Genomic DNA, 72,089 nt, shown 5'->3' on the forward strand with positions numbered 1-72,089 from the left:
CTTTGTAAAAGCAAGGGACTTTCCTAGCCCCCRGGTGCGAGTGATCACATTCTGGGGTTGGCGCGTGTGAACACAGGACATCGTGCACCTTATGTCCCTTTCAAGGGGTAACGCACCTGCGGTCAGAGCCCCTCTTTATGCATCTTACAGTAACCAGAAACTTAAATCAAAAAMTATTATGAATACTGTACAGATTTTTAACATTTAATAGTTACTTATATGGTTTCACTTCAGCATTTTCTTGCAAAAAGAAACAGATTCAATATTGTAATCCACCTAAAAATAAAAGTACCCATTTAATTAATTTAAGCTCATGTCACTTAATTAAAGYGTGAACATTTCCTGGGACCTCTAAGGAATCCACTTTACGTTTTGAAAATAAGAATGACAATAAGAAGAAAATGGTACTTAAATCGGCACTCAAAAAAACTTTGAAAATCTCAGTTTTTGTAAAGAGAAAATTGTGAGACAGACTTCACAATGCTACACCAGTACTCTATAGGCTCAGTTTATTCATATCTCTAAGAACTTAATATATCTCTCTGCATTCACCCCAGTGATCCCTTCTACATCTCAATTACAGTGTTAGCTATTCCAGCTTCTCTCTTGCCCAAAAGAAAACATCTCAGCTATACAACAGAAACAGAGAAAATAGTCCTGGAAAGGAGCTCAGGAAAAGAGCTATACATCTGCTCTATCGACATATTTATCTTATGTCTTATAAACCATCAACCTAACCCACTGATTCKCTGCCTCCAGCACTAGCAAAATGTCTACATTATGTATATAATACAATGTGAGTTGTTTACATTAGTGCTTTGGTTCAGATCAGCAAAAGTCAATGTCATGTGTTGAGTCCTCACCGCATTTTTGGTGTTCATAAACTTGAGTCCACTTGGAGGAACCTAAATGGAAAGACCTGCTACTGTGCACATCAAATGCACAACAACCTCTATGGGGAAAGCAGGGGTTTGCACCAGTGATGAAGTTTTCAAAAAATTTCAGACACTAGGGGTGCTGGGGCTCTTTAGGGAACCAGACTAAGCRTATTCCTGATAAAATCACCAAAGTGCATGAAACACGAAGATTTAGCACCAACTGTTTAGATCTACTAAAGAGCTAAACTCGATTGTGCCTAATTACCTGCTAATGCAGTCAAAGTCTCAAACTCCTTTGCCTTAATTTAGGCCCATTACTTCTCCTTCTAGACAGTAAAACAAATTATACCCTGTTAAACAAGTTATAACCTTTCTCCTCTAAAACTACATTTATGTACTTGAAGATTGTAGCCATGTCTTCATTCAGTCTTCTTTGGAGATCTCAAACCAAATCCTTCACTCTTTCCTAGGGTCTTTTCTCCTTGCTTGCAGCTGGATCTACTCGAAACAGTGCCCACCTTCCTAGAGGTGAGATGCCCACATTTACTGTGAAATACAAGAATTTTTTTTCCCATGTATTTCACAGCAGACCCTCCTCTTTCCACATTACAGAACTAGACCTACACCTTTTCTAATGCAGGACATGCCCATAGTGCTAATTCATGACCACTTCTGATAAGCAGGAATGGATCCTTTTTWAAAAAATTGACACATAACAAATGGTTCTCTAACGTACAGCTSATTAATTCTGTCAAAATTCCCTCACAAAATTGCCCATGAAATTCACCAGTAGAGATTTGTGAAATATGAATCTTCCATTCTATAGGATTTTTTCCTTGATTTTCATACAAAAATATTAGGGAGTTTCACTTCATAGGAAATATTATCTCTAAGCTTCCAAAAAAAAAAAATCAAAACTTAAGCAAAAAAAAGGCCTGAGTTTATAAATTCAATATAATTCCTTACGATTTTGACTTGGTAATATTACATATATCATAATCTAGACACAAATGATYGACTCATTTCAAAACAAAACATGCTTTTTAAAAAGAAAAGGAAATGCTTCTAGCACCAAATTCTTTTCCACATTTTAAAGAAATGTCATCAAAATTGATGTGCTTCAATAAAATSCTTAAGTGAACTGAAATTTTCTTACATCAAAAGCATTTTGTCAAATGATTTTTGACCAGCAAGGATAAAATTATTCTGGGAATAATTTTTTGGGAATTTTATAATKTTTTAATTCTTGATTGAAAAGATATTATGCATTAACGCCTCAAATGTGGTTTTGAAGCATCTTCCTTATGTTCTGTATTTATTTTTCTTAAAAAACTGCTGAGGATATTTGTTTTCATTTGCTTCTCAAAGCAAATGAGGGGACAGTGCTCTCAGTGTGAAGCAGCAAGCAGTGGCATCCGTGTGGCATGTGGGTGCCGTGCTCTGCCTATAGCTCTGCGTAAGAGAGGAAGTGCAGCAAAACCCGCTGCTTTTGGTACTCATTCCTTCCTKTTCCTTACCTAGCTCCTTGTGAACTAAAGCAGATCATGGAGCTGCTTCTCAGTTGTGGTAATACTGCTTTGACAGCTYGAGTGCTCTGAAAGCGGACATAAACCATACCCTGAAAACGCACGTTCGGTGGGGAGCCCTTATCCCTCAGCACCTGCATAGGATCAGGAAGGGGAAGGGCTTGCACAGAGCATTGCTCACAGAGCCCCAGTATGAGGAAGACTGGGGTCGAGCAGGTTCAAACTCTGGTCCGTGCTTCATTCCAAGGAAACTGCTAAAAGCATCTGAGGAGAAGATGCCTTTTGTCAAGCTTCAGCCCTCTGCACAAGGGTCGTCCCTCCACTGGAAAAATGTCTGAAAACTGCAAGATCCAAAAACCACACACATACACAAAAGAAAGCACAAAACTCCCCACAAAGACACACACAAAACAAACAACAACAACAAATGCCARTATTAGTCTCTGCTTCCCTTTTGTTCTGGATAACAAAGCCGTATTAATTGAGATTCAAGTGYCAGAGTAGGAAAACAAAATCTGGACTGTGTGTGTACTCTAGCGAATAATAGAATCATCTATAAAAAGAGGTGATCAAAAATATCCTTTTTAAGGGATGCATTTGAAAGATGATTCGGAATTCATGTTCTTTCCCCCTGTTTGAATGCGACTGCTTGCACAATACACGTGCTTTCCCTCATCCAAATTCCTCCCAGTAAGGAAGGAGGTCACCTGCTTTTATTGCTAACATTTGATCTACATCACTTCACTGTCCTTTAGCAGCATGAAAAGCCTCTAATCAATTGGTAGCGTGGACCCCGGCTGGAAAATGCAGTATACAGTAGTGAGGTTGCTACCTGTTCAGAATGAAAATGTTCTGCTACACTTGCTTAAATCTACAGGTAGCAAATCACCACTCCTGGGTGTTTGGATTTAACCTGTAAGAAATGGAGTTCTGAGAACAAAAATCTGCATTTCCTGGGTCAGGTCTACGTCTGCAAGCATTCAGCTAAAATGATATTTGATTTGCATGCAGAAGTCCATTTCTTCACTCTTTATTTTTCTTGCCCATTTGAATAATTCCTTAAAAAAAAAAAGCCCCCCAGCAGCACCACCACCACCAACAGAAAAGAAAGATTCTGGATGGCACCACATTTATGTGACCCAGGAATGAGGAGAAGAGATAAAGCGTAGAAACATTCCTCTGCACAACAGTTGTTAGCAGTCTCCTACAAACGTCTCTTCGTGTAGACAAAAATCAGTCCCTATGACCAGCACAAACACGACCATTTAGSAGTGAGGACCAGCCCACGATACCCTCTCCAACCGTATGACACGGTAGCACTGCTGCCTGAAGGTGCCTGTATAAAAGTAATTCGCAGATCTATCAGATGGGACATCTCCACACTAATTCCTTAAGGCACTGTACAGCAGGATTAATCAACTGGCTGCAAAAAGATGCAGACAGCAGCTAAAAAGAAAGCCCATACATGCAATTCTTATATTGTTATGACTTTTGGCAATGGTGATGAGGCCTTTCAGAGGTTTCCTCACACTAAACACCCCTCGGAAGCCTGTGAAGGTAAGGGAAACTGCTAACACACTGTGGTAGCCAGCAAGGAACAGCCCTATAGTCCACAGCAAAGAATTTGCACAGACACAGGATGAAAATAATAATAATTAAAAAAAAGCTCAGCTGTGATTAGACCATATGCAGCTGTGCTGGTGCATGTGCAAAGGGGGCAAAGACCCGATCCACGAGTTTCACTCAAATGTGAAGACCCGATCCACGAGTTTCACTCAAATGTGAAGTAATATCCTGGGGAACTGTGTGGCAGGACCCAACTTCTGGCACCAACTCACACATGAGTCAATGCCGAATCAATGAAACACGAGGGAGAAGCCTAGCAGTGCACAGCATCTATAGGGACTACTCTGCKTAAATATGGAAGTTTCACTATTCCTGCCAGGGAAACAGGAACACAATAAAAATCCTGCTAAGCCCTAAAATGTCCAAGAAGAAACCTGAGTAATTTTACACATGCAGACCAAATGCCCAAGCATAATTTCTTTTGGCAAAGAAAGCGAGGGAGAAATGCTGTAGGACAGCGTGTGCTGTGAGGCCTCCTCTTAGGCCTGGTCACTGAACGCCGGCCCTCTCGGCGTGGTTGGTGCTGCCTCCGCCGGTGATGCCAGCAGCAGAGCTTTGTGCTGCAGCCATCGCATCTGTCAAGCTGTTTCCTCCAGCAGACTCTGGATACTTTATTAAAATGATTAAAAAGGGGCTTCCTTAACAAAGTATTATGGTATTCATTCAGCCAAAGCACTTAAAGCAAGGGGATAAACCAAGCAGGACTGTAAATATTTTTCTTTGTACCAAACGGCGGCCGTTTCCAGCATTATTGGCCTCTTTGCGTGCCACTCCACGGTCGGGGGGCACTTGCAAGCCCAAGCAGCCCTCTCACCATGCACGGACACTTCCTGGGCAGAGCTGGGAAACTCCTCAGCCTCCATCCGCCCCTTTCATCACCAGGGCAGGGCTGGGAACTGCAAAACTCTTCCAGAAAGCTGGAACGGGGCTAGCAGGGCTCCACCCCGCTAATAGCTTTCCCATCGTCTCCCTCAGGACACCAGGTATTTGCTAGATTATTTCTGCTATTATTGCACAGGGGGAAGGGGAGATTTTTCCCAATAGCCTCCGTTGCTTTTAACTCTTTACAAAGAGGAAAGTGTTAYGTAGGTAAAGTAAGGAATAGATAGAACCTATTTCTTTGTTATTCTCTGTGTGTCTGTGCTTTTCACAACTTCTGAAAATTATTAAGAGGAATTCTGGGATGCAGTGTAAAAACAGGGATATTAATGAAAATGTGTGAGATTTAAAAGAAACACAGGCAAATGTTAGATAGGGGAGTTCTGGGTTTTTTGTTTGTTCGTTTGCTTGCTTTAAATGATGTTCCCAAAATTCTTGCTTGTCCTTAGGATACAGCTAAACTCAAGGAAAGAATGACACAGTGCTCTTTTTTTTTTTTTTTTTTTAATAACAACTCTAATAATCAATTTCATGGGTTCTCCAAGGCTGAGAGCAACTTAACCAATCAACCTCCACTTTAATCAACTCTTCAGTGATTAGGGTGAGTGATTTGCAAGGCAGCACGAACAACACATATCAGCTTGCTGAATTTGTGCTGACTCAAGAAGACGCCTGTGTTTGCATAATAGATCCAATAAAGATTAAGAACTACAGCTGTGAAAGGCTGCCTGATATGAAATATTTGGTGAAGGATGCTAAGATGATAATCTCTCTATTGCTGTCATACACATAAGTTGGATATATGCTTTGTTTGCACACATGCCCAATTACTGGCTAGTACCTCCTAGAGTGCAGCTTTCAAAACAATAATAAGCACCATAGGCTGCCTCTATTTAACAATAAATACCTAATATGACTAATCAGGCAGATCWGTTCAATGCTGTTGTTTTTCCTCCTCAGTTACAGGCCTTTTGCCTCTCATAAGTGCCCTCCTGAGAAAACCACTTCTGCATGTAGAGAGTTCCTTAGGACCCGTCCTTACCTGGTGGCACAAGGAGATGGAAAAAAGAGTGAAACTAGAGCTATGAGGTGGTTTAATGATGCATCCAACATGTTTTCCTGGAAACTGAAATGCAAGCACATCCTAGGTTACAATACAGTTCCCACCAAATGGGAGATGGGACCTGGGGGGAGAAAAATGTCTTTAAAYCCCGAGAACATGAAAAGGGTTAAGTCCAGGGTGCAGCACAAGTAATTTAGAAGCCTTTACAATGCCAAACACCTGCAGACTCAGGTGCTCCTCCAGGAAAGATGCAGATGTTCAGTATTTCTGAGGATTTGTCCTAATAATAACATTAAGAGCAACAGCATTTGCTTGGGTACTTCCTCCAGAGAGAACAYGTGCAGATAAATCCAGTAAATATAAAACTGAACCAGGGTATTTAAAGTAACAGAAATTCCTTCAGACCACACAGCACCTTGGACAYCCCATTCCATAGGACTGCAGGAGAGGTACATGCTGCAATGTGTACAGCACAACTGGCCCTTAGCTCCCCTGCGCTTTCTCTCCCACGTGGCACTTACAGATGCTGTCCCACTGAATCTCAGCATTATGTTCTGGTCTCTTTTTGCACCAGACTCCTCCTCAGAGCACAGCCCAGGTGCTGGGAGGCAGCTCCCCAGCGCACCCCGTGGTATCAGCACCCTGAGGTGCAAAGGTTTCTGCGAGAGCTCGACGTGATCAGAGCTTCACAGAGGAGCGTTTCTCTGAGCTTTCAGACAGTCTCCAGCAGAGACAAGAGCCACAGCTTCTGAAGCTGGACAAGAAACAAAGAGGCCTCGAGGCTGGCTAAGTCCTTAAGAAGGAACTGCATGGGTGCTCCTGTGGTGGGGGTACTGGAGCCTTCCTGCCCCACAGACGGGAACCACCTCCAGGACGCTCCCTGGCCACAAGCTTTGCTGTGTTTAAGCTTTAGTACCACCTCTGCAGGCAGGGGCTATTCTGAAAGCCAAGGGGCTGCAGCCGGCGTGGGAAATCCCTCCGGAAAGCGCACGGAAACTACGCACATCTGTTGGGATTTCTCTCTGCCTGAAACTGTCCACCCACCTCCCAAGGACTAGGAGAAGAATCTGGGTTCACAGGCAGGCTMTGAAACACTCAACAGGGCTTGAGACAGGGAAGCCCTTTTGGTGCATAAAATGGGGACATACCTGCCTGTTCCAGAGTGGATGTGGAAAGAGAAACAACGAGAATCCTCACGAGGAAACCCAAAGTGAAAAAAGTGTGAGCAAATTCTGCTGAATGCAGGGCATTCAAATGGACTGGATAAATAAAAAATTGCAGACAAGGAGAAGGATTATAAAGAAATAATAAAGAATAAATATTATAGTCTTTCTATAATCTCAGGGTTCCTTTATACTAATTAGAAACATAYGCGTCTATTGCTGCGCAAAACTATGTAATGTGTATCAGAGCAAAATTGCTGTGAATGTGGCGTGCATGCAAGATACTGCTCTACCTAATYCCAGACATACTATTCAGATAAAACGAGTGCTGTGTTTCCGAGAAAACACATGCAGAAAAGTTTGGTGCAGCTTGAGGAGGCAGCCTGAGCTTGGCACCACCTTGGCCGCACTGGTAGCCACCCTCAAGCCTGATGGTTTAAAGCTGGATGAGGTCAATTTGAAAATATGCTGCAATCCCAGTGACTAATTATGTGAGAAATGTGCAGGAAATTTTAGCTACAATATAATCAAGTTTGCTCAGAATGGCTCAGAGGAATGATGGGGACACTGTTCCTGGCACAGAGCCGAGTTGTAGATTCGTACACCTCAGCTTTTTGCCCTTGTTACACAGACTGATGATCATAGTGCTCAAATGCAACCTGTAAAAACTGTAAAATTGCAAATTGTAAAACTGCAAAGGCAAATTGTAAGCAAAATTTCTTAAAGATAGTAAAAAAATTGGTAGAATAAGCCTGCTAGAAATTCAGGTGCTCTATTTCTGAGTGGTCTTAAGCTGGAAAAGCTAAGTGGTTTGCCAAAGAGGTTTTTCAAACAACTTTTGTTTTGTAAAACAACATCGCATTTTACAAAGAACGCCACTGTATTATCATGGCTTTCCCAGGCATGTCTTAAGCAGAAATTTATCAGCATTTAGGTGGATATTACAGTGCCTGGAATCCATTACTCCTATGGAAGCCCCGCTCCTAAGTAATAAGCACATACCCCTGACCTCACCTTCAAATCTGGGGAGCCCACCTCTTTTTAAGGTGAATATTACTCCAAGAAAATAGAGCAAGAGTCTGCACAAAATTATCAGCTGAAAAGAAAAATCTTCATTCTAATATGGGAAAGCAAAAGAAGACCTTTCTTAAAAAGCCATACTTCTTTTTCACATATATTTATTTACATGTTCAGAACGATGGTTCTCAGACTTAATCAGATCAATATGCTTGTAACATGTAAATCTTTTTTCATACACTTGTGTGGGCTACTAACCTCTATAGTCCTAATAAAAAGAACTGTGTGGCAATTAACTCTAGCTCACCCATTTATATAAGCACTATTACATACCAGGAGCAAATTGGTAGGGTAAATCATTTAAGCTATAATAACTAGAGCTGGGCTATAGTGAATATCTGATTACATTAACATGCGGTCCAGCATACCTTAGGAAATTAAAGGAAACATTATCCAAAGAAAAATAACCACTGTTTATTTGCATTATATAATACCAGCACTTATCAAATATTTTCTTATTTTATCACACAAGATTACCTTAAAAATCAAGCTGTGAAGTAAGAAATACTAAGTGGCAAACATGAGAACCTGAGAGAAAAGTCAATTTAAATGTCTATTTTAATTTTTTTTAAAATGACTAGCATTCAATTAGTGTTTTAGGAAGGTGAAACAGGCAGGTAACAGGGCCACCCTAGAACCAGCCAGCACAAGAAGGCAGCATCTTCATAGAGAGGCCGTCAGGGCTGTGTCACCCCTATGTGAAAAGACCGTTCTTGTGGTGTGACCTACCCCCTGTCCCAGGAATAAATGGGGTACCCGCCGTCTGCTTCGCACACCTTTGTGCACTCAGGTAAGGGGCAGACCTCGCGCAGAGCCCATGGTGGGAGGACACGTGGCAATGGGTGCCAGCCCCCTGCTCGTCCCCCCACGCTGCATGGACGGGGCATGGGAGGGAAGGAAGGCCACCTGTAAGCAGGCAACCCCATCGTRCTTCTTCCTCATCAGCACAAGGGACTTTGGGTCCAGCTTCCAACCCTGGGGAGACAACGCTGAGGACAGGACACGTGCAGGAGAGTGGCTCGCTGCTCCAAGGCTTGCTCACGAGCATTTAGACACCACTCACATAAGTGTTCTCCAAATGCCAGCAAGGCCACGTTGGGTTTGGCCACCACGTGATTTGGGCTGCAGGTCGCCAGCCTGCCTGCCGGCTCGCGGAGCAGGAGGGCAGTCAGGAGGGACCGTGGGGAGCGGGAGCATCGGGAGAACAGGCAGCGCTAAGGCTCTCCGAGGAATATCGCTCAGCACACTTGGGAGGGAGCCAGAGGAAAGGAAAGGATTGCATATCAGCAAGAGACATTACTCATCTACACAGTAATCACCCACAGTGCTCGCAGGGTTAATCAATTAATGCTCTATGTAAATCACACATGAACCTGTCAGCTGTTCGCTAGCACTGTGGTCTCTAGCAGTCTGTTTGTTACTGGATTATTTGAACATTTCTGCGAACCCCATGACCCTGGGAGGGTGTTGTATAGTTTCAAACCAGCCATAAGCTCCGGAGCATTGCAGAAGCATGAGGCAGCCTCGCAGCCTCATGTCTCCTTCACTTCCCAGCCCCAGGGCTTCCCAGGGCACACCCAGCACCACTTGCTCACTGTGGTGCCAGATCTTAAAGCACCAGGTTTCAATGCAACCAGACTGACCAGATGCAGGAAAATCAGTAAGTTTTAAAATAGATTTTAAAAGCAAGACACAAAAGTGATCACAGACTAGTTACCTACTAAGTTGTATTTTGAATGAAACCAGTGTCATTTGTCATCATGTCATTTACATCTTTTCTTTCTCCTAAGCTCTTTTTCCTATTTATTTGAATTTTTTACTTTCTTCAAAATTAAGAATACAAAATTGCGTTCTGGAGAACATAAATGTACTAAACTTGCCAGCTAAAATCAGCACAGCCTCTATACAGATTAAGCTATTATCTAGGATTTTGGACACAAATTTTACTTTGGCCTGTTCTGGGTATAATTATGTCTCATGACATAAATATTTCTTTCTTATAGGAGTTTCTATATTCCTATAAAGGTCCAGGTATGAGGCCAGGCAAATTCTTCTGTTCCTAGCTCTGTTTTGCACTGAAGAATTGCTGGTTATGAAGTAGCTCCCCTAAGGTTCAGGGCCGCCTACGCCTACTGGAGATGATGCAGTTGGGCTAGATTGTTAATGGGGTGTTCAGCCTTTGAAGGATAGATTCAGAGAACACCCAAGGTCTCCAATTCATATTCCAGTCACTTCTACCTTGAGTGCAGAACTGACAGGTTTGCCAGCCTGGCTGGTTCCAGACACTGAGAGAAATGCTCTGAAGACAACATGAAGAATTTCCCTATACGGTCTTGACTCTTCTCCTTATCAGATCACAATTTCTAATACGGGTGGTTACACTTACCTAGAAATAAAAAAATCCTATGACTTCTGTCATGCTAAGTTAAGAGAGTTTAAATCCATTATTGAATACGCCTTTTTTTTTTTTTTTTTTTTTTTTTTTTTTTTTTTAAATAAAACAGACATAGCTATTCAAACAGATTTTTAAAAGACCTCTCCAAGTATTGCTCCTGCCTGTGGACTGAAGAGTAAGCCATGCAGATCATCTATGAAATCTGTCACACCAGATTCTATGCCCTATACTGCACATGGTACTATCTCAAGAAAACTGAAACAAAAAGACAAGAAAATATTTATTCTCCATCTGTGCTGAGCAAACACATTTTCCTTTTATTTTTCTGTTATTTTTTTCTGCTAGCAAATGGCTGCTAACAAAGACAGTTGATCTTATATTACCCTGAACTAATTATACCAAAAATATGAAATAATGTACTTAATGAAGAGTCTTGATAGCAGAGTTGAATTCACTATCTAAATAGGCACAGCATAACAAGTTGTTCTGCGTACAAACTTGCCAACTCCAAACTTGCTAACTCCAAACTTTCTCATCACAAACTACCTTAATAAAGCATGCTGGCCACAGCTGTACAGCTATCTGAAAGATTGGCTTTTGCTTTTAGAAAAGGAACTTTACTCATCTTTTGAGCATGGGTAGGTCTAAATTTCAGTCCTGAAGAGGTTATTTACCTGAGGGACTTGTTATTTCTGTTTATTTTCAATGACTTCTCATATATGTAAAGGTAAACGTATGTCTGGTTTCTTGAAAACTTAAAACTTACCTACCTCAAATGGCATTTACTCTTTATGGAGTAGTAATTACATAAATTGTTTTATGTAAATACTTTTAATTGCCTAAGTTATTCTAATAACTGCACACACAGGGAAACTAATCAGCATGTTTTTCCTGGGACTTACAGAATTAAGATCAAACTTCACCTCTAACACYGGCCTTTAACACTTACACTTTAAAACATGGCCAAGAAACTACGCATCTGGCAGGGCGATTCTACCTGCATAAATGTTTAAGACCCGTGTTAAAAAATCTCTGGTGTTTGATATCATCCTCAGGGAAGTTCTGACTTCATTATGCTGTGTTTTATACTGATAGCAGTGGTGCAGAGCTACAACAGGAAACTGCCTTGGCTCAAAAGCATGTGTTGCACAAGATTTTATTAATAATATCATATGGATGGGTATTTATCACATAATTTGGTGCACGCTGAAATCACCATCTACACTATCAGACTGGCCTGATCCTTAAGGTATGTTATAGTGCAGGGCTGTGCAAAATAACCCGAGTTGCCTCTGCATGGGCTARCCTGGGGCCCAGAACCAGCACAGCCACATGAGCACGCCAGCCTATTAACGCATAACACCCTGTTCCAGTTTATGGTCTCTAAACTAATATATCAGCAGAAATGATTAGCTTGGACAGAAAGGTACTCTGGTCAAACTATACTGCTCCTATTAGCTTAGTTAACTGCAGTYCCTTCCCCACAGCGCCCCGTTACGYRGGTATCCTTTCTGYGTGGAAACAAGCATAGCATGAAAAGCACAATCAATCCAGCAGCCTTCAAACGGCAAAATCCCCRGGACATCCAGCGGCACTCAGCTCCAGGCTGCTCAAGCACTGAGATTAGAGACGACTTCACAGGGTTTTGCGTTTCACACCGGGCCCCCTGTTTTCCTGGGACCTCCCAAGGAGGGATTAGGTGGGCTGGCTGCCCAGCCTCCCTTCTCTCGAGCAGCCCAGCAAAGCGTCAAGCAGAGCTCCAAAAAGCTGCCGAGGGGCCGCATTTATCTTCCTGCTGAAGCTGAAGTTCTTCCTGCTTTGGCCTCTCCTTCCAGGCGCTCCCTTCCTCTCCTTGTCTCGGGCGCTCTGGGGCCCATCCCGGCGGGGCCCGGGCCGGAGGCCGGCAGCGCAGCCGCTCCGCGAGCGAGGGCAGCGGCGCGGGGCTCGCGGCCCGCACAGCCCTCCCGCTACCCGCAGCTGCCTCCATTCAAAACAGCAGCCGCTTCCACAGAAAAGGCTCCATCTGTTCTCCTCRTGGGGAGCAGGAAGGGTCTTAATCCCCGGGACGCGGCCCGGACCCCCGTTCTCAGGGACAATCCCCTTTGTGCTCGGCGGGGCAGAGCAGAGCGGAGGACTCGGTGCTGCGGAGGAGGACTCAGTGCAGGCAGCTTTCCGGATGACGGCAGCGGCGCAAGCACTTTCTGTTAGAATTCCCCCCGGTATTCGCTTGGTGGCTTTGTGAGGCCAAAGCTGAAAGATGCTATCATTTAATGAGTGTTAAAGGGAGAGAAAAAGCGTCAGGCAGAGACACTGGTTTAGCATGAGCAGACGACGTACACAACTCCTTGAAACACCCTGCTGTAACAGCTTGAAATCAGACTCCACTGAATACTCAATTTGTCGCTTTCTGCACCATTCCCTCCTCACTGAAGACGCACCAGACTCCCATTCTGCCTTTGCCAAAAATCTTCAAGACATCAGAAGTCACTATTGCAGCCACCGAGCTAAGGGAAGATAATTAACTGCTTTTTTTTCACTAATCCTATGTTTGTCTTAACTTCTCACTGCCACTTTCAGTCTTCACTACAGTCTACAAATAGAAAATTAAGGAAAAACATTCAAAMATCCTCAGTGAAATGGTGGCCTGGCGCTGGACAGATGGTTATTAGACAAGTCAGGCTAGTCGGGCTTATCAGGCCCTCAGTGCTAGACGTGACTGAGTGCTTCAACACGTCAGCTCCAGAGAACAACTGCCCTGAGAGGACCTGACAAGGGCTGGCAGCTGCAAATGCAAGAAATAAAGCAGTTTTTAGGAGTAAATGGGCAGCACTTCACAAATTCTATTTCCTCTCTACTAAATTTATTATAAGGAACCAATCCCCTCTTTCTAATAGTTACTGAATACTTCCACTGAGAATTTTGCTTTGTGCATACATGACACTTTTGCTGATGTTCTGAGTTGCACCATCAAAAATATTTAACATGAAGAAATAATATAAATTTAGCCTATTAATTAAAATACTTATTCTAAATGATTTCTCTGACCCTCATCTTCATTCCTCCCCTCCTTCACTTTTACTTTCTTATCAACCTGACAAAGCATATAAGACACGAAAGCTCTATGAGCCACCCCTTAACTTTAAAGTACACCCCTAGCTTTGAAGTACAGCTCTAACTTACTCCTGTTGAACTGAAGCTCTACCTAATAAAAACAAACGTAACTACATATTTGCCAGAAGCTTTGTGTTAACAGCACAGTGTCATGGTTCTGATTTTAAACAATGTGTCCAGAGCTGAATCTTAACTGCTTTCCTGTTACAGGACAACTGCTTGGTTGTCTTGGACAGTGGTCCCCCTATGGCATATGAAACCACTTCTGATTTCTAAAACATAAAACGTCCACTTGCATTTGTATCAGCATTGCTGTTAAAGACAAATAGTCTCTCTTTTCCCTGACCTTTCCTTTGAGTAGAAAAAAATCATTTTGTCAGGCTAAGCAAACCAAGGTATTTTTCTTCCCTTGCAGAATGGAAATCTATTTCCCTGATCATCCCCGCAAGCCTTTTCTGCTTCAACTTGAAATCATCTCTCTTGCCTAAGAGCCCAGGGCCGTACTAACCATTCCAGAAGAGATCTTGCTTGAACCTACTGCAGCAGCTACCAGCATTATAAATCACATCCCTTATGTGAATTATTTTATCAGAAAAATGTGATGTGAAAAATGTGTACCCTGGGATCACACTGGCTTTTGCAGCTGCATCATACAGGTGACTTGGTTAAACAAGTAAAACACCCAGATTTCTTCCTTTCTGCACTGTGAGTAGCAAAATAACTTCCAGGTTATGGTATGAGTGGTTTTACAATTTGAACATCAAATGAATCCCACTTCTATTAATACAGAGCAAGCCATCCAGTTCTTCTATGAYGTTCTTATTCTCCCTGTTCATAGATGATGCCTTTCTTATTCACTTTTCATCAAATATCATTAGATGAGGRTTTTTTTTGTGCCCAGATCATTAACAGAAATACTAACAAAGATGAGATCTAAAACTGATTCTTGAGGAATTACCTGCTTCTAATGTTGCATTCTCTTTCAGCACAACTCTACTGTCAATTCTTTTTAGCAAGTACTTATCCACTTTACAATTCTTGTATTAATCCCCATCTTCCCCGGCTTCACCAATAATTTCCCATGTGGCAGCATATCAAATGCTTTACTGAAGCCCAGACAGATTAGAAGTACCACCTTTCTTTTGTCTTCAAACAAGCTATTAGAGAAATCTGGGAACCTAGGGCTGAGTTTAGATAAAAATCTTGTTAAGAAATAGGTACTGTACCCAAGGGAATAACGGGGAAGAAAACACTCATGTTCGGGAGAAGAGAGACAGGCATTAGGATGCTCTGGGCCTTTCAACTGTAACTGGTGGTATTCAGCATTTCTGCGAGTGACCTGGAAGGGGAAGAGTAAAAGCACTGGCTCATAAACTATTTTTTTTTTCAGGATAATAAGCATGAATAGGGATTTTGAGAAGTACAGAAATGAGGTCAGACAGCAATTCCCCAAGAACAACCCTAGACCATTATGCTGCAGATTTTGATGATAAGATGGATTTGACCCATTTGGGACAGGTCTTCCARGAAGCTAGCACTAACCTTTCCAAACACATGGATCACTAAAAATRATGAAATAATCATCCACTTATATGAGGAGGTAATTATATTAAAATTGGCTAATTGAGGTGCCTTTGCTCCTGACATCCTGAGTTTTAGCAATTTTTCTGACAGAAACAGATACTTCATCTTCTGCTGCCCTGTCTGCTGCACTGTGCACATACACAGTATCCTAGCTAGAATGAACAGTTTATAACCAATTCATACAGATAACTCAGTCATTTTGTTTTCCCTATCCCTCACAGAGATTAAGAAGTTACCTCTGGCTTTCAGTGTGAGCTTGGTGATCTGACATATTTCAGACAAAATACTTCACAGAATCATAGCAAATATCTACAGCATGCAACAGAATTCTATATCGCATCCACTGCTGAACGGAATATATAATTCTCCATTGATTACTATCGTGTAGCATTTCAGTTCTTATTTCATAGCCTTAGAGTAAAACATATTTTTAAGTGGAATTTTAGGAAAAAAATATCARCATATTTGAACTGAAAGTACACTCTGCATATTATTTTCAGCCAACCTAAACACTTACAACGCAAATTAAAATAAACATAGGAGTCAAAATTCTCTTTGAAATGTCAAGGGCAGTTTTCGAAAAGGACTGAAAACAGCCCACCTAATTCTGTTTCTTTTGGACCAAAACTAACTGGTGCATACTGAAGTGTTAAAAAGAAGCAGACACTGATTTTCAGTTGTTAAGAGGTTTTTTTTTCCAAATGGCAGATTCAGAGGCTTCATACAAAACAAAAGCCCTTCACATCAGATTGTGCAGACAATAGAGCAGCACAGAATAATATATTAGTCTGACAAACTATGCAAGTGTGTGCATATATCCTGCATGCTCTGGCTGGGAATGTCATTTCAGAGCTGAGGGAATCGGCCCAGAGGAGACAGGGGCCACCAGCGGAATCCTGGGGACAAGCCCAGGAGCCCACAGTGTCCCCAACCTTTTCTCCATCCTCAGAAACAGAGTAACAGATGTCAAGATCCTTTGTTGCAGCCCTGTGACCTGCCTATAGATTTGAGACGTTTGAATTTCATCTCCCAGTCTCCATTTAGAGCCTGTTTGAAAGCCCGATGACATTGGCTTTGTGTGAGCGAGGTGGATTTCCCCTACAGTGCATGTAGGCACAGTAACACTTGAAATGCAAAACACAAACATTTTCTTAACGGTGCTAAATGTCCTCATTATTCAAAGGCATGGAAACAGGCCAGAAGCTCTGCTCAAATTACCAGTGAACCATTCAAGCCAGATGTACAAAAGCAGATATTATAACATATGAGAAGGTTCAGAGAAAAGCAACGACTCAGTTGACTGTGGGAACAAAAGCAACAGCAGTATAGATAGTCTATAATACTTAATCCCTATTATCTGAAAGGTAAGAAAGGTTTAAAAAGGGTGTATTAATTGAAATAWATCTGATTTTAAGATTATGGTTCTTGGTAAGAGATAATCAAGCATATGTTGTAATACAGCGGATAACATGGAAAGGAATCATTTTCTATCTGACACTGATATTACTTATGCCAGAAAGAATAAGGACTGAAACGCTGTTTTACCAAGAAATGTTGGAGAAGCAGGGAATTTAGGATCCTCTTGTGTCCTTCAAAAGACAATTAGTGCCATTTTAAAGAAAACAATATTAAAAGAAATGAGCCTCAATGGGCTGAAAAGCATTTTTTCATTCCGACATTCTTGATGTTCTTCATAATGTATCCTTTCTTTAAACATTATACTCCCCAATTAACTCATAATTGCTGTCCATGCCATATGAATTATGCAGTATTTGATGCAAATTCAGGTTCCCTGGCACTGAACAAATCGAAGACAGTTACAAAACCTGGTGTAATTACAAAAGTAATCCCTGCAGACCAGGGATAAAATGAATATTATCAACTTTTTGAGCCTGGTTGGTTCATATGCWATTCCTGTACTAAGTTCCTCTTGGACGGCCATGAAGGTGCAGTAACTATGAAGATCCTAAACTGCTGTAAATGAGCATAGTTCAGGAGAAGCCAATGTAACCCCAGGTTACATCAGCCATAACTATTGCCATAACTAATCTCACCCGATTCAGATTTCAGCCTTGATCAACATTTGTCTGAAACTCTCTTACTGAACTAAAATCTGAAAGGAAAATATTACTGACAAGAGCAAGGAAATTCTGACAACATGAGAGAAAAAAACCAAACCAAGTACAAGGAAGAGCTCAAGATGAAATGCTACACACATGTCTTGGTCAAAGTGCTACTTTCCTTYGGAGAGAAGCCAATTAACCTGTCCCAGCTCTCCATAATTTCCCAAATCAGCAGATGAAGCAAAGGGAGGGGATACCTTTGCAAATACCTGAGATAAAATGCAGAGGGAAGAAATAAAGGAGTCAAGGACCGAGCCTATGGGATCCTCATAGAAGGTGGTGGGGGAGAAGGGATCATGGAGAAGTAGAGACAAGGAAGCATAAAGCAAAGCAGAGCAGGCAAAAAAATACAAAAGGAAGACTGGATTTTAAGGGGAGAAAAAAAAAGATTCTATCACCAGTATCACAGGTAGCTGGCAAGTCAAATCAACAATTCTTAAGGCTTACAAGCTTTCAGGGTGCATTGGCCCCAGTTCAAGGGGATTTGGGCCAATGCAAACCTTTGCATTGAAGCAAGTTAACGCTGAGCTTCAGTCTTGCGCTTTCACAGTTTATTTTTCCTTCTGTACCAGAAGATATAAAATTGCAAGACAAAACTGAAAAGAATGTTTGCCAGTAAGCCTCAAATCCAGCACTAGCAGTTGACACACAGAGATGCCTGAAGTCTATTTATGGAAAGAAAGTCTAGTAAGACTGTCCTCAAACACATTTTCCCTGATTGCATTAAATATTTTCAACACAACAGTCTAACCACATGAAAACAGCTGCTTTCATACCCATGACMTGAGGTTAAATTGCCCACATTCTTTAGTTCTACTGAATTCCATCCCACTCTAATTCTGCAGTGTTTATATAATTTTTCTGTTTGCCAGAAGATTTGCCAACTCAAAAAGGAATTGCATAACCTTGAGCTACTCCAGTTCACCGGTAGCTCAAAGAAATTTAGTACTTCAATGATCTTCTTAACCTGCTAATCCCGGAATGCTCAAATGAAAACTCACAATTGTAACAGAGATGTGCTGTAATGGGTGTAATAACAAGAAAGAGCGAAACAGAATCTCTGAAACAAGCACATCAGCACAATAAYGTCGCGTTCTTCAGCAACTTGCTCAGTATATATGCAATGCTTAACCTCCCCCAAGAAAGCCCTGTGGCTACACAAGAATGAAAGGTGGGCTACATGGCCATGAAGCTTCTATGCTTAGCATCCTGCTATTGACCAGGAGCACGCATACAAAACATTTCTATCCAGGAGCATGTATACAAAATTTATAGTGCAGAACCTTACAATCTTTAATACAAGATGTATATAAAATGCAAAATGGAGAATATTCCCAGGTGGAGTAATGAAAGATTATTAGGTTTTCTTGAGATGACTCAAAAAGTCTGGGCAATGGTCAAGGGAACCAAATTCAAAATGGTTAAACTTAAGCTTTCTTCTTTATAACAGAGGTGGAGCTGTATTTTACCTCTGGCTTGAACCTGGCAACTGCAGTCAYTCAGGAGCAAGAACGCAGCTCCTTTTCAGTATTCCGTAACACAGAACTTCTTGCAGGAACAAAGAACTAAAGGGACTGGATCTAAATCGCCACGGAATGCAAAAATAAGACTTAAAAAAAAAATGCTATTGATGTTCCTTAGCCTTCATATTTGGGCTTCTGGGTGGCTGGTATTTCCTCACTACCCACGAGGGGAATCGTTAATATTATCTCTGCTTGGCTGCCTCTTTGTCTCGCCCTCCCCCTTCTTTTCTCTCCTCCCAGGGCGACAAGCATGGTAGTTTCCACTGAAGTGCAGCAATCCTAGTGCTCGTCAGCCAGTGCAGAGGAGCTGCTAAAATAAAACGCCAGGGTGACTTCCCATTGGAATTGTAAAAAATTAGGCAAAAATAATCCCTTCTGTAATTTCATTGCAAATYCTCTCCGCGGGTACTTACAGCCTTAGAACCACATTGCTAAAATCGAATATCCTTCAATTTCAAAAGACATTGTTATTGCAATTTGGAAGTCAACTGGTGCTTTGTATTGACTTTAACAGGGCCGCCAATTAAATGACTTGCCCAAGGTTGTACAGGAAGCCTGTAGCTGACCAAGGAAGAAATCCAGTTTTATTGGCTCTTAACGTTTCTGGCTGTGGCAGCTCTAAAATTTACTGCCTGTTTCCCAGCTGGGCTCAGCGTTGCCATCCGGAAATAACCTACCTGAGGCAAATTTATTTGATTCCTTTTTTTTTTTTTTTTTTTTTTTAAAATCCTACAAAACATGAGGGGATCTCCCTCTACTCCCCAAAACTTGAAGCCCGTGCCGCATTGCTCCTGAAGCAAAATTCCCGGGTGAAATCCAGGTTTGTGGCTAGGTGCTTGCCCGAAGGGAAGGTGTGCGTGGGCAGGGCCCCAGGCCCTGCAGCACCGACCGGGGTGTTGCAGCCCCGCTACAACCGCAGCCAGTCACTCGCGCGGCAACGACCACAACCCCCTGGAGGTCGTTTCCATGGCAGCCGCGGGGTCCTTCCCAGCCCTGGCAGTTCAGTGGTGCTGTGTGGCGCGAGGGGGAAGGCGCTGGAGCCCCCTCAGCGGCAGGGCGGGCAGCAGGGCCGCGCCATCACTTGGGAAGCGCCTCCCGCCCGAGCGCTGCGACGCCGCCGGACACGGCCGCTCCTCGGCAGCAAGGCCTGCCGCTTTAACCCTGCGATGGATAAGGCCATTAACGGGCTGCGGTCTGTCCCCCATATGGAGCATAGCTAACGTCAGAAAACAGAAGCGCTCTCCAACAGGAAAATGGACAATAAGGCGCCATTAAACGAGCAGGCTACTGCTACAGCTCTGAACGCTCCCGTTCAGCTCTGCTCATCGGCTCAGCTCGCTGCTCCTTAATTAGAAATCAGCTAAGGCATGGGCAGGCGTCCCTCTCCCTATTGCATCCCTATTACACACCGCGTATTTATTACCTGGCCTACAGACCGGCTCGGTGCTGATGCTTTGYCGTTCTCTGCAAAGCTCCAGTAAGAGCTGCTGCCACTGTTTACATGAAAATATATACGCTCATTTGACTGCACTGCAGCGTTACCTCACCACGGCTATGCTTCACCTGGCGCCAGCTAACCCGGTCCTTGGGTGACCTATTTTATGGACGGCTGCATCTCAATTGCCTTTGTTTTCCTTCATTTCATAGATTAGCTGTGCTTTGAGCATAAACAGTATAAATTACAGCTTCCGAACGGTTTCTCCAGCTAGTAGCAATGGAAGAGCCGTTGGCCCCATAGCTGTCGGAATGGGCCACAACTGCACCTTCCTTCTCCTTCCCAGGTTAATACGCCAATGCTGGATTGGTCTGTGCCTGGGATGCAACACGAGCACGGCACAAGTCCAGCATCAGTATCTGAGGTAAATGGGCTGCTCGTGGGCTTGCTGCTGAGCACGCGCTTGTGTTCAGACCTCATCTGCAAGAACTTACTTGGTAGTTGTGGCAAAAAATACATTGTGCTTCATTCTGAAGAGTGGAATCAAACTGTGTACAAGGGAAGTCAGAGTTAGGACTGCAACACAGACACTAGAGCCCTCTGCACTTCCTCAGTACTCATTTTCCACTTCCTCAAATATAATGATTTGCCTTTTAATCTTGCCTAAACTCAGTTTATTCCTCTTCACTACAACTTAATGGAAGGTCATTGGAAAGTCAGAGCAAGAGGCAGCACAGCAGCCTCCAAGCTTCATGGGGGATTTAAAGAAAAAGTTAGCATTGTGCTTCTGCAGCTGATCATTTTCAGCAGCGTGTCTTGATTGTATACTATAAAGGAAGCYCAAACCATCGGTTATAGAGATCCTCTACGTTCTGCTCCCCAAATGTGCCATTTCCTCCCGTCTTCCATCCGTCTCTCCCCGTGCCAGTTCCCCACAGAGCAATGTGCATGTCTTTCTACAGTGCAACGAGTCCCTGCAATTTTACCATTTTTTTTTTTTTTTAAACCATGCCCTATGTTTTGCAGAAGCAGTCTGGTCTCAAAGTAATGAAACACACACAGCTAGTGTTCTCTGCGAGTATGCACACAATTCTCATCAGTATTGATGGCAGTTAAGTAACCCATGGGACCAAGATGGTCGGAGATTCCCAGAAGGACCTAACCTTGGGAAAACCCAGCTGGGGAGCTCCATGATTTCCTGTGTAAGTACACAGGACACAGCCCTCTGATTTCACCTAGCTTTCACAAACAACATTAAGTGAAGAAAATAAGCAAGGATGGCATTTTCAAGGCAAGCCTTAGGACCTTAGGGAAAGGAATTAAGCACCCAACCTGTCAGGATTCAGATGCTGCAGCCTCCACGTGTAACCGTATTGCCTGTTTCTGGCCTTACAACAGCACAATAAAGTCAGCTAAGAAACTCAACGTGTAGCACTACACATCTTTGGAGAGCTACTACTATGAGACTACTTGAGCTACTACTATGAGCTACCACCWGAGTTCAAACTCAGCTTCTAGCAGTGCACTAAAGATTTCCACTGCACGGAGCTCTGCTACCTTTTAGGTGTAATATCCTATCTAGAAAGTGAGAGATAGGAACAAAATATAAGATCTGTCCCTGCGTCTTTCCATTCTATTTGCAATTCTCATTTAAAATGGCCGCGGACATTTCTAAAAGTTGATATTAAACACAATTATGTGTGGTGCGGAAAGAAGAGAGGAAAAATGTGTCTTAAATTGAAGGAGCATGTGTGATGTGGCACATCTGAATATGTATGAGGCAAGCYTTCCCCAAGAGTATATTAGTAATGAGAGGAAAAAATCAACAATACAGTGTTTGCAGAGCATGATTCATCCTTTCTTCCAAAACCACAACTATTAAGTGTAAYTTTTTTCCACATATTTGGAAAAATTAGGTTTTCCACCTTTCACATATACAGTATCTCATATAATAATTCTTTGCGAAGTAAAAAGATTGTAATGGCTAGAGCAGATATCTAGGAGTAAGGCAGGAAAGATGCTATTCTTTGTTTTGCCACTGACATCCGATATGAATTTGGACAAGTCACTTCACCTGAGCGTCTGTAGAGCGTGTCTGCAGCATCCCAGGTGATGTGAGAAGTACTTACATTTACAAAACCTTTTAGGATAACGAGATGAATGATTTGAAATAATGATAAGTAAAGTAGCCCTAATTAATTGCACAGTTAATTATTCACATTACAGTTAATTAGTTACATTACTATAGTATATCTCTTTGTTTATATATTAAAAAAAATAGGAAAAGGAGGAAATTTGTTGAAGTGGGAACCATTGGTAAGGAACCATTTAAATTCAAATATATGCATTTTCTTATTTTTAATGGTTCTGCTCATAGCTATAAATTCTATTGTAATGAAATGAAAAGACAGGCACCTGAAATGAATGTATTAGGGTAATAATGCCCTTTCTTTAAGAGCAGAACAATAATGGTAAAGTTCAGATACAGCAAACCTGAAAAAAAAACATTTTTTTTTATTACCTGACTTGCTAAAATGTCATCTGTGGCAATTTGCCCAGGCCTCCTGAGACTGAATCAGAAGACACTACTGTTATTCCTCTCAGTAGTAGACTTTTATGCTAGGTATTTAACATTGAAATAAAATGCACCAAGCAATGGTAAACTCAAGTTTTRATACTCTAGTTCTTTAAACTGTAATTGTCATGAAATTTGTCTATTCCCTGTACTTCTTGTAGGCATCTTGCCAGAGATTTTATCATTTCTTTACCCTCTTACCAAGATAAAAGGCTTCTATATTATTTGCAGAATTGCTATCACGTGTTAGGTTTTGCAAATAATGAGTATTCTTTTACTCATACAGCAAAAGTATCCTTRTTAAATCATAGTACTCAAAACAGTACAAGAAAGAACTAACAGATTGGTGAAGTGTTTAGCAAACATAAATTAGTAGGTGTTTAAGTGCTGTAAACCCATGGATTATACTTATTAAGTATAATTAAATATATAACTTTTTTTCCCAAAGTGATTTAGGCATCTAGATGTTCTAAGCAGRTATCTATGTATTACCTAAAAAAAGGTCAGTTCCTTTAAAAAAAAAAACATTTGAAACAGGTATTCAATTGTATATTTTAAATGCACAACTTAAAAAAGGTCATATTCCCATCTAACCCTGGTGGCRAATAAACTTCTAAAGTACCAAAGTTTGCTATGAATTTTGCTCCTGAAAGCAGAGAAACACTTAATTCTTGACAGAGCAGCTACCTAAGCACCTGCCTCACTCCCACAAATATTCCCAAATCCAATGGTTTTCAACCACCTACTTCACCTCATCTACTCAGAAAAGCGTGGTTCAAAGATACTGCATGTGCTAGCCATAACACAGGCATTTAATAGTTTAGTTCCTAATAAGAAGAAAGCAGTTCTAGGCATGAGTACAAACAATATGCGATGCACATAAAAGGAAAACAAGGCACCCGAGTGGCTGGGCGGCAGAGACTCAGCCCTTCTGAATTCTGAACTCTAAGCTGAACAAAGTTGAACAAGGAATCTTTTTATCCTTTTCATACTGTGTTTCCTGAACGTGYAACCCGATATTAAGTGTATGAATTAATAATTGTTTCCCTGATCCTGTTTTTTGTATTTCCTATGAAAGTATAGAAATAGTATAGCTTTAGTATAAGTGCATATGTATTTGCTCATTTTTTCAGATATATTTTTTAAGGCGCATGCCTTCACAGAAACAGCTATCTTAGTATCTTAGTAGCAAACATTCTAGTTAAAACGGTTCTCAGATTCCTCACCTATCCTGTCATGTCCAAGGCTAAATTTACTGGCTCCATTAGCCCGTGGACTTTGCAGGGTGCTGCTACCAATTGCCYTCGTGATGCTGATACCTTGTAAGCGAGGCCACGCTACACTTGTGGACCAAATGGTGTATGCCGAATGACTATGCAGGCCTTGAGGCACTCTCAGTGTATAAATATTTGCAGTACAACAGATCTTTGGCCAGGTAATTGATTACAAGGCTATGAATGTCACTGGATTTTATTTATAAAAAACCCACAACACTGATTCTACTTCATGTACAACTAGCATTGGCAGGATGCTCTTAGGTGAATTCAGGAGCAAGCAATCTTTGGAGCAAATCGAGTAGAACAAATAGGAGCAGGTTTCAGCCCAGTTACCGTTTCTCCTGAATTCATGGTATCTGACAATTAAGCAAATATATTGCATAGATGTCTTGCTATAGCATGAGTGAACACAAATAGGGCCACACTGCAGGGAATACTACAAGAAAAGAACAACTTCATTGACTTATGTTAAAAAATATACGAAGAAAAACATACAAGCCAATGTGAAAAATCTTAACATAAAAATAGCTGAATGCTAGTTTTAAAAGTAGACAGTGAGCAGACAATGCCAGATACTAGACAAGAAATATTTAATTACATGAAGCATTTTTTTCAGGACTAACTAGTTTTTCCAGCAAATCTTGGTTAGCAGTTCCTAAGGGTCTGAGAMACCATTTTTATCTTTAGTAATATAGTTTTTGGTTATACATGGCAACAAAAGTTCATATAGAACTTTTATTTGCAAAGCACCAAGTCCCTGACACACAAAGATACGTAGGTAGCTAATGCTGCACATAGTATTAAGCCTATTRATGCAGTACCTCACTCAGGTATGTACATAAAAGTTAAGCTCAAGTGCCCTCCTCCACATCTGAATTTGCCACCCTGATTTCTCCTCAGTGTAAATCATTTTCTTTTCCTTTCTCCTATAGATTGGCTGAAAGAAAAGAATGTATGAGGGCTCCCTAATCTGCTCCAGTGCAGCCAGACAGAAGAGGTAAACCTACCGTAATTGACTGATGGACAAAGCAAGCAGCAGGTTGAAGGTAATGATTTTAACCATCCTAGCTGTCTGTAAAATAACTGCCTGTCTCAAGCCTAAGCCTCTGCAGAGCTGATGGAGAATGTGATACATTCCACAGCACTTGGCACAAATCTACTCAAGCCATTCCTTTCCCTGGGCCCTAATTCATCAAGGCACTTAAGCATATGCTGATCATAAACACATGCTAAAGTGGACCCTCATTCAATTCTTCAGGCATATTCTTAACTTCTAAAGCCTAATAAAATATCAGATGCTTCCACAGCCTCCTATTTATATATGTGCTTCTATACCCTTCCTCTTTATCTTAGAAAAAGGTTATAATTTCAAAATAATTCAGAAAGATCTGTGATGTATGTGTTTAGAGGATGATAGCATGCAGAATTACAGAAAATGCTTTTCAAGCCCTCTGAGACTAGTAGTAAGGATGCCAGGCTACATCATGGCAACTGAAGGGACCTGAGGACTACCTGGGGCCTTAAGACTTGCTTTGCTTCCTCTGAGGTCCCACACTGAGCACAGGGTAGCCAGACTACACCCAAGGTCTCCAAAGAGCGAATGTGTTTTCTTTCGTGCAGGATCCRTAACCGCAGAGCACTTGGCGCAGTGGGACAGCAGCCACACACGTCGCAGACCCTGGCCGGTGTGTTTCATCTGTCACACAAACAAGTAACAAATCACTTCCAGGAGTAAGAAGCCAACTGCAGCATCCCTGGAATAGATATGGAGTAGCAGAACTGCTGCTGTTAGAAATGATAAAGGCCTATTGATCTGCTACTGCAGCCGCCTGCAAATTTAAGACTGTACTCTACAGGATGTCTGTTACTGCCTTTTTTTTCCTAGATTGGTTTCAAAAGACCAAATATTGATGACCCCACCACTTCCCTTGAGTATTTACTCCAATTTTTACAGATCTTCCTGTCAAGAGGGTGGTTTTGCTTGATATCCAGCCTGATTTTTGAGTGCCTTAAGTCTATGTCTGGATGTCACTATAAATAATTTCTTGTTTTCTTATTTCTACTCCCTCTACAGCAAAGTGCCCATTTTGCCTTTATTTACTCAAGACTGACATTGCCTCAGAAATCTGCCCTTGTAACCCATCAGTGCTTATTCTGGTCAAATGGTCAGGTTTTGGTCACCTGGTTCTGCAGGCAGCACAGGTCTGACAATCAACTGTCCTGGGTGTCAGGCACAGAGAATAAGAAAAATCCAGGACCAAAATGACCTAGCTAATGGGAAACTGGGAGAGAGGTGCAGATGCAGGGTGTTGAAGCTTAGAATGAAAACAGGGGGAAAAACATGCTGTTTTTTAGAACCTTCATAATTGTTCCATGTCAAAAGCGCCCAAGGCTAGCCAGCCTTTAGTAGATTGATAAAGGACTGATGTGTCGGGTCTTATTTAGTGGAAGAACCCAATTAATTATTATACAGAATTAGATTCCATTTAGCATTGCTTATATTACTGATGACTCGCTAATTTGGCTGCCTCTGATGTAATTACAATTAATTTACGCCCTTAATCCTAATGCTTTAACCTGGCTTTGATTTAATCAGGCTATGCAGAGGTATCACAATCAAAGCAGCACTGAGGAGCTCACTGCTAAAAAGAGATAATTGCACCTTACAAAACATATCCTTCCTACCACTCGCATCTCTGGAATCACTGCATGAGAACAGTGAAACTTCTCAGTGAGGAATTCTCTGATGTCAAAGTCTCATTGAAGTATAGAGAGGAGCTGCTTGAGATTCGTCTTTCCCTTCTTCCAGAATACAAAGGGAAGTCTCTAGTTATTTAGCCGAAGCCTGCGGATCTCTGCCTAAGTCCAAAGGAAAAGTAAATCTTTGGGCCATGCATCTGGACAGGGTAAGTGCTGGGGAGAAAAGCATAAGGGCCTATAGCACGTGGAGGAATAAGTAGAGGAATAACTTCTACTGCATGCAGCGCCAAATCTGTGAATGCCTGAGAGAGACCATCTTTAAGGGTGACACCTCTTCCCATGTCTCTTTTAATCCACAACCTTTACCCAGTGCAAYGGGCAGCAGGTCAGCAGAACCGCCCCTGCTCCCTGTCTCACASGTATTGATGCATTCAGGCTCCTCCAGCCAGCCCGGTTCAGAACGGAGCTAGTTTTACCAGACAGACACCTGCGTGCTGCCGCAGTCCCCGAGAGGTACGTTTGCATGCTCTGCAGGCAGGGGGAGGCTGCTAAAGCAGAGCCTGGAAAGCAGCCCGCACGCTCCTCTGTATTCAGCACTGGTTGGGGCTGGTGGAAGCGCTTTCATTACTCRCCAGTCTCTAAGACAAGCCAAACTCTATCGAGTTGTCACAGCTTGCACAAAAGGAGAAAGAAGAGAGGGTGGCTTTGAAGGGGAGGAGAGCTGTCCCTTTTGAATGCATGAAACTCTCTCTCCAAGAGCCGCGGGTTCTCCAGATGCGGCGTTTTGCGAAGCCGCCCCTCTCGGCACGGCAGGCTTGCTCGGGAGCAGATAACGGCTCCCGTCCCGCTGCGCGCCGCCACGCCATCCACGCTCAGTCATTTGCAATATGGACTTCACTCGGGGAATTCCAGGAATAGCTGCTCCAGCTGTTCTGCCGAGATAGAGAGCTGTCACATGAGACGTCGTTAGGCTCGGCTAAAATCAGCGGCTCCACTACAGAGCTCACGTAAACTCCTTAATGGCTCGTACCGTTCAGTCAGGAGTCAAGGAGAAGTGAAACGTGGTCGACGACTGTAAGGCAGTTTGTATTCCGTGCAAGAAGGCTATGCTTGAGTTTGGCAGGCAGAATAGGAAAGACCCCAAACGCATCCTTTTATCAACTGTCTGAGCAGCTACTTGATCTAAGAGGTTTGTATACCTGCAGCCAGCAATGTAAATGCCTGAGACAAATTACAAGGCAGTAGTAGTGTTACAGTGAAGGATGAAAGTGCACGCAGAAAGGCAAACAAGCAAAGCATTACAACAGCCACTTAATGGCAAACACATTTATTAACATCAAGTGCAATGTTTGTAGGTTTTCCCTGCCACCACCCGCGGCAGATGCCAGCTACTTAAAGACATGAAACAGGGCCATGAATAAAGGAGCGGGTTTTCTCCCTGCATTCGCAGCAAGGGCCGCCACGCCGGGGCCGCGCGAGCAGCTCCTTCCTCCGGGAGGAACCAACAGTACCCCGAGCGCATCCATGGATAAAGGAGGAGGAGGAGGGCGTGGAGGAAGGCGCAGACAGGATCTCCATGCCCACCCAGGCGGAGCTCTTGCACAGCGGGGCACGTCGGCCCCGGCACATGGAAGGTGTTGGTGCGTGCAGCCCTCCCTGCTCGGCACGGCAGCGCCGTGTGTTGTGTCAGGAACCCTGCTCAGAGGCTTTCCTGCCACCCACACGCTGCGGCAGCTCGGAGGTTTCCTGAGCATAGGGAAATAACGAAGTAGGAGAATAAAGCAAAATTTGTAAATTCCAGGTGCTTTACAAGGCAGGACTTGCATTCTTTCCTTTTAATTCTGGCTTTTCCCGAGGAGAACAGTCAAGCCTCCAGTTGGGGAACGGTCCATATTTCAGCAGTTAGATCAGTTCACTTCAGTTGAGGGCCTGGCTCATTATAGGGGTTTTAGGACGTTGGTGGTTTGACAAGAACAGACAACAGCCCCAGAAATGCATGCACGGCTCCATTCAGGCAGAGATACAGATGCCCACATAGCACTAGATGAGCTTGGATGCGAAACCTCCACACCTACGGCATTGGGTGGCACCAAGACCTCCATGTAGGCAACAAGGAAAACCTTGCCCACTTTAGAACCCTACATAACATAGAGACAGACCCCCCCTCTTTCTGGAAAATAATAATCAGGGTCGAGAATCTTCTGTGTTTCAACGGCCTCGAAAACTTCTAAGCATATGAGGAAAATTCCTGTAACTGTGATAACACTGTCCCCTCAGCACACTCCCAGGACTGGTCTTTTCATTTAGCTCTGGTGCACTTAGACTCATGCAGAGAATTAAATTAATCATTATGCAGTGGAAATCAGGACAAAATTCCTTAAGGGAACAGTGACATCTTATCTTACTTGTTCACTGCCACAGACACAAACGGGAGCTGCAAAGGAGAGGGAATCTCTTCCCTTGCCTCCATTGCACTCGTATCTCCCAAYAGGATGCAGCCTCCTGGCCCTTTACTCCAGGAGGAGGGAGGGAGGGCACCTCCTCACCTCATATTCCAAGTTTTCCTCTGGAAAAATGGCCAAGGAAAAGCTGCATTCAGTTCTCCAACCAAGACAACAATCATCATCATAAACATCTGGTTATTCTGAAAACAGTGTTGGAGGATCAATTTAACTATCAGCAGTGCTTAGTGATTCAAAATAATTCTTATTCTATATATAAATCACATAAATAATTCTATTGCTTTCTGTACTGTTCTCGCTATGAGAAAGATTCAATCACAGGTGCAAATTTTAGAGAACAGGTTTTTTTTATGTAAAATTAGGTAACTTACCCATGACTTGTTAATTTTATGCCAAATTTCTGCTAGTTGGGAATYGTTTTCAGCGTCAAACGGAATGTGCTGTTGGTTTAATACTGCAAATGTTGGCGCGAGTTTATGATGATCACATAAACCTGGCAAAACGGAGCGTGTTGGAGTGTCCACAGCAGTCGCTTCRTTTCGGGGCTGGCTCACCACCTTGGGTTAGTAGGTTAAGTAGCTTACTCAGCAGAATCAAATAATCCCATCTGGCCGGTCATCCACTCTACATCTTAGCGGTCTTTCCTTGCCCATCTCTAGCCCAGCTGATTTGAATGGTGGGGATCTTGAGCCTCTTAACCTCTTTCCTTAACTCGTGTCTCTTGGTGTTCAGAGGCTGCATCTTACCGCAGCCTCAGCGGCATTAAGGGCCCAGCCTTTTGTCCCTCTTGACAAGCGGTGCACAACACGTTCCGTGGCTCTTGARATGGTCTCGTTCTTGCAGACACCAACAGAACAATCAGTCTATTTCCAAGAGAGGCTTCATGGCAATTGGCATATTTATTTCTAATCAACTTGTGAAATGGCATCATTCAGAGGTGCTTAACCACATTACTTAATTTTCAGTCTGTATTGCTATTGATTTCTAATATTCTCTCAAGATTTAGGACGGCACTCAATAAAGCATTTGTTTACATAATAAGTTAATCTGCCAGCCAAAACCCTGGGAAATTCTACCAATATATTTGTGAATTTAAGGTTACAGCTTGTCCATAAATGAGCTGATATGGCTATTACTGGATGTAACACATAAGCGTCTACTTAAGGTATTTTTCACGTAATTTATGAAATGAAAATGAATACTAACTACTAGGAAAACTGGCTTTTGCTAGGGTTTTTTTTTTTTTTCTTTTTTTTTCATCATCAGCTTTTAAGACAGAACCTAGCTTTCTATCAGAACCTTTGTTTCTTACTTTACTTAAACCTTACTTTCTATTTAGACCAGAAGCAAATAAGGTTCAATGTTTTGGAGGAATATTGATTGATCTTAACTAACTGCATATAAATACTACGTATATCTGAGAAACTAAGGAAACAGGACATGCTATTGGTTCTGTTTAACTACTAGCTTTAGAAAGGGAAGGACTTTTCTTTTATCCACTGAGAAGAGAAAAAAAATGGAAAAAGACAGACTGCCTTTAAGGATTTATAATTGCAACCTCATAGAAGCATGAAAAAAAAAAAAAAAAAAGAGAAGATTTCAATGCAAAGTTTTGAGACAAGTCTTCTCTTTGAGTTGTGTTTGAAGTGGACCTCCCAAGAGGTACAGAGGTTGCCAGCCCAAGCAGTTTCCATCACCTGATACTAAGCAGTTATATGAGAACCTCCATTTCCACTGAAATATGAGCACATTTCTCTCCCTCCTTGCAGTAGGAAAAATAATCAGGACTGTTGATTGAAGATTCAAACCTGAGGGCTCACAACAGCAAAATCAAGTAATAATGATAAAAAGTCTACTATTAGTATTTTTAATCCCATTGTAGTAAGACTAAATGCATGAATTTGGGGCATTCGATTCATAATGTTTTTAGAATCCTGTTTTTCCCAAAAGTGAACTATTTTAAATGATCTGGAAAGGAATTACCTGTTTCCTTAGTACAACAATAATCAGAAGGCCAGTCTACATGCTTTTTAATAAAATTGCTATTCTGCAAAACTCAAAAAGTATTTAAAATACTTTTGATTTCATCACTCAAGAGTCTTTGAGAACTGAAGGATTTGTCAAAACAAGTATGAGCTTAATGTAAAATATGTGCATTTCAAATTAAGAATATTATAATATCCAGTTAATATTCACTGTGCATTTGACCCATTTGGTGTACAGTGCATGCGGCAGATTTCTATTTTAGCCAGCTGGAAAACCTAAATCTGAACAATAAATTCCAAAGAATAAAAGTCAAATATTAACCCTTACAATCAAAAGCAAAACGATAACCCTTACATTAAAAGTAATGTTGTAATCAAGAGTAACTTTTTGCTTAAGAAAAACGTAGTACGATGTACTAAGCTCCAGAAAGAAACAAACACCAAAATATTGGATAGCAATTCTTTGTTCACACAACTTAATAGAATAGCTGAGGAAACATTTCAAAAAAAAAACCTGACTATAATGATTGTGCTGTATTTCAATGTACTTGCAGTGGAATTTTGTTCTTTCCTAAGAATGTCAGCCACATTTGAGTTTAGTAAGAATGGCATTCAGAAATGTTAACGATATTTTCATAGAAAATATGATTTAAATGACCAAATATGGAACCCTGGTCCTACACATTAACTATTATCTAAGTGGGAATAAACGTCACCTATGCATGCAGTGAAAGCAATTCAAATTGCAAATATAAATGWGGATCATCAAATAGTCCAAGAATCACTCACAGCAAATAGTTTGTCAGCAATCTGCTGCCTGAAATACATAAACAACAAATGTTTGCTGAGTAATTGCAATCAATATATATATATTTTTGAAACACAACTAGTTGACAGACAGTTTGCAAACAGAAGAGAAATATAAGAGAATTTTTTATAGTTCTTTCATTGATTTTCATAGTCAATCCTCCCAAATTGCCTGTTATCGATGGTGCTCCTCTCCTCCCCCTCGTGCTTACACTAATTCTGATGCTATTTACAGCTTTCATAGCCCAAGTTATCTCTATACAACTGGAGAGGCTGTTCTTAGATTAAATGTCAAGCTGTGAGTTTGCAACACACGTATCTGCTTTGTTTGGCTATTCTCAATTTCTRTGGTATATGTCCTTTAGGAAAGCGTAGTTGGGTCAGGTGAAAGCACCTCTGGATAGAGGGAGAGGGCTCCTTTCCTGGCCAGCTGCAGAGTCTGCCCGTGGGAGAAAGCAGGGATCTGCCCAACACGCTGTGGTTCCACAGCACGCAAACTGGATTCAATTCAGATGCAATTAAATAGGAATACCCCAGTATGCTCCAGCAGCTACTGGGCATTCACACCACAGGACAAGCCTAGAGCTAGACCAAAATAATGCCTGAAATGTGGATAGTGCTGCCTCAGCATCACGTATTTTGCTSTAAAATAGAACAACCCTTTTGCCCTACACTGCTTGTTAATATGGATGTAGGCCGAGGTGACGGGAACCAGGCCTAGAACTAAGGACACATATAAAACCACACAGTAGGCAGGATGCGATTGGCTTGTAAATGCTCTGCGCCATCTCACCAGCTGCTGCTCAGTATCCCATTCTACAGCCTAAAAAAATACTTCAGGAAGGATATTGCTGTTTTGATACACCTCAACSTCTTGCTGTATTGTAAGGATATTCTTCAGCTTCTAAAATGCTGAATCTTTACATAGAAAAAAAATAGGTATGTTTGGGAACAAGGCATATGAATAAAATGAACGAAATCAGAGAAGACTTGGCATAAATAAGCCAATTACACAGGCTCTTGAACCGAAATCTTAAATAATGCATAAAGCAGAGCACAGACATGCAGCACAGTTAATGCTTGCAAATAAGTGACTCTGCAATGCATAAATATGTTCCCCAAACAAGGACAACCTAAAGAATCACAGAATCAAAAATAAAAATAATAATAATAGACCCTCAATATCCCAAACTAAACCAGGATCAGGAAAAGAAAATAATTACATCAAATAGGATTAAGGAAAAGGCCTAATCAAATTGCATTTAGAGAATCTTTAACAGAGAGAACAAATGGACTAGTCTCGAGACTAGGGAGCCCTGTGCAACTGCAGAGGAGCCCAAACAGTGGGACCTCTGGTTTGCAGCACTGCCTGAGAGGCCACGATTCTGATCCCACCTAAGCAAAAACCAGCGGGACCAACAGGCCGCCGCTGCCACCACCTCGCAATTTCCCTGTTGGGGTGACATCCCACAAAATATACAACAGTGATTAAACATATTTGTTATCCCTGTTTTTCTTCTGCCAATCATCTTAATCTGATGCTTGTTTGCTAAAAACACAAAGTATGTTAGCCTTTAAAAATGCCTATTATACTTCTGTAGTAACAAAGAGTAGCGCTTTGGCCCATCTGAAAAAATGATCAATGTTAATTCCCACAACAGTACCAATTTTGACCTGCAAATTTTACAACCTTTTGGTCAAAAGTTAAGCACCACAAAGGTTAACTACATATTAAAGGCTTTGAGATCACACACTGATTCACAAAGCGTTTGTAATTTTTGCATGAAAGAACACAAAGTCAAAATTATGCATGTTTACGGCTCTCAGAATACCTTTCCTGCATTATTATTTCATTTATTTTACTATAAAATAATAAAGATGTCTATCTAGAGCAACAAGCCTTGTAGCATAATTAATTATCCTTAATAATTAATTATTAAATCAAGTCACAGCACCATTAAAACAGTTACCTCCACAGAATATAAGCTACCACAGGCAGCTGCCACCTATAAGGTACCTCACGTCAGGAAGCCCCTCTCATCCCTTCCAAAGATGCTGTAATCTTAGAAACAGACACTTTAAAGTAGGAAGCAAGACTCAACAAAGTCACTGCAGGAAAAAAATACTAAGAAGAAATAATTCCAGAATAAAGTAGTCACAAATACAAGTCATTTAGGAAAAAAAAAAAAAAAAAAAAATCTGTTTTGAGGTGGTTTATTTTTGGGGGAGAGGGAACAAAGTGACGAGAATGAAAAGATGTGGCAGGAAAGGAGAGAAAATGAGAGAGGAGGCTAAGTGAAATGACACAGAGAATTTAAGAACTGGGCAGAACATGAAAAGCCGTAAGAAAAAAAAATCCACTGTCAAGCCAAGACACGTAGCAGAGATGTAGCTGTTCTTATCTGCACTTGAGGGCATGAAATAATTCCTTTTTTAATTTTGTCTTTTTAATCCTGTCAATTGGAGCTGTCACTATGGATGTAATAGCAAGTATCCCAACCACAGTATCAAAGACTCCTTGAAACGGCATTAATGGCAGCTCGCTAAGGGTAGCACATTGAAATGTGCTCATGCGATGCTGTAGCTCCCCTTTAGTCAGGTATCAAGCTGCTATTTCACGCTCTGCTTGTAAAATTATTAACAGCTGGCCTAGCACTACATCAGCTGGAGGATGGTTTGCTAGAACAAGACAGTGCTTAATAGGACTCCTTCCTGCTCTACCAAGTTATTGTATTTCCAGAATCAGAAACGGCCTCTGTGCCCAAAGCAAGATCCACATTTCGAAGACACATCAGCCTGACCCCGAATCTCAGAATTTCAAAAAAGGTGAATATTTAAAAACTAAATTTGGATCCATAAGCCAATTCCATAAATGCTTTCAATTTACAAAGGACTCAGCTAAAATCCAGGTAAAGCTTCACATAAATAACTTTTGCTCCTAGAAGCTTTTATATCCTGTGTCAAAGAACCTTGAAGTGGATGACAATGAAGTCAGCCCCTGGGTCAGCTGAGAGGGACCCTCCACATCCTCTGGTGGGTGGAGGAATCTAAAATGTTGGTTTTCATTATAAGTTCAGAGATTTCAATGTGCAGAAAGCCTATTCCTTTTTTTTAAAAATAATATATGAATATATAACTAGATATATTAATAAAATTAGGTAACATAATTAACCATATATATTTAATAAATCTCCTTCCTATTGTCTGTAAATGTAACCACGGCATTTAGATRTTTTTACTTGCTAGTTTAAATATGGAAGTTTACACTTATTTAATGCTACCTTCCAAATCTGTTAATAAATATGKAAATCTGAGTTTAATGTGACATTTGACACATTTTAATGCTTTACATGATGTGTACTTGTTCTAAATAGCTCGCTAAACTGAATTACTATTATTATTATTTTATGCTTTGCYGCAAGCAAACAAAGTACATAAAATGAAAGGATTTTTCGCTCCCACTACATCGCCTTTTTGAGGGGACCAGGGAAGCCTCATCTATGGCTGGAGACAGAATCCCACCAGTGCAGAGACTGCAGAGGCTGAAGGGAGGCTGACTTTGAGGCCCTCTCCTGACACAAACAGGATTCGTATGATGGGACTTAGGGATCAAGCCTCACGAGGGATGCAGTAAATCCAGTACCAGCACCCTAAAGATTGCAAAGACTGTCCAAATAGGGGGAGCAGCYATTCCTTAAGAAAAGAACTGAAACATGCAGTTCTTACAGGCAATTGAGGGCCCTACATATAGAAGAGGCCCTAGACACAAAACTAGACACAAGGTTAGGAACAAAGGATGTTAAGGTCAAATAWAAAAACAAAACAAACCAAAACAAATCCTGTATATATTCACCTTTTGGATTTGAATCACTGTACGTGAAAAACCTGCGCCTAATTGGGTCTCTGAAGTCAAATGCAAGAGCTCAGCCCTGAACTCTGCAGAGATCATCGCGGGGCGACTTGCTCAGCCCCTCGGCCGCTTCCAGCAGAAGAGCTGCTGTATCTGCTCAGAGCTGCGTGGCAYGGATGAAGTGGGCTCCGCATGCATCAGCATTCACGGCGTGCATCCAACATCCATCTGCATTTAGATAAGTTCAGATCATTCATTCCAGTAGTGCTCAAGTATTTTGGCATGTTTACTTCTCCTAGAACAATGATAGTAGTTGCATTGTTTTGTTTTGCTTTTACTTAAAAATAACCAATTGATAATGAAGCATTAGGCAAATTGAACGTAGTCAGCAAATGTGTACAGTGTGCTGCAAGCAGCTCATCTCAGGATGAAGAAAAGAATAAAGAAAATGTTAGAAATGATTCAAGAACAGTGATTTTATTTCTTAGATACTTGTTTCACTATATAGAAGCATAAYCTGTCCAAAAATAAATTGTTCTCTTATGTTCACATCTAAGACCCCATTAAAAGTATTTTAGGAGTTTAAAAAAAAATCTTAATTCTGCAAATGACTGCTCCCTGTTCACCGTTTATGCTTCCTCAGAATGGCCAGCATGGGAATTGCTAAGACGTCACCCACCAGAAGATCCTTTAGGCAGGGTGGCAGGAGGAGGAGGCACAGAGGCAGAAGCCCAGGAGATGTGTCCTGCAGGACACATTGGATTCATTCATTACTGAACTGTAAACCTACAGCAAGAGCTACCCCAAATCCTCATAAGGTACTAATTAAAAATTCTAAAATCCTTGCTGGTCTTTGACATTTTATATCTTGTGTTGCTGTTTTGGATGCATGAAGGTTCGGCCACCCCTAATAGATGCAGTGATTTACTTTCTTGGTTAATGCTGTTGCATTGCCACCCTCATGCCCTTTCTTTCACCCCTGTCTCGGCATATGAAGTGGACAGGGGACACAAAAATTTAGAACTACAAAAACTCAGCTAAAAATTAAGTAATTARTAAGTCCATGGGTTCTTTTTGTAATTATGCAAGACAAAATGAAGTCACATGACCTGCCAAGTTCAGGAAGGTGCTGAGAAAAGGATAAATTCATGATTCAGCATCGAGGGCTCCTTTAAAATGTTATGAGTTTCCTTTAAAAATGCAGATAATAAATACTTAATGGCCTACTCATATCTACTTAAAAGACATAATACCTAATTGGTTCACTGGGAAGCAGAATGATTCTCAGCTCCATTAAAGTTTCAATATATATTGGAAAGGTGACAAAACAGATTACTAATTTATTACTTATATGAAACATTTGACTATGTAAATGATAAAGACCAAACATGGCACCCAGAAGCAAATTATAGAAGTAAATAAGAAGACAGAAAAAAAAAATCTATATTAAATTCATTTGGAGAACAGTATTATACACTCAATGTCATTATTATTTCTGTCATAGTGATTTCATTAAGATTTTCATAAAACTTCATTAAAGTTTTGTGGACACTAGAGTTTCTGTAGGAGTCTACACAGATGAAGCACCCCTGGAAGGAAGTTAATAAACTGCCCCATCATAAAAATGGCTGTTTCCTCTACATTTCTATCACCCACTTTCAGAATATTTCTAACTTGCTACAATTCTAAAATCTGAACAGGCAGTGCCCACCTGCCTGCTTCCTTCCCAATGCTGTCCATTCCTCTCCATTCCCATCCTTCTTGCAGCCCATTTCTTGAATTCCCATTTCTTTTTTTCCTACTGAGGTTAGAAATCATTATTACATCAATATTTAAAGCTCTCTGGAAACAGTGCTAGCTGGAGGTATTATGCTGAAAGCTGTTAATGGGGTGTCATCAACTGTTCTTTACTTTTGCACCTTACCTAGATCTGGAACAAGTTAGGCTCTGCTGATGAGATAAGAAAGGGAAGTTGCCCATGTCCCACATTGCCCCCGTTTTTCTTAAAATTTTCACAACAACAACAAAATAACAAAGAGGTGTCTGTTAACTGGACGGATACAACCTGCCAAGTTATGAAGCAACACGCAAAAAAGCAAAGCACCATCAAGTCCCTGCAGATTTACACCTAGTGTTCACAGGTGACTAAGACACATTGCTCCTATTGACTTCAAAAGAAACAACAGAAACCCAGGATCAGAAGTGGCTGAATAATGCACAATATTTTGGTAGGAGTTATTCATAAACATCATATTAATTCTGCCCTTGCTATCTGTGAAAAAAACACGGTAGACAAAAATTTTCTTAAAATTCTGTTCAGGGATACCAGAAATTCATCCTATATTGCTTACAAGTTTGGTTGAATTACTAGTTAAAGCATTCATTCTGCTAGGAAGTGAATCCATATAAATGTAATTATACTAAATATAATACTGAATAAGGAGGCAGTATTAACTGCCCATGTATTCTGTATACCAGCGTGTTCACAAGGCAAGATCTGGGCAGCTGGGCCCACATCCAAGATGGAAACCGAAGCAACCAGGATCCAGAAATAATATGATTATCCCATGAAAGAAATTTAAAAAATATTCTTAGTTCTGATATTCTGTATTTCAATGCCTTGAATTGGAGTCGATTATACGGTTTCCAAGACCAAAAAAGTTAAAGGTAATTTCTGGGTGGGTCCTTCTGCTTTCAAGGAAATGAACCTAGCAGAATGTGTGAGGGACAACTTTGCATTCCATAAATCTAAGTACACAAAATAGATGGAGAGCATCAACACTAGCAAAGAGTCAAACAAACATTAATAAAGGTAATTGACTCCAAGTGATTTGCTTGATGTTCAACTTTGTAGCTTATAACGAATTTATAGTGAAACAAAATCTTTTTCCTGTGTGTTTGTGACTTACAGCAATGATTTAATTTGATTACACAGCAGAATATAGTTATAATTTGTTTGACAGCAAAATCTAAATTAATTTCAACAAAAATCTGAAAAGATGAACTCAGTGTTGTCTCAAAGTAAGAAGTGGAGCTTTGCAAGGGAACAAATCTAACAAGAATTTGAATAGAGAAAGCACATGAAAACAAAATATCATTTGCTAATTTTACATGTTATTTATGCTTTCCTATTCCTGTGATGTAAAGCTACTATTAAATATTATAGTCAACACATTCTTCATAGAAAACACAATAATGCTTCAATGTTTTATACCCATAGTTGCCACTCTATAGGGGATTTATTTGTTCAAAGTGACATTTATTTCGTTTAAGACAATTTAAAAAAAAATCAGGTAGTCACATTCAAAATTTTTATATTTCCATTTCAAGCATATTTTCTACATATGTATGGAGAGATGGGGCCTCACTAGCCCCATAGTTTAGATTTTTCAGATTTGACTGAGATTTTGAAAGCTGAGTTAAATATGCTTAGGTATTTAAAACACTGATTTCTTAGATGACGTAAACACTGATTTCTTAGATCATGTCTCTGTGTGATTCACCCAAGCAGCTAATTAGAACTAGTATTTACACTTAGAGTAAACGGGGATCACACTGATGTGAAAGACATTTCAAGATTATAGGAAACACATCTCACACATTCACCTATAATGACTCCAGACATTATTAGCAGACCAAAGATGATAACATGAGAAAGCAGAACATAGGCTATTTGAAGACAAAAAAAAAAAATATGAAAAGAAAATCATACCCAATACAATAATACTTTTTTTGTGATGATTTTTCTCTCTCTCTCTTTTTTTTTTTTTTTTTTTTTTTTTTTTTTTGGTGCTATAGAATCAAGCACAAAACCAAAATTCCCCTGTCACACTAAGATTTTTTTCCCCCTAGTATTTTTCAGTTATATCACAAATCTAAAATAAGTAGTTAATAGGCAGCCTATATCAGCAGAAGATCCATCCCAGTTTAAATGTTTTCCTAACTGTAACGATTTCCTGCCTGGTGAAATACAACACAGAGCATCACAGGGCTCAGAATCCTTTTATTCTGTAGGACCAAATTAATAACCCTGGAATCCAGTGATGTTTCCGCTCCTTACATCGACTGCATCCCAGGATGTGGCTTCCACGCATTTGCAGAGAGCTCCCCAGAGAACTGCCACTTGAAGCTGCTCATGGCTAAAGATTGAACAATGAAGCAGGTCAACATGTCCTAAGAAATCAGGTCGCTCAGCTGGGTTTCATGTTATCATTTTGACAACAGGGGACGGGGGAACAGACACAATTATAAGGCAGCTCTTTGGGAGCACAACTTAGAGGAGGCAGTGAAAGAGCGAACACTTCCATTGTAAAGCTCAAGTTAATCCTCAGTGCACAGTGCCATTGTTGTGTGCTGGTCTCCCCAATTTTTCTCCCTAATTTTTGCTATTTTTGGGAAAAGCGCAGATTTAAAAATAAAAGCGGCTTCATATTGATGCTGTAGCGTTCTGGGGATTGCTGCAGAGGCAGCATCCCCGTTCAACCACTTGGTATGGAGGGCATTTTATCGCTGTGGATGTCTGTAGGAACACATTGGCAGTCACAGTCACACATTTCATTAGAGAATTTCAATTTCTGCTAAGATGCCCAAAGCTCAAATGAGCATTTATTCATTATCTATGCATAGAAAAAAAAACCCATACCCATATGGTGACAGAATTCCCTCCACTTATACATAAGCTATGAAATTTATACAAGATTTCTCTCGCTGCAAACACCCACAAACAATCTAATGTTCTCCAAAATGATACTGATGCTCTCCTGAGGGAGTGGAATGCATATTTGCTGATACATTTTTTAATCCTCAGGTGGCATGAAGTGAAGTCCATAGAATTTGCACCTAGAATAGCCTCTAACTGCAGTACTGCCTGGTCGGTATCAAGCAGCACAGAGCGCGGACCCGAACGGCAGGCCTGGCCGATGCCGCCTTTTCCTCCGCGTATGCCGAGAGCAACGGGCTCAGGAAGGAAGTTGTGATCTGCTGTCAACTCGAAACAAACGGAAATCAGAGCTCTTCAAAACTTCTAAGGGCTTAATTAAAGCCAGGCCCTTTGAAAGCTTTCACAGCTCTATTGCACAAGCTACTCCTGCGCCTGTGTCTGCCACCAGAACCGCTTCCAGTGCTTCGTATGGACACTCAAATGCGACAAACCTCAGCTCTACTTCCCAGTTCACGTCTCTACCACTGGGGCAAACATATAAAGCAAATCATAACAGCAGGAAAATCTTATTTTATAGTTAGCAAAAGAAAGGAAACATGCACAAACATACAAAAGCACATTACTTTTCTAATTCTTTTATATTACATGCTGCTTCTCTTAAAAAATAGGTGCTGAGGCTCATTCTGTACTCAAAATATGTGAATAGTAATGGTTCTTGTAAGCGGAAATGAGAGAAAAGATGACACGCTCTTCATCGAAATGTAATCCACGTTCCAAGAGTGTTTCCAAACTCCCAAGACAGCCAATTGGGCAGAACACAGTCATATGATACATCCAACACATCAGCTAATCCTGATTCTCAGTTTATGTCTAAGCAATTGTAAACAAGAGTAAGAACTGGCAAGTTATTAAAATGCTGACAGGGTCCTAAATGGGGCCAGAGTTTGTCAGAGTTAAGAAAATAAGCACTGTAAGTCATGAGGGCCAGACCAGATTTGAAGAACACCACGCACTGCACTCGGCTCAGAGGCTTATCCACAAGCCAGCATTTCTGCACCACGCAAGAGAGCTGAACTCATGGTGGGGACACCACTGGTACATCAAACACATGAACTGACTAGGTGCCAACCAGCAGCACGAACCTGGCTGGGACATATTTAGTATGTCAAGACAGAGGAGTTACGGCTATCTCTTTTCTAGACCCTGTGTAGTCAGGCCTTGACCATGTTTGTCCTCTGACCGGCAGTTTAGGGTAGTCCACTGCTATTGTACTCATAACGGTTCTGGAAGAAAAACAAAGGAAACCAACCCAACCACATTTGTATCAAGCCTGATTTGTGCCTTAGGGCTCAGGTGGTTTTGACCAATGGATAACAGCAAGCTTAAGACAATGACAATTATAGGGTTTTTTTTGAGAAATAGTTACATATATCAAAACAATGTTTTAGTGCAGTTTAAATAGCTCAATAAAAATTCATGTGAAAGAACTTGTAGGAGAACGGTCCACTGAAGCACTGACCTAAATTTTTGACTAAACCAACTACTGTTTCTTTAAAAAAAAAAAAAAAAAAAAAAAGTTTTCCTGCTTTGTCTTTTAATACTGTCAATCAAAATTTCATGTGAGAGTTTGAATATCAGGCTACAGGGAAAAAAAGAATATTCTTGCCTGTTCCCAAATGAACCAGAAACAAAATCCCTAGGAGAAACCTTGAACACAAGAGACTCCCTAGCAATATTTTAGCTTCAGCCTGAGCAAAATTTCCGTGTGCAATGAATCTGAAGCAACTCTGCAAGTTAAGCTTCAACTACAGGGCTAAATCCTAAGGGGCCTATAACCTTTACGTGGTCAGTAAAATCAATGGGACTGTGCTTTCTTGCTCCACTGGAAGATATTTTCTCCTGCTCCTTCACAAAGACAATTCATTGGCAACATACATTTCATCCACAGCTGGCACACCAGTTTGCTTTGATGGTAGCCTGTTGCTGATTGCATCCACTGTAAGGCATTCAAAATACATGTTGTTCATGGGATACCATATGAAAGAGGATGAGAAGCAGTTGTGCCATGCCGACTCCGCTGGCATTTGCAGTAACAGCCCTATTCGTTTCAACAAGCTCCTCTCTGAAAAACCTGTTCTACCCCACTCCCTTGGGGAGCTCAATATGACTACAGCTAGATGTACAGAGAATACTGAATACCCTTGAACATAGCTGTGAAATTCTAACCCCAGCTCATAATAAAAAAGGTGCAGAAAAAACATCTGTGGAGCTACACGACAGAGTCTTCTTAATATCACAAACACTCTGGTCCGGGCCATTTGGAAGATGCATTAACTAGATAAGCATTAACAGAAGGGCCTATTGGAGAAATTTCACCAAAACTACCACCTTTTATTAAACCCGAGGGAGATTTTAAAATCACCCCATTATTCTGATGGCTTTAGAGAGCCTGTTTTCTCTGGCTAAAACATGCTTGAATGTAACATGAAAGAGACCTAGCTTAACCCTACCATTAAAATATGTGGAGAATCGCCTTAATGGCAAAGCCAGACTGCAAGAAATATTTTAAACTTGGCAGACTTTGCAAATCAGGAGTAGTGTCTTTTGATCATTGTCAGCCTAAATGCCAGCTGCCTGACTACTATTTTGAGGACTTAGCTCTATGGTTGACATACTTTAGGCTTGCTCACACTGGCACTGGTTTAAAAGCTGGGGCTCCTCCATGGGATTTTGGAATTCTGAAGTCTGAAACATCTGGACTGTGCAAGGTAAAAACTGCTATTTGAGATGTGTACAATAACCTGCAAGCTGAAAAAGAGAAAGTGAAGCCCTGCACAGAAGTATGTCCCTATTTTATAGCAGAGAGCAAGTTCACAGCCTCAGTGATAAAAGAACAAGGTGAAAAAAAGAGCAGTGATAAAAGAATCTGCGGTTACGCTGATATTCTTAAAACTGAGGAAAACTCTGTGGACTCAAGTGTATTTTAAAAAGAAATTCTGCTGAAAACACAAAAGCAAATTTGGCATTTCTTCAGTGCACTTATGCTCAATGGAATTATTCACACACTTAAAGATGAGTAAATGCTTAAACACTGTACTGATTTTGCAACTTGAGTAGAAAGGTAGTTATTTTGTTTTATGTGATTGTATACATACAAAAAAAGAAAATTTGCAAATGTGTAAGGTGCATAGAAGTATGAAAACAGACCTCTTAAACATGAAAGCTTGGCAAGAATAATGCATAATTTTGTTTGAAGAAAAATAAAAACACTTAATACTAAGAAAGCTAAGTACTACATTACTTACGTATACATATGCATTACTTATCTATGTGGAGAAAGGCATACTCTTATATAGCTTAGATTTTGTGTCTAACATATATTTATTAAAATATATCTCCTCTGCATCTCATGCTGCAGCTGGACTCCTTGTCCACTTAGGTAATTTTGCAAATTGAGACAAACTACGAGCAATGTGAAGACATCAAAAAAATGTTGGGTCATATGTCTTGGCGTTGCAGTAAAGAATACCCTAAACATGGAGAATCCCTCAAGCTAGTAATCTAAAGATCTGTTAAACTAGTAATCTAAAGACCTGTTATCTCCAAGCCAGGCTCTCTCTGGGGGCACAATCAGCATTTACTGCAAAGGCTCTGGTAGATGATATTGTTTGTTTTCGCCAGGTCTATCTTAAACATTATTCTCAAGGCAGCAATATGATATTTAAGTACAGAACAAGTCTGGGAGCAATCTCGAGTACATTACAGGGGTTAAAAGAGATAAAGGTAGGTCCAAAATGTCTAACAAATGTTTTGTCCACTCATACATGATAGATAGGGCAAGCACAGGCAAGTTCAGGATCACCACAGACTCCCAATTCTGCATGACAATGTCAGAAAATTTATATATAAATTCCCTTCAAATGTGCAGGTACTTCTGCCAGGTGACAGTCAGCTCAGCATAGACTTCTACAAGCTGCAGCTGGCTGGCTTCATAGCTGGGAATTTATTCCTTCTGCACAACTGCTTGCTGAASGAAGAAGAAAACTAACACCAAGCCAAGTGCAATATTGCATGTGATCTTCAGTACATTTTCCTCAAATTTCACCCAACAGAGCTACAGCTGCTTGCAGAACTGTGTTCCAGAGAGGATGACCACCCTTCCCAACCCTCATTCTTCTCCATCATCTGTATTTTGGTGTTATGGACAATGTGCGCTCTATTTCATTCTCCACCAGGAGAAGGCAGAAGAGTGGAAACTTTGCATTATGAATACAACACACTTTTTCTAATTACATTTTTATAGAAATGAGAAACTACCTCTCCGGAAATTGTAGAGATTACAAACATTGTGTTGCATATTGTGCCATCATCTTTYTAGCAGATGGCTTAGTTAATTCAGCAGATGTCCTGGTAGCATGATCTATTCCGATGTTTGACTACAAATAAACTGAGTAGGTTGACCAATCCTTAAAGAATTCAAGAAAATTTCTTAAAGTCTGAGTAGTTCTCAGCATGAGTATGTRCAGATTACTGCTTTTCATGTACATATTCCTGCCTCTGCTCATGATCTCATACCCTTTTAGACTTATGTATTAGCTTTCCCCTCCTGGAACAAAGTGCCATCATCTCTGCAAATCTCAGCTCTAAAACGTAGGAGTGAAAATTATGCTATGAATTTTTTATGATCAGGTCATATTTGGTGTAAAGTGCAAACGTCRGAGATGTGTAGCATGCCGTGTGTCTGGTTAGAGTAAGGCCTTCTGGAATATATTTGCTAGCTAGTCTGATAAAAATGTTTGTGATGTCAGCTAGAAACTATTTCAGGTTCTTCTAGAAATCTATTTTACTAATTCCCTGCTCAGCAGTAGATAACACAGAGAGGAAAGGAACACGCCAAGTCCATACACTTATATATATTACTTCCTACTTTGGTGAGAAAATGCAGTTTGCTCTGTAGGACTGCTACCAGATGGCTGTTTTCATTTCATGACTGAGCTAAGTAAGAGCTAAGAAAAATACACAGAGCCAGTACCCAGGAGCTCAGCGGGTAAGCACGAAGGGAAGCAGAACTTCAGAACCAGGGCCATGGAGTTCTGTCGAACTACAAGGACTACACATGTTTTATACCAAATAAACACCTGGCCACTAATCTGAAAACTTCTCCTAGTGCTAGAAAAATCATCACAAGGAAGGATGACTTAGGATAAAATTCTTTGATGTATCTTTTGTTCTAGTAACATCTTATTTAATTCACAGTCAAAGATGAAAAGTCCTGGAAACGCCCCTGTTGACAGTTCATTTCAACCCAAATTATTCTTAGTGACCAATTCTTTTTACCCCTGACTTATTTTGCAAGAAAATAATCTACTAAAACCTGTTGTATTTTTTTTTTTCCTGATTATGTCTGGGCTGAGTGGACTGAACTCCATCACTTTGCTCTTGATTCTAACTCCTCATGTATTTTTTCCTTCTCTAGTGCATTTTCTTGAGATCTTTTCTGATCTTTTTCAAGTCGGAAGGAAGTGCAGATCATATTCCAAAAAAGGCATGTCTGATCATCTCTAACCATCCAACCATCAACTCTCTAACCCTGTTAATAGCAATGATGAAACGAAGGACAGGACTTAAAATATCCATTTTCACTTGTCATGGAAGTCACGTTCTAATAATTTTAAAAAGACCGAGTCAGAAGTACGCTCACTCACGAAGATGTTTAACTCATATGTAAATTAAATATGCAACTTGTGTATAAGTTTTCATGAAGTTTCATTTTGTGTCAGTACAGCTTAATTGTTCTCATCTTTCTTTCAGGTCATTTGACAARTATTTGTCCTCTGCTGTAACTCAAATTTCACAAATATGAACACACTAAAGTGAACTCAAAGCAAACTACAAAGATTCTGGCATGGTAGCCTGTAAGGTCACTTATCCTCCTTCCCAAAGCAACCAGTGAAAATAAGATAATGCTTGCACTTTCCCAAAGAGAGGTCAGGAAAACAGTTGAAGACCAAAGGACATAGACATGACAGTAGGTTAATGATAATAATACACATTCTCAGGTATTTTCTGTTTTTTCACATGATGCAAACTTAGGGAGGCCATTATACTTTGATATAAGCATATATTCGATTTTACCAACCTGATTTCATGGTTGTTTTTCACAGTTTGACGGGGCCGAACCTCTGATTTCACAACTACAGTTTGTGAATGACTTCATTCTAGAGCATCTATAACTCATAATGCTAGATACAGTCAAACAGTTCACATGTAGATGCCTCTCTTATTTTCCCCCTTCTTTCTGCCACAACTATTTTTCCAGCTACTGCTTTCGCTATCTTTACCTGGAATAATCAAGTGACAAAATACATTCATGCACAATAGAATGAGAGAGTCCTTTAAAATGCCCTTGTGACTCTCATTTTCCTATACRGGCTATAAGCTTTAAGGCTAATCCTGCTCCCACTGTGTATGAGCTTTCATTCTTACACCACTGCTTAGAGCAACCCTGTGGACCAGCAAGCACACTTTTGAAAAAAACCCTGACTTTTAGTACACCTGTGCTCTTTATCTGTGTTTTTTAAATACTGCATGAAATGTGAAGTTCTGCTATCGGTGCCCTTTTTATGATGTATCTGGGGGACCATTCACATGTTTAAAATTAAGCACATTCTTAAGTATGTCAATGAACTGATGCTTATATCTGTGAAAGGTTTTGCTTGCAGAGGAATCAGAGCTTGGGGACTAGAAAATGAGAATCACTGCAATAATAGAAACCATTAATTTCAATACAGTATTATATGTTATTGCAGTTTGCAGATCCCCCTCATCCCCAGAGAAACCTGAAAATAAAACTGAGCTAATAGATAAAATGGCCACACCTGCAGATGTTACGAGTTTCCCATGCAAAGCCTGTAAATTCTCCTCCTGAAAATTAATACCAGCTATAGCACAGTACATGTGCAAAAATCTCTAGGGGCGGAATAGCACCCAAAAGGACAGATGGTTTCCTTCAGCCAAACATTAAAAAAAGAGCATCATCGAAATGGGCAAAGACCAACATGTACTTTGCTCATAGAGACTGTTGTAATCGACAAACACAGAATAAAATCTTCATTAACACTTGATCATAGTTACAGTTTTTTTTGTTTGTTTGTTTGTTTGTTTTTTTTTTTTTTTTGGTTTTTATTTTACATCTGTTTTGCTTTGTACCAGGACCCTCTCTGCTGATTTATGACAGACTTGCTAAACTGCAGGACTTCTGTTAATGCATCAACCCCATCACCCTGCTCAGTTGACCGTAACTCCAGCTACACACACCCAGAAGACACTGTCCATTCCTCTCCTCTTTTCAAACTCTCTGAAATAATAATTTTTAAACACAGCTTCAAACTATTATTTTTAGTTTAATCAGATTCTAAATCCTTTCCGTTTCTTTGTCTCACCTCTCTGCCTTGGAGGTGTTAGGACAGCACATAAATCACATGAGCCRAATGGCTCCAATTGCACTTGCACTTGGCCGGCCATCAAAGCCAGGAACAGTAGAAATTGCTTTGGATGGCTCGTACAAAACACAAGTCTTTTATTTTGGTCTTTTCTTTTTCAGCTTTCTCCTTTCACAGATACCTCAGACCATGAGAAGTTTCAGATTTCTGGCAGAAATATCTAATTCACAAAAGACAAGGCACAAAACTACATGGAGTAATTGCTTTTTTTTTTTTTTTTTCTTTTTGTTCTCAATACTGATCAATCAAGGATATACATCTATGTTTTCAGTAAGTTTCAAACAAAGCCATATTAAGCGCAGAGTTGTCAATAATGTAAATATACACACATATGTATACACTGCACTGGTATTGCACTAGCACGGGATAATGAGAGCTTTTGGAAGACAGCAGTGACAATGCTGCAGAAAGGATTCTGTTACAAAACCTTGTGCTGAGCTCATCCTACTGCTCAGTTAATGAGAGGTGAGCAGTGCTAGGAGGCATTCTGCTCACAGACTCTTTCCACAATTCATAAGAAAGCCACCCAAGCACACAGAGATATATCACGCTTATATATTAATCACTGCCTCATCTGCATTAAAGCGGAGGAAGAGAGGGAGCAATCAGAAAACAGTCCTTAGCTACCAGGCATCATTTGCTACTGCAACAGTCCTTGCTTGCCACTCCACATCTCGTCTTGTTCCRCCAGGACGTGACAACTGAACTCACACCCTCCAGCGAACGGCAGCGCAGGCGCTCGGCTCGGGACCACACGGATGCAGGGAYGTCGCTTCTGGGCTCCCACTTGTATATTTGCAAGGTACTGCCCCACTCCTTCATATAGCTATRGGGTTCTGCACAGCATTACACTGCACCACGAGCACATACCAAAGCCATTTTATAGGCAAGGAAACTAGGTGCCTATGGATTAACAGGTACTTAAGCAATGAGGTGTAGTTATACACAATCACTCTGGCTCTTAGGTTCCTAAACCGCAGCTCAGGCAGAACAGAGACATGTGAGTCCATTTTTGGATCTGGACTTGTGTGTCTTATGCTTCAACTTCATCTGAAGTGCATGGTAAAACACCAATTAGTGCCGTAAAGGAGGACAGGAAAAGATTATTTTGCACTGGTGAAATATTACTACATCAAGCTTGAAAAKGAGGCAAGCGTCCAAGAAAGAAATCATGTTGAGAGAAGCAACGGGCTGGGAAAAGAATGAAATTCCAATTGTTTGCTGTGAGAAGCTGCAGGAAAACAAAAGGACAGTTTGTCAAAGCCATTTAAAACAGCTCGAGAGAAGCAAAAAGTCTGTCGGAGTCTGTAGTTCTCTGCTGTGACTCTCATCCTCTAGTCTAGAGCTTCCAGGTTATAACCAAAAGGAGCAACATAGGTTGCCACAAGATAAGCAGARAAGTTTTTAACTCAAGCTGTGTAACAGCCTTGCTGTTCAGCTACAAGGTGTTTCATTCTGCTGCACAAGAGACTTGCTTTTAACTCCCAGAAAGCTACTTTTATCGACAGCACCAGCTTAACTTCTGACCAGTCTTCCAGCCATGGACGGCTGCCTCTCTGCTCCAGCCTTCTTCCCCTGCCAGTGTCGGCCTTCAAATAAGCCCTGAACTGCCAGTGCACTGAAAGCACCTGTGAAGTGCAAACTTTCTAACTGAAAGAGCATCAATTTATCATTCCAAGAAAAGAAAGATGGCAGGTATGGAAAATACCTACCACAGATAACCTTCCTGTACAGCTTTTAAGCCTGAGATCAGAGTGTTTTTATCTTTACTCCTCACGTACAGATGGTATCAGGGCATATCACATAAAGCCTTGGCCAGAGAACTTGCACCGGTCACCACTGTTATTAATGTCTAAGATGAGGTAGAACCAGTAAAAGACAGCAAAATAGAAACAAAGCAAAAATGTTCACACCGACATTTGCTCTTTTTTGTTTTGTTTTTTTTTCCCCCCCTCTGAAATTCTGTTGTTGTTTGAACATCTTTCTTTCCTGCCTGATCTCTCTACCAAGCTACAAGCTAGACCTTTTTAGGCATTCCTGTTTCACCAGTGTCATTCAACAGCCGTCTCTGTGTTACGGCCTTCCCTATGATTTCAAAAGGACCATGTGAGCCTTCTCCTCAAGTATCTCAACACACATATAGGAACCCAGTGGGATTTACCAGGAGCCTGACTTCCACTGATGTGAACAGGAATCAGACTGCTAGATGGTCCTAAAAAACTCATAGTACAAATCTATAACCAGACTTTAAAGAAATGCCAAAAATAAACACTTCCTTTAATCTCAAAATAGTAGTACACTATTTTTCAAGGTTGTTGATAAAAGAATGAAATTGCTTGGGCAGAAGTTTAAATATCAAATCACAAGCTGAATTTCAGAATATTTGCAACATCCCACAACAGTAAGCCATTACCAAAGACATTTCTATGTATGGTATTATATTCTCATCACCTTCATATCTACTTAGGGAAGTCTTTTGAGAGAGAGACTATTAGAATTGCTACCAAGATATGGAGAAGGTCAGTGACTTACCCAAGGCCACATAGGTTGTGTGCAGCTACGTCAGAAGTCACATTACGGTATCTGACACTTCCAAGTGATCTATCCTCTCTCTGCCTTCCAGTCTCCTGTTCTTATGCTGGCCTCACATGACTTCGTACCGGGATCTGATGAAACAGAGAGAGAGTTATGTAAAACTTATCAAAAAAAAAGACCTATTCATTCTTTGGACACGAAGTTTATCAATAAAYCTTTCATTTGTCAACACTGGCTGTGCTGTGTCCTGCCTCCTACCAAAGGCAGGAACTCAGGTCCAACAGCCACATTTATGTCAACTCAATTTATTTTAGTCAGAGTTACAAAGAACATTTAAATATGAATCATTTAATTATCAAGATGAACCGACTTTCTGAAGCCTACAAATACAAATGAGATGAAATTCACTAGCAGAAAACCCCTTGCATTTGGATTTTTCTGAACTGTTGAGGAAAGGTCTCTGGAGTTTTTTGCAAGGAAACCTATAAAGCACAATTAATAAAATGTATAATTATGTTTACAATCTCGGATAAATTATTATGTTTCCTAAAGCATTTATAATTCAGCTATTACCAAATGGCTTTAGACTTAGTTGTGGCATTTACAGTTTCAAAACTTTTAAGGGGAATAGAAAATAATTAGTCCCAGGTYGGAAAGATAATTTAGAAAAATGACTTCTTATATGTCCCTGATTTCTTCCTTCCCAACCAAGAAGAAAAATCTCAGATTTTTGACAATATGAAATTTGAGGTAGAAAACAAAACAAACAAACAAACAAAAAGAGTTGAGAAAAGTGTCCTTTGTGATCATTTMTGGAGCAGCTAATGAGCTCTGCATCTGGTCACTCCATCAACACAGCATTGCAGCACTAGAACAACCTTTAAATAAAATCAGTCTCCTTTTATTCTATAACGGGGTGGCAGTTTTGTTTGGCTGTTTTTATAAACCAGTACYGTTGTAGCCACCTGGTTTGCAGTTTATCTTGAAAGCTGTTGTACCAGTACAAATGAAGAGGCAAAGAACAGGCAAAGAACRGGCATGAATGTCTTGGGGAGGGAGAGATGTGAATGTCTAGCCYGACTTCCTTGCCCAAGCCAATGCAATAAAGCTGCACCTGTACTGACATGATGAGAATGTCTCATTTACAACCAGGCAAAATGCTGATCCCTCCAGCTAAGTGTTTGCATTTACTTTGGATAAAAGGGCTTTTACGGTTGGGCTAAGCATCTACTGAGGTATGTAAGAATTAAAAGAGGAATTAAAGAGAATTAAAAGGGCAACTTTTCTGCCATAAAAATACTGTATTCACCACTAATCAGCTTGATTTAAAACATTAAGCTTAAAGAAAAAATTAAGCTTAAAGAATCTCAACAATTACTACACAAGTTTGTCAGAGATATTACAAATTACAATTCTTCATGGGACTAAAAATGGGAGAATGTTTCAGAAATGCTAAAACTATAACAGCTTCACTTTAAAATAAAAATGGCAAAAATATTGTGACTAAAAGCAGTTTGGGAACAAACCACTTAATTTTCTTTGGGATTTCTTTGAGCTATTCAATGTGCATGATGTTTATATAATAGAGAAATATAGTAGCAGATRAGATGTATGAGATGTAAGGATTCCTAGATTTTTTTTAAAAAAAAAGGCAAAATAAGTTGCTTTTATATTCTAGACACCTGATTTGCAGCCAGATTTGTATAACCTTGCTGTATAAAAGATTTTAATGTGATCTAAGAAACCTGAAATGGAGTTCAAGGCAAACAAACCCTCAAAAACTTATAAGTAGAAATAAGATTTCTCATCAAACAACTGAAAACAGATGCAGCAACAACTGCAGAAAATGAAAGTTTACATCATTTTGGTCAGACTAGTTTRTAATATTGATTCTATGAACATATATACAATTACACTTTCATGTTAATTACCTGGTTCTAGTACAAACGTAGAATCATAATAGCACAAATTACGTAAGTGCTGCTGTTTAGCTTCAGGGAGAGTCCTCAGTAGTTTGGTGGTACCTTGAGAGGACTTCCCAAAGCTTCAGCCTTTTAGGATCCATGAGCTTTAAAACCAGATTTCACAATAGTCAGGTCTATCTGCTAGTCAGTGGCTAAGAAAGTCTATTTTTTTAATCAAAGAGTCATTTTAAATTCCTCATTGAACAGTGTTTTGAGGAGATCTCTCCATGCTGATGATGTAACTCAGGGCAGTGGGACGGTCCCTGCACGAGGTCCCATGAGAACACTGTGCCCTGGGGGCCCAGGTGGGCCCCAGCGGTCCCTAACTCTGGCCTAACCACAGGGCTGCTTCAGGCAGGCCACATTCGGTCGCACACACGGATTTTCATGTGGTTTTTTTTTTTTTTTCTTTTCTTTTCTTTTCTTTTTTTTTTTTCATAAAAACAAATGACTTACACAACTTTTGCTTTCTGAAAGCTAGCTTTCATACTGCTGCCAAGTTTTAGATGAAAAGGCAGTTAATAACCCAGCCCGGATGCCCACGTGCCGACTTTCCTGCTTTCAAGCCTCTTTCCAGCCACTGCCTTTTGCCATGAGCAAGTGTTCACAGTTTATTAACAGCATCTTCAATTGGTCGTTTGCTCATGAGGTTTYCTTTTCCTGGCTCCTAGCATCTCCAGCACTGAAGTGTTTGACATTTCTTCACTYATCTCCCTTGTAACCGGCCATCACCATCTCTGCTATATCGTTCTGGCTTTAATGGGAGCGAGCTCAGTACTGTTGCCCCATCAGTACTTATGTACTCATGTACATTAGCCAGGAAGGTATATACACTTCATACACTGTCCTCTCACAGATYGAAATTACAGATTAATTAGCCAAACTGTGCAGCGTTTCTCAGAGCGAATGAAACCTCCTCCTCACGTTTTCAGATCAWTTTTTATGAGCTCTTCAATGACTGAGATGCAAAACAGAAAAATAGTCTTTTAGACCCAGACCTGAATGAGGATATATGGAAATTGTGAACACYAGACCAAAGGAGTCAAGCCAGCAGGTCAGCCAAGCAGCTATGCATCTTCTGCCTAGGGTGATGGAGCTAGAGCACTGGATTTCAGCACAGTAGAAGCTTTGAACTCAGGCTGAACCCCTTCTGTTGAGAGAAGGAGCTTTCTGTTAGGAAGAGAAACACTATTTGCATCGATTCTCCTAGCAGCTACTCTCTTCAGAGCAATCCGTTCCGCGTTCCTGACGGCAGGCCTACAGAGACGACTTTTTTCCTTGCACAGTATTTACAGTATAACTGTAAATTTCCAGGACTGCAGATTATTTTTTTAATGATCATGCTTTCAGAATGCAAGCTTTTCTGCAGGTAGTAAATACAAGTCTATAATTCAGCAGCTGATGTTCTATGGGAATATTTTATATTGAAATATGGTAAGTTTAAGTGCTTTTCCCTACCTATGCACTTGAAAATCACAGATCAGATAAACATGAAATCAAATCAGTCCTTGACTTCTATTTAGAATAGACTGACTGAAATTGAAGTAACTTAAATCACTGATTTTTACCTGTAATTAACAGCAAAAACTTTGATCAAAATAATCAAATTTAAATTGTTTTTTATTTGTATATTTTGATTATTTGTCTAAAGAAAAGTTGATTCTTTGGGGTGATAAAATTTGGCATTTCCTTCTGCTATATAGGAACAGGCCTACATATATTAATTTTAGCAATTGCAAATATCTTCATTTCCTTGAACTCTAATTCTTAATTTTATCAAGTAAAAATAGATGAGAAATACACAGAAAATGATTTTTTTAAAAGTTGATATGTATTAACTATGCTAGCATGGAATGTGGAATTTGCTTAACAATCAAAATAATCACTTCGAAATTGTGTTTAGAATTAAATAGGTCTAGTTCATGAGAAAATTAAGGATTAAAAAGTCTTTTCRATAAAAATCAGTTGATAAAAAAAGAAATTATTTTTCCGCACAAAGTGATTTAAATGCAGCATTTTTGTACTTCCAGAACTTCAGAAACACTAAATCTCATCCTCTGACATATAGGTTCCTATTCACGTATTAGAAGAGAGAAAGCAAGCTTACTGCTTTTTTGGTTTGTTGTTGATTTTGTTCCGTTTCCCAAATGGATTCTTAACTTTTAGTCAAGTCAACATAAGTAAATATAAACCAGATAAAAAAACAGGAACTSAAAATATTCACAAATACAGAGAAGGCATCAACAACTAGTATTAATATTTTGGCAAACTGATTCCAAGGAAGCTTTGGCTGAATTTTTCTGCTTCTCCAAATGCTACTTTAAAAGGCAAATTGCTGTAGTAATTCATGGCAAGTATACTCATTATATTAATTATGATAGCATGTATCAATAAATTATACACTCAGAAAGTCAACAAAGATAAGCATTCTTATCCATCTATAAGATGGATTATCCTTCTATAAGATGGATAAGACTATATACTCCAAACTATGTAATCCAACCACTATATTCTCAAGTCTATAAGGGAAATCTGAAAGAAACGGTTACATGAAACGTGACAACCTCATTTGTGAGGAATTGTATATATTCTATGAAGTTATACGCATGAGTCACGTTAATTAATATCCTGCATTTACATAGATAGTCTTTCCTCTCAAAGAATCCTGAAGCATTTTGCTCATACACCAGAAATGTAACTTTACAAAAACTCAACCAAAACAGATCCATACATCTACTCAAAGAAAAGCTCTGAAAGTTATCCACTTTATCAACTTCTTTTCTTGATAAAATAAATGTTAGTTACTTCTCTGTCAACTCTAGCAAGCAATAATCAAAACTCTTTTCTACTAGTAGCACAGGAAATTGAAATCATCTCACAAATTACTTCAATCCCTCATGCATTTTACAAGTCCCTCTGGGGCTCCCTGAGATACTCTCCTTTGATCTCCCCTTCCCCTTATAAACCACATAACTCTTACCCACCCCAAATTAAAACCATGCAGCTTTCCCATCTCTTGTCTCCACAGTAACAGCTCATCCACTTATGGCCATCCCCATGGCTTCATCTTCACTTGGCAGCTCCCATTTTACACAATGATTTGACCAAAGTGTTCACTGAAAGGCTCTTTGTGATTGATTCTGATTCATATTTGGTGATTCTTATTGAACTTCTGTTTTGAAAAGTTATGATAAGAAGCGGTGGATACTTTGGCTTAGGTACTTATCCTGCATCTACTTCTTTAATAATTTAACACACGTTAGAAATTTGTCAAATTTATAACCTATCATACTCTCCAGTTAACAAATGGATTCTTCTTCTTACCCAGGAATCTGCTATATTACAAATACAGGAACTGTCATTCTCTCCGTTCTTTCGTCCTTCCAGTCCAGAAGCCTGTCTCCTGCAGAGGCCAAACACCTCATAATACATCAAACACTTGCAATTATTTTACATAGTAAGTGAAATTTCCTTTCTGATCTCTGCAGCAGCTGACGTCTGCTTAAGATTGCCTAACAGTGCAGCTTTTGGTCTGGGCATTTTTCAACCATTATAACCACCTAGGTATGGAAGTGAGGCTCCAAAGCATCTTGCCTTTTCGTAGTCAAGGAATGGGAGGAAAGGCAGCAAGACATATCCCTCTTCTCGCATCACCAGCCAAGCAACACGTGCTTTTGCAGTAATAACGCGTTGCTTTAATAATGCAGTAATAGGTGCATACTTTGCTATGTTTATTCAAGTATTTTATCTTCTCTGTAGCTGCAAAAATATATGCCTCCAAGGAAAGAAAAGGAAAAACAAGAATGTCAAGTTTTCTTTGTATTCCACTTTAAAGTGCTTAGTGACATTAGACCCTGACAAAGTGAAGTGGTTTTTCTAAAAAAATTCTAGCAGAGTTGCAACACAACAAACCAAACAAAACTGCTCATTAAGCTTCTTGCACTTCTGCCTAATATTCAGCGTAATCCCAGGTCTCCACCAAACCCTCTGGGCTCAGGACTAATGGAACAGTAGCAGATATCTTTTTAGAGTCTAGCAGTGATGAACCAAATGTTATTTTGCTTTTTAGTGTTTGACTTTCCATCTCAGGTCAGTGCTCTAACATCACTCAGACTCAAGAGAGTAACTAGAAGTGACATAATTTGCAAAATATACCCTGCAGCACAATGAAAAATGATGCAGTTAAATAAAAACAAACAGTGTGCTGGGTAATTGGGAGCTGAACTTATTTTGTTACAAATTGAATGAGTCCACATATCTACTTAAGTGCAGCTTCTGAACATAACTAACAAACAGAAAAGCATCATTGCTGCCTATAATGGGCATAAACTTAAGGTAAGCTGGGATCATAAAAAGACTGGGAAAGGAGCTTTAAACCTGCTGCTGTTTCCTGTCTTGACCTACCCAGCTGCTGAGCAGACCCCATCATAAAGAGCTGGATCCAAGGGCAACATGACCAGGCCAGCCTGCTTCTGGCCTGCAGTGCCGTGCCAGTAGTCAAGGCTTGCTCATCCACCAGGAAAAACCCGGCCCTCCCTCTTCTTTCAGAGGCAGCTCTAAGCTCTCAGTGCTTACAGAGGGATGATAAGAGGGGCTGTTCTGGCATTAAATAAATGGAACATGCTCTTGTGTCCAGAACATCCTCCACCAGCTTGTTAAATTTACTTCAAAGCTATTGGGAAATAACCAGCCTTACATGATTTGAGAAATTAGCCATGATGTTTCTTTCCCAAGTATTTATGAGAAAAATAAAGCATTACCTTTTCACATACTATAAGTGCTGATCATAACATTTCTCTCAAAACACTGTTCATTTGACAAGTAGCATTTTGACTAAATGAATACTGATTATGCAGTAATAACAACAACTTTGCTGAAGTTCGCTAAGTATTTTAAATAAATGTTTCACATTTCAGGATTTTCTACTTCTGGAAGCAAATGAAATCTTATTTCCAAAAAAAAAGTGTTCCAAGTTACCTAAAACTTGTCTTGTTTCTATTATTTTTACATTACTTAACCTGTGGTTCATAATTTGCTATGTCATATCCTTGGTATGTTCAGTTAAACTATGACATGCCATATGGTAGATACTATGTTACATCAAAAATAATGTAAAAGTACTAATACAATCCAGGTATCTTAAAATATTGTAAAAATACACTTTAATTGGTTTTGAAGTAATTGTTCAAACTCCTTCTGAAATAATATTTCATAAATATTTTTCCAGATTCTATTCCAGATGAAAATGAAAATAGTTTTGAAAATGTTATACAGGAGCCTGCTGCACAGTCCCTGTAATACAAAAATTCTAAGTTCCAGCTAAATAAACACAGCACATTTCTTCACACTTAGCTACCCAGGCTACATTTTACTAGAAAGCATGACTATGTCTCATATTTTCCTTATAAAGTAACCATATGAATTTCACACCCATTTTACTATCATTAACAAAGAGTTAAACCTACAGCAACCACTCTGACTCTTCAAGAAAGCCACTCCAGATGTAGAGCTGTAAGTCTGTCACACATTCCAACCCAGTCCCATTCAGAAATTATTTACAATAATGAACCATCTATGTTACAGTTTATTTTATTACACTAACGAAAGTCATTTATTTCCTTATTAGGTATAAATCACCATTTTCAAACTAGAAATGGTAGCTTGCAGAAAAACACAAACGTATACAGAAAGGTGTTAAAACTCCTTATAGTTACATAACAAGACATAGTTAAAGTCTCACTGAATTGAAAAAAAAACCTCCAATAAAAGAACTCCAATACTTGGTGATGAATATATTTCATGCCAGGATGGGACTAATATTACCCAAGAACTTCTCATGAAGTTACAACTGCCAAATGAAACAATTAACCAACATAGGCCAGTTCTGTGCTCTGACACCAAGACCTACCTGCTGACACAAAGCAGCAGCAATTAGCTAACGATTACAGGGGAGGGAACATAATCCCCAGACACCCACTCTGGCATGTCTGAGAAGTGACCCTTCGGGAACTGGCATCTTTTATCATGATGTTTTCATTTATAGAGATCGTTTCTCTTCAACGTGCTTTGACTTGTGTCTCAACAACGGCTCTTTCTTCCCTTGGTGGGTTCCCCCTTTTTCCATCATTTCTGTTCTGACCTTGGCCTGTTTTAGGGTACCTCTTGCACRTATTACTAGGCTAGCTGCCATTCTACAGTCTTCTAATTCCTCATAACCAACATATCCCTGAGCATCTTGAGTCCACCCAAAACTCTTCTAATAGCTAGGCTGTGTTAATTAGAATTTTCTTGTCAATTAACAGAAACCAGTAGGTTCTCCATGTGAGAATTAGCTGTAATTTCAGCTTTGTCCTATTTATTCCTAATTATTACAGCCAACTGCATTTCACACAGCTTGCTTTATTCAGATGTCCTATTCCTTAGACGGGTGCCATGCTATTTTTCACACATATGTGCAAACTAAATCTYATTAAGGCAGATATAATCCATAACCAAATTCTAGCTTTTATGTTCCTCTACTGCAGCGCATTATGGGGGCTCTGATCCATAGTAACTTCTTTGAAATCAAGATAACTAGCTCTGATTTAATAGGCAAATATCATTAAAATTTGTCCTGGRTAATAATATTGACCTAGTCCCATTCAAAATGCTTATCTGGAAARGAAAGTCCGTCAAGTAAGGATTAAGACACATTGAGTATAAAAAGARCACTATGCTGCAGTTCCTAGATGCTTTCCCAAGGAAATCCATTACAGTACTTGCATTGTCGTGGTTCAAGGGATTTTCTCTAAAAATTTCACTGGCTACAACAGCTACATCACTAGTTCTAAAAGCACTTATGCTCTAAATCTTAACTCCAGTAAGCTACAACTGAAGTTCATTTTACCAGCTCTCTTGGAAAATTCATCAACAGAAACAACATATTTATCCACTCTTTTCCTTTCAGGTCAAATTCAGACATGGTATTTGAATGCTGCTGGAGTTGTACCTATGAAAAAGTCACAGAAACCTCACCCCACTTAACTCAGAGGTAAAATTTCCATTGTTACAAAGGCAGACAGAGAATCATGTAACGTTTAAATGCTAATTAATTTAGTTATATCTTAATGAGTACTCATGGTTATCGCTCATTTCCATTAAAAACATGTATACTCCCTTTCTCTTAAGATTAGAAGAAATATCGTAAAAATACTTACTATTTTCAGAATTAACACCATGTTTGACATGGAAAACATCTCAAACAAAGCTAAAATGCTTTTCTTTTTTTTTTTCTTTTTTTTTTCTTTTTCCCCCAAAACAGTCACTCCCATGGAAAATTAGGATTAATCACTGCCTTCAAATCTATCATTATCTCTCTGAGCATCCTATCTTTTCTCTCTGTTTCTAAGTCTTATACCAAGTGGATTCTTTTCCCAGGAATTATTTATCTGCACTATCAAAACATTGACCATGTGGGATCCTTTAAACTCCTCAGGACTGCTCTAGGGGAGCAAGGTGCAGCACACATGCTCAGGTGCTTGTGGGGAGTCACTGGTACTCACTGCTTACATTTCTTGGAGCTTAACAGAGGAACTTGGCTGCAAGGGGTCCCACGGCAGSTATCTCTGGAATAAGGGAATAGCACCAACAGGTGGAATTGGACTCTATCTTGTGAGAACACAAGTTGGCTGTTACCAGGTTTAGAGAGATAGCAGCTTGAAGAAGGGAGCTGCTAAACACTCCACTGACCCATATAAACCAGAAAGCTTCCACCCCTTGATGAGCAGCTCTTTGCTGGCCCCAAAATGCAGGAGAACTTCTAACCCAAGCCCCTCCTGTCCACTTGGTGCTGCCGCCCAGGGTCACAGCCCCGCTCGTCCCAGGGAGGCCACGCTGCAGAGAACAGCAATGTTTACAGCGAGGCAAAGGGTGGAAAACCATCCCAGAGGTGCACAGTGAGTCGGAAAATTATTTTTGACGCACTCTTCACTTGCCCCAAACGTATTTACGTTTACATGACATTTGTGTGTGAACAGTATCTCTCTGATGCTGACTGCAAAGGGCAGTGGTTGGAGGCTCATACTAGTATTCATTCCCTGAGGAAAGTCGACTTGYTCTCGGTGCCAGCAGCTGCCTTCTTTAGAAAACTCCTGAAACTTCCATAAACCTGTCAGCTTTCTTCTGTTCGGGAGAGAAAAACGTTCCTAAATTCACGGCAGTGTCAAAAGCAGAGTAAATGGATCCTCCTCTCCTCGCCTTTGTTAGCCGGGCTTATCCCAGCGCGGCACAAAAATATTGCCATGGGAACTGAGGGCGATAGGAACAACAAACAGCAAAGACGGGGGGAAATACCGTTTACGAGCAGTCCAGAGGCATTTCCTAACTTGCAACACTGCTGAGCGATTCTGAATAATAAGTTAGTTACAAATCAGCAAATTTGCAAATAGCAGAAGAGAATAAAATGTAAGGATCTTTTTAAGGAATACTTGTTCCCACTTTCTTCCTTCACGCATTTTGTAAACTCCTTTCTCTCACTTTCCCCGGCTGTGGAGTGCAGAAACTTTCCATATCTGCCACCTGGTATGTAAATCAAGAGTGTTCAGGATGTTGTACGCTTTCCAAAAAAATGGAAATGYAGTTAGTTGCGAAACTATAGCAGCCAGGCAAGAAAAGTTTTCTTGCGGAAAGAGACTTGGTAACTCTGGTCTTTTCACGAAGAAAACAGATCTGCCAGAGAGCTGATCCCCCAGCGAGCAGGGCAAACCCYGTGGTGCTTTATGCACCTCCTGCACCACACTCAGCCCTCACAAATGGTGGGTGACACTCATTGATGGCAGCTTGGAATGAAGGTGCCTTCAGGAGTGAAACCCTATGGTGAATCCTAACAAAGATCTTCAGAAATCAGAATAAACTTAGCAGATGAAAAATAAATTACCACAGGAAAAACAAGCAAACAACAACAAAAATCTATTTCATAGTTTTATCATGGGCCAAAGTTAAGCAGAGGTGATCTGTACAGGATCAGGTTAGCGGGAGATGACAGGGCAGTACCCGCGGGTGGCCGAGCAGGGCTGTGGACAGGGAACCCCTGTTTCCTTGGGAAATGCAATGCTGGGCACACCTGATAGCTCACGGCGCAGACTGTGGGCCCTACAAGGGTCACTCGGGCACTGAAGCCAATGAATGGCAACGGTGATCTCTGTGCAAACCAACAATGTCACTACTATAAAAGTTCAAAAGAAAGGATACAAATAAAGCAGAGTCCCCAAAAGAGATTTCAGTAACAAAAAGAGTTGAAGTATTTCTAATGTAAACACTTGCCCTTAACTTTTAGGATTCTAACCCCCTCCAAATATACAAGAYGGCTTTCACCAGGGAAGAAGAACACACTCCAATTCTTCACATCAGCCTCAGATTCAAGCATCTGTGCAGAGGAACACCTGACAGAAGTCAACTGCATTACATAGCAATGCTCAGAAGCCACTGAGTACTCATAAACAACATGAATCTCTCTCTCCATTGCTTGCTCACTTGCTCCCTCTCCAGGGAATAGTTATTTCTCAGTAGGTGGAATTATTATGTTTGACTTGGCAGTGCTGCAGAAGCATCACATGGTGCATAACGAAGGCCCAGGATGCTGTTTCTATTCCTGGTAGCTGGTTATGTCATCAGAATGCTCTCACATGTCATGAGCAGGTGTCCCCACTGCTGCATTATAAACAAAATCATTTTCTGCCAGGACTTGGATTTAAAATGGAAGTAACAGCAAGCAACCAACTATCACATCTCTAAGTAAGAGCACACAGGCAAAGGAAGAAGATAGGTAATCTAAGGTCATACTTAATAAAGAGAAAGCACGTAAAAGACACATTTTAAAGTGCAGAAAATCTAGCACTGTAGAGAACAATTTGGAATTAATGGCATGTAATAAGAGCACGAGCATTTAAAGACACTGTTCCAAAATTAGAAGACCCAAAGAAAACAGTGTTTGAAAACAGTTTAATGCATAATTAGGTTAAGGATGTGTATCTGGAGAAAGTCAAAGCTAACTCAGGACCTATTCTCTGATTTGAAACCAAAACCAATTAAACTTTTCCATAGCTTGGGAAAGCTCTGTTTGTGTTTCCATTCCTCTGGGCATTTCTTAGTTTAAGTAGCTGAAGCTTTAATACAGAACGATGAACAGCTTCTCTAAGTTTCTTCTGGGGAATCTGAGTTGTCTATTCGTATTAAGCTCAAAGGCCATCAAGCTGGGCCAGAAATCATTCTCCAGTAGTCTCCAGTCCCACAGYACATTCCAGTAACATAAGCCTGCTCAGTAGTAATGAGAACTGATCAGTATTTTTTCCCATTTCAGAGACTCTCAAAGCAAGTGTTTCTCAGGCTCTGGGTAGAATTCCTGGACACATCAAGGGAGAATGATATCCCGGGCGAGCAATGGGGATGCTCACTGGGGATGTGGGAGACGGTCTTACTTACCCGAGCAAAGGAGAGCAAGGAAATGCACCTGGATTTTGCAGATCCCTTATCTCTAAGTGCATGCTCAAGTGCCTTGGAGTGCTCTTTCTTGAGTTTTATCTTGATAAACTTCCAAAGGTCTTCATTTCATGCCATGCATGCCATGCAATGGGAAGAACATTATAGTCATCACTGCTCTTTTGTAGAGCTACACTCAAGTTTCTCGCACAAAGTCCTAAGAATGAGACCTGTCATCTCTCTCTGCTGCTCAATCCACTGCTAAAATCTCGACCAAGCCCCACAACACTCCCYTACCAATGGATGGTTAAGAAGCATAAAATTGTGCCTCTTTGTATATTCCAGACCAGGAAAAGGCCAAACCAAGTTAGAAAATCAGTTTCATTAGTGGGAATGTGGTTACAGCCTCCATAAACATCTAAATACAATCAAATAAAGCAGACTGCAGTGTGGGATGCTTAGGCGGTCATTGGGCCATCTTCAGAGCGAGGCAGGACGCGCTGGGCTGGATGCTCCCAGGCACCTGCATGTTCCTCAGGCAGTTCTTCTGTCACAGGTACGGCTCCGCTCCCACTGCACAGTAACTCCAGGTGCAGTGTCCCTGACCAGCTGCCTTCCAGCAAAAGGAGCACAGGAGAGGCCAGCCCTGCAAGCCAGGAGAGCATCTGCTGGGATGAAAAGTGAGAGCAGGAGGTGCAGTGCGGAAACCGAGAGGACACTTTCAAGAGAGAACAAAGGATAATTCACATTCCTTCAGCATAAAATTAAAAGTAATCCAGAGACTGGTTGAATCCCAGATTCCTGAAAACCAAATTCAGTGCCTAAAATACAAGACCAGATGGTTGGCTGATGTAAATAAGTGTAACCTCACTGGCTTGGAGGGAACAGTATCAGCTTATACCAGCTGAGGTTTTGGCACATCCCATTGCTCAAGCTCATTCCATGCTCACACACGCTCAAGTCCATGGTCAGGAATTTATACAATTCATCCCCAACACATTGCGATCTCAAATACATATCATTACTGTTTTCTTCTCATCACTTACCACAATAAATTTTCACTTCATTTTTCATGCCATAAAAATCTACACATTGACATCACCAAACCCAGATTTTGGCAGACTCTGTGGATTTCCATTGCATCTTGTCTGGCAGCTTCTTTCTGTAACATAAACCTAACCACAAAAAGTGATGTACAAGGCAACRTTGGGGGCGGTGGTAAAGAGCAGACAAAGAGGGAGAGGGTGTCCTAATGGGTGTTATAATTATTACCCATAAAGAAATTGATTTGTATTAATATAAGACAGGCAATGGTATGATCTACATCTACAGTCCTACAACTAGACATCTTCTCAATGCATTAGTACCCAAGAGAGCTTYCATGTCCCTGCTGTAGATCTAATTGTGGCCAGGAATAAGCAATTCTAGCAGAAAAGGACAATTTCATTCTTACACATTAGTTTAGTCTCTGTATTGTGCTCTGATAATACAAATTAGGCTACCAGTTGAATGAATGATGTCTTTACAACTGGCAGAAACACACAAGAAACTGGACAGACATCACTGCCTCCTTTCACGTCAGCAGTGATTCATCACCAGTAAGAAATAGYACACGAATCCTGAAGACACAGAAAGCATCATGTCCTACAGCTACATGATTCAAGCCTTGGCACCCCGAGGAGCCAACATCCTGGTGAGGAACGGCACAGAGGGCAGGTGTTTCCAGACTCCCCTCTCCCTGTGCCTCATAAAAAGCCACCCTGCCATTCCCCAGGCAAGAATTAGCACACACCTCCCTGAACCTCATCGGGTGTATTTCTCCCYGTTCAGGTTTGAAGACAGAGTGAATACAGAGAGTGAAAAAGGAGCGAAATAAAGGACTATTATGTTTTGCACAACATATGAAGGGGATAGGAGCAGATCTTCCTTGAATTCCTCAGGGATCTTTGCTCCCTYCTCTCCATCACATCCTGTAAAAATGTGGTGGTCCCAGAAGAGAAATGAGGAACATGCAGGGAAAAATCAGAGCAGGTTTTCTCCATGAAGCGATGGTACTTGCAGGTAACTCCATTATAACGCTGGCTTCAACTCGAGGTGTATTTCACAGTAACCACAACCCAAGACTCCCCAAACCCTGGGAATTACAATCACAGTATATGTCTGAAATATTCTCATTGAAGCTAAGCAAAACACTTGCTTCAGTTTTTCCAGCTGTAAATTGAAACATTTGGCAATATCAACGTTTTGCTGGAAACAGCCTGCATATGGATTTCTGAGGAACTGGATTTTTCTTTGGAAAACATTCCAGTTGTAGTACTTCAGCATAAGCATACCACAGTCATTTTAAAGATCTAATAAACAAGCTTCCCTCCAGGAGCTTCAGAGATTTACGGGGTTCTCCTCTCATCACTCTCTTGCTCACTTGTCACCTGAAAAGACATCACAGGGTTTTGGCATAAGAAGCTTCTCCTACAGTTCAGTGCAATAACTGCTCCACATCACTGGCAAATTTACATTTTTCAGAAATTCCTGACTCATTTTTATTCCAGGGTGGATGAATAAGGAGACTAAATGCATTGTGAGAGAGCAGAGAATGAATGTGCACTCCCTAAAAACAGGCTAAAGCAGCTAAAATGCATTCATTGCTAAAATAAAATGAACATATAAAAGAATAAAAGCMATCACTAAATGACCATATTCATCCAGACAAAGGGAAAAGGTATAATAGGAATCTGTTTCTGTGCTCTTATTCATTTGCAGTGAAATAATCTGAATATTGTGCTCAGGAGCCGTACAACTGTTATTGTTTTCTTTATATTCCCAACAACGGTAACAAGATCTAGCCAACACCCCTTCTGTAAACTCACATGTGCACACGCAGGAATTTATATGAACCTCCACCTCTCATCTAGCTTTTTAATGTTTTATTTCTCTTCTATTTTCATTGACTCATTAAAACCAAATAACAAGTTTTCAAAGAAAAGAGCAAAGGCAAATTCACATCGATTCCGATGCTTTTTGAAAGTGTCCATTCAACGTACACACTTGGAGCTTTGAGTACTCCACAATTAACATCATGTAAGCTGCCATTATCCAAGAATAGACTGGAAAATCCCTCTGTTCTGCAGACATAAAATCTATTTGAATGGAATCAATTCCTACCACAAAAATAACAAAAAAAAAAAAAAAAACTTTACTTCTTAATACAGGGAACAAACAGAATCTATGCATATTATTTCTATATCTTCACTTCCACAACTTTCTCTTGGATTTCATAAAGTCAAGGGGACAAAGCATAATGTCCTGTTCTTCCCTTGTCATCTGATCTGATTTGGATTCTCTTTACAAAAASCTCTGCTCTTTTCTAATCTTTGATCCTCCTCTGAGCAAACGGACCCTTCTCCTGGCAAAGGCAGGAAGAGGCTTTCTGCCTRTACCTCTCGCATGGGTTTCACGTAACAGCTGGGAGCAAAGGCTTGTGAAAAAGAAAACTGGAGGTCTTCTGGAAAAGAAATTAAATCTAGTTCCATCTTTTCTGCTTAATACCTCAGAGATGTTCTCCAAAAATGSCACAAGTTGTTCCAAGAATATTTTTTTTTGCAAGCCTCCAGTGATCCTATTGTAAGACCACCAAACCTGACCTTCTAGAAACGTTCCAAATAAGATAACTTGATGTGTTTAATTTTAGCTTTCTAGATTCTGAGGTAGAAAATATGCTTCCATGCTCTGCTAAGCACGGAAAAAAATAAGAACTACATGGTGGATCAGACCACCTCCCTCAGAATGCTCTCTCTAACAGGACTATCTCTAACACGTTTCAACAACAGATGCTTAAAGAAGATGCTTAAGAAAGACACAATATTTACAAGAACAGCTTCTTTGCTTCTGGTACTGAGCGGTTTGGGGAACTCCTGAGCCAGAAGCTTTACTGGAACGTCATTCTAATAATCACTGATAGAAGAGGGTTTGCCACTCTTCTCCTTTCCATTTATTTTACTACATGCTTAAAAAAGGAGGTTTAGGAATCCTGTTAAAGCTTTATTCAATGTGCCATAATTAAAAACATTTTGTTTCCTTCTTTTTTCCTTTGCCTTAGTGCTAGCCAGTCCCTTTTAAATCACTGCAAGCCTAACACAGATAAGGAGCACATCCTGACTTAGCTGGAAAGCTAAGTTATGACCTTGACTTTTTTTGTGATTGTTCTCCTTGGATGACCTCTAGAAGCACACTGCACAACATTAATTACTGATTAAAATAAGTGCAGTAAAAACTAAGTTTACACCGTTTTTTAGAAATGAATTACAAAAAGTGATTGCTGCACAGATAGGTTTAAAATCTAAATAAAGGCACAGAGCAATCAAAAGATCACAGCAATCACTTCTTCAGTTCTGGTCAAAGTAGGAAAAACAGAATCATAGAATAATTTCGAGATTGCCTCCAGCTCATTGAATATGCTGGTGATTGCTCTACATTGGCTGCCTGAGAGAATCCCAAATTCCTGTGCCCAAAAGTTTTCTTCTCACAAGCTTCCAAGGACGGCGGAGGAGGATGGGGAGCACAGCAGGAGGGGCTGGAAGAGCAGGGTGCCACCAGATCAAGCTAGGAGAATACACATCGGAGAATACACACAAACTGTGTTCCTGTACTTTGCTAATGAAACCTGCAGGAAAAGCCATTCAATAATAAGTCATGTGAGATGTCTAATTACACTAATGAATGTTCTGATGACTCACATGAGGATCTGCATGCAGGTATTTCAGATACGTCTTCAGACTCTAATCTTTACTGAACAGTTGTGCTTCTTGGCGCTTTAATTGAATGCCTGGTTTTGAAGGTTGATTTTTTTTTCTTCAACACATTAAGGGTTTTCTTATCTTCTCASGGTCTAAATACATTCTATGTGGCAAGAATTAATAAAGCTATTTTTTTATTTACAGCCTGACAAGGTTCATGTTGTGATTGTTTTAGCCTTGTCCTTCTGGAACAGTGCAACAGCTCTGTCAAAGCTACTGAGGCTCACTCTGAGTTTGTGCCTTTATATGATTTTGTTTGCATATGCTATTAGTCCTTCATGATCAGGCTCATTAATAAACAAAAATGTCTAGATTTTAGGTATATGTATTTTACATATAAACATTAATTGAATGATTTCACTTAGGATGTGGCTTCATCTCAGGATCAGATAGACAATCCTGTGGACAGACAGGATATATGCATACACCTCCTCCACATTTTAAAATGTCTGTCATAGAGATGCAAATCTGCTCTATCCCAGTCAACATAACCTCTGCATTACAGTAACACCCCTTCCAAATGACCCCAAAACTGAGACCACATTAACTATGAACTGCGGTTAACATCTTATTTTTCCCTCCCCCCTCCCCCCMAAAAAAMCCATTTTTTTAAAAAAATTAAAAGCCCTGCATAGAACACTTGGCTTTGAAACATGATATAATCACTATAAACTATAAAAAGAAGGCAAGCCTGTTAGGATATATTTAGAAGTTCATTTTTAAATTTCCTAAGTCATCCTTCCTCTGTTCTGACTTTTCCAAGGCTACCATATAATTTCTCAAAGCTACTTAATAATTATCTACTCCTTCAGAAATTCTCTTACTTATGTTTGGAAATTTGCCTTGCAATTCTATGGTATGTTGCAGCTTTGAATGCTGATGAAAGAAATGAATGACCTTTTTTAGAATATTGCTTGCTATGGTCCGATCACATTTTCAGTAAAAGTACACTGAAAAGCAGTCCCCATATTTGAGGAGCAAAACAAGAAATGCAAACTTGTGCTAATCCGTCACATGGCACTCAAAAGCTGTTTTTCTCTCAGTGTGTTCCTCCAATTAAATCATCCTCCAGAGATATAAACAGATAAAAATGGAAATCAATCCAGAAACATATTTCTTCCTCCTACTGACATGTTTTAAAGCTTAAGTATATTTCATGGTCTTTTCCATTCCAGGCTCTGATTCACAGAAATGGCATTTCAGATAATGAATGAAAGGCCACTGATCTGTKAGAGAAAAAGTTTTCACTTAATTTTTCTTCTCTGACTCTTTAAGATATTGTTCAGTGGAAAAACACACCTAGCCCGTCCAGCCTCAGCTTTTGAATCAAGCTTGATGTCTGTTAATTCCAGCATCACTTTCCAAACAAATTTGATTTTCCTGTTATTTATAAGCTAGCAATCAAATATACAGATTCTTTAAAAGAAACCTGATAAATATGCCCTTAGTATGTGCTTTATTTTAACTGGGATTTTGTTGTTTCTGCTTTACTCCACCTGCTAATAAGAATGAATACAACAGCTTCACAAAACTCTCATTGAGTTTCAAGTGGAAGTTTTGCTAAGTCAGTAGAAACGGCAACATTATTCTTTTGTTCAAACCTCCCTCACTTGCCCAATCATAGCAAGGCATAAAAGTTGAGGAAATTATTTTATCTGAAAGAATATTACTTTGGARTTTATACTACCTACCTTTGAGGTAACTTCTAATACCACAGAGATCTTCCAAAGTTTGTGAACTTCCACTTTCACCCCCAGTGTCACTACAATGACCTGAGTAAGCCAACCCAGCATAAAACTAATGTAATATAAAGGATAATCACAGTGCTAGTATTGGACTTTTTCAGGCCATTTACTTCAGTGCAAGTAGGAAATGCTCTAGGAATGAGAACAGATGTTTATCTTACACATTTTTTGCATTACAGCAAGCACCTCAATAAGGTAAAGAGCAAGAAAGAATAAAGTGCCAGGCGTTCTAGACCTCGATGAATAAAATGCAGAGTCAGTGCTAACAATCTCCTGCCACTTTTCATYAGCATAGGGGAGCACAACCTTGGTTATGCTCAGCATGAAAGGCACAACAATGCTGTTTTCTCCAGAAGTATGCTAGAGGGCAGTTTTGGTAATGCATTCATCTGCTCTGTGTTTTTAAGCATTAAAAAGTTATGTCTATTTAGACCTATTCCTTTGGGCTGATCTTCCCTGTTGGTTTACTCGTGATAAATGAGTCAGTGAATTACTTGGATGCCTTGTGTTTTTCTGAGTCAATAAGACATTTACAGCCCAAAGAAGTGTGAGGTAGCCATCAAAACAGGTAAGCACAATCTACTGAAAGATCCATGTCCAAACAGGATTCCCGGCATCAGGGATTTATCCTGGGAGTCCTATACTCTGTAAAGTCTTATACTACCGGCTGMGCACCACAGTTTTGCATGCCTTGCAAAGCTGAAATACACAGGCTTTGCTCAAAAAAACTGTTTTTTCAGCAAAAACCTCTGGTCAAGTCTCAGGTCACCTGTTGAACTGATTTCCAGTTCCTGGAGGCCTACCTAGCCTCCAAAGAAAAACAATTCCTTCCAACCGAGATCACGACCCTCAGCGGTGGCCGCTTCCAGCCAACAAAAACAACATGCAGCTGCAAGTTTAATACCACTTAGAGCGACTGCCTCGCAGACCTGTTGCCCTAAACTCTTCAGGAGAAAGCAAAATGGCCAGGCTAGCATTTCTCTACCTCTTTTCACATCACTCTCTTCCCTGCTGTGGCACTGCCTATCCCACTGTCAGCAAAAGCAACTATTCACACCTATCAGCACGGAAGATTGAATTGAGATATATTACTTGACAGCAAGCCTTGGAACTACGGACCACCATGCTTCTCTAAGAGACTCTTCGCTTCGCTGCTGCCAAGGCTGCAAATAAAACTGCACATGGCATCGGTTATGCCAAAGGCTCTGCACTTTCTGCTTCCTCCCTAGGGGCCATACCTCTTACGCTAAAGGACTTATCAGCTGCACAGCAGTACTCCTGACTCTCGGACTCCTGAGCTCCTTCCTGCTTGCAGCCCAGTGAAGCTGGATCAACTATATTCTGATGTAACATTAGCAAACTTTTCAAGTGATCTCCTTTAACTTGAGAGCCTAAAAGAAAATAATTTAGCTTGCCAGGTGTTTGCTTCCAACCTCTCAAAGCTTTACGAGATGACAGCACTTTCTTGCTACTTAAGAAATGCTTTATAGTGAAAAAAATCCCACACGCTTTACTGTGTTTCCACATAGGATTTATTCATAATAGGTTTTAGAGAAGGAGCAAAGGGGAGATATTCCTGGTGCTGGACATATACTCTTGCCAAAATTATGCTGTAAAAAGTAAACTTTTCAGCTAAATCAAGAGAGACATCATAGAGAATTCATTTGATCTCTCCCTATATCTTCTTCCAGAACCAACTCCCCGAGTTTGTTATTTATACAGAAACACAAACAAAAATCTTATACAATCAAGAAGGTATTCAAAACTCATAAATAATTGCTGCATGACAAAATGAAATTGTTCTCCAAAGTGGGTCTCTCAACAACAGTCCTTTCTTTTTTAATTCTGCTTTTTCTTTTTCTTTCTTTGATACAGCCAAATAAMAGGAACAGATGCTAACATGTTCCAGCCAAAACTACAGTAAAACCTCATGGTCAGAGCTAGTAACTGAGCAAAGATGTCACCATAGCACAGTATAATTCCAAAATGGATAAATAAACACAAGAAAACAATAAAACCACAGAAAGTCTCCATCGCAAGCAGCTGGTTAAGGATGGGTGGATGGAGGAAAGGACAGATGGATACAGCAAATGCTCCTCAAGTGTAAAACTGTTTACTTCTGGTTTAAATAATAAAAAGCTACTGTCTGCAGCTCTATCTCTAGGAAGATTTCCATGACATGATTTCCAGGTAGCCTGTAAGCCAAGCGCAACCCCACGTCACCAACCTACCGGGGCTGCAACAAGACGTCAAGCAGAAACTGGCATCAGCCTTTGGCTTCTCTTAGTACAAGGAGCCACTGGAGTATGATGACAGATCGATAAAGAATGAGGTTTTCCCTACAAAACCAAACTTGTTATAGTCATCACAGAGCAGCYGGGGTTTTCAAGAACTGA

The 72,089-nt window shown here is 40.3% G+C and overlaps 1 long non-coding RNA gene across 1 annotated transcript; it reads right to left on the reverse strand.

Annotated features, from left to right (window-relative positions):
• Positions 1-36,181: 36,181 nt before the first annotated feature.
• Positions 36,182-50,863, reverse strand: LOC112945072. The gene is made up of 2 exons (XR_003248940.1): positions 50,734-50,863; positions 36,182-36,267 (listed from the first exon to the last, which is right to left on the reverse strand). It is a non-coding gene; the product is annotated as an uncharacterized LOC112945072 (long non-coding RNA).
• Positions 50,864-72,089: the final 21,226 nt, after the last annotated feature.

This window comes from Nothoprocta perdicaria, unplaced genomic scaffold (assembly GCF_003342845.1).
Source record: "Nothoprocta perdicaria isolate Ctin4 unplaced genomic scaffold, notPer1 scaffold_180, whole genome shotgun sequence".
NCBI classification, from domain to species: Eukaryota; Metazoa; Chordata; class Aves; order Tinamiformes; family Tinamidae; genus Nothoprocta; species Nothoprocta perdicaria.